This window comes from Patiria miniata, unplaced genomic scaffold (assembly GCF_015706575.1).
Source record: "Patiria miniata isolate m_02_andy unplaced genomic scaffold, ASM1570657v1 HiC_scaffold_29, whole genome shotgun sequence".
Lineage (NCBI taxonomy): Eukaryota > Metazoa > Echinodermata > Asteroidea > Valvatida > Asterinidae > Patiria > Patiria miniata.
Genome location: NW_024037068.1, coordinates 4,346,348 through 4,418,436, shown reverse-complemented (window position 1 = coordinate 4,418,436; position 72,089 = coordinate 4,346,348). Strand labels below are relative to the sequence as shown.

The 72,089-nt window shown below is 40.2% G+C and overlaps 4 protein-coding genes across 4 annotated transcripts; 3 read left to right on the top strand and 1 right to left on the bottom strand.

The window, feature by feature from the left end:
- Positions 1-3,997: 3,997 nt before the first annotated feature.
- On the top strand, positions 3,998-7,501 carry LOC119735881 (gamma-aminobutyric acid type B receptor subunit 2-like). Its single transcript, XM_038209826.1, has 3 exons — positions 3,998-4,189; positions 6,288-6,470; positions 7,439-7,501. Exons 1-3 carry the CDS (start codon positions 4,004-4,006, stop codon positions 7,499-7,501), a joined length of 432 nt encoding a protein of 143 aa, XP_038065754.1. The 5' UTR covers positions 3,998-4,003.
- Positions 7,502-11,688: 4,187 nt separating this feature from the next.
- On the top strand, positions 11,689-18,609 carry LOC119735880 (T-cell surface protein tactile-like). The gene is made up of 6 exons (XM_038209825.1): positions 11,689-11,752; positions 12,597-12,893; positions 14,247-14,561; positions 15,022-15,345; positions 17,349-17,456; positions 18,581-18,609. The coding sequence occupies exons 1-6, from the start codon at positions 11,689-11,691 to the stop codon at positions 18,607-18,609; spliced, it is 1,137 nt and encodes a 378-aa protein (XP_038065753.1).
- Positions 18,610-20,573: 1,964 nt separating this feature from the next.
- LOC119735879 lies at positions 20,574-39,568 on the top strand. Its single transcript, XM_038209823.1, has 11 exons — positions 20,574-20,594; positions 20,704-20,938; positions 26,687-26,983; positions 30,615-30,923; positions 31,354-31,677; positions 36,468-36,575; positions 37,431-37,455; positions 37,996-38,081; positions 38,489-38,608; positions 38,932-39,035; positions 39,214-39,568. The coding sequence occupies exons 1-11, from the start codon at positions 20,574-20,576 to the stop codon at positions 39,487-39,489; spliced, it is 1,905 nt and encodes a 634-aa protein (XP_038065751.1). The 3' UTR covers positions 39,490-39,568.
- An 18,037-nt stretch (positions 39,569-57,605) lies between these two features.
- On the bottom strand, positions 57,606-63,742 carry LOC119735878. The gene is made up of 5 exons (XM_038209822.1): positions 63,664-63,742; positions 59,953-60,122; positions 59,396-59,509; positions 58,792-58,890; positions 57,606-57,990 (listed from the first exon to the last, which is right to left on the bottom strand). Exons 1-5 carry the CDS (start codon positions 63,740-63,742, stop codon positions 57,670-57,672), a joined length of 783 nt encoding a protein of 260 aa, XP_038065750.1. The 3' UTR covers positions 57,606-57,669.
- Positions 63,743-72,089: the final 8,347 nt, after the last annotated feature.

Here is a 72,089-nt window from a genome sequence, read left to right as displayed (position 1 = left end):
AACGTGGTGCTGGCCTCGCTTGGCGTCGTGTGTTGTACATCATGTAGCTTTTGTTGTGAACCACCTCGACTCAATCATGTTGTCTTTTCTGTTGGGTCTTACAAATGTTGCTGTTTACTTTTGGTGTGTTGCCTCGTCTCAAATTATCCTCTTTATTTACATGTGCTAAGGAGTTCCAAGAGTGTTTTTGTAGCCATATTTAAGGTATATTTTTTGAGAATTTTAATTTTATTTCTGACGGATATTCCTTGGGCTGTGATAGGGCCTGGGAGTGTCAGCGTGACATGGCGGCCATATTTGCCCGGTTTTATTTTCTTGAATTTTAATTAAGTTTGGGACAAAAGTTTTGAAGTCGCTAAAGGTGTTTTGCAACTCCTTGACATGGGCTTTAGGGGGGATTGAAAATGGATGGCTGATATTTTCAGGTTTGCTGGCAAGATGGAACCAGTCTTTTTTTTCCCCTACAATTTTAAGTGAGTGCATGTGTATCATTGAATATGGATAGCCTACCTGGCTGTTAATTTTATGAGATTTTCTGACGTGTCTGAGCAATTCTCCTGGAACATTGCTTTTTGACAAGCGTGGAATTTGTATGTTTGTTTATGCATTCCTCATAAGGCAAATTCTTTGGTTTATGCAAATCAATTTGGGCGTGGCATGGGAATCTTGGGTGCTCAGATCTTTTTTTCTGAGTTCAGGTGTATTCCCACCATGATTGGTTCTTGCCAGCAGCTGGGTGTTTGTTTAGTAAGAAGAATCAAATAATTGAATCTTTTTGAAATATCTGTATTTTTCTGTCTCAGTTACGCACACCTTCAAATTGTAAATGTTAAGTGTTTAAACAAGAACTGAAATTTGGTGTTGCTTTAATTTTGCCGGCGTATAATTGTAAGAAGCCAGGAGCTTCACTCCTCTATTTTGGGATTTCATTTAATTTAATTTACTGAAACACTTGTTTGTATGATAAAAAAACGAGTTTGCTTAACCCTAAAGGGGCCGGGTTATTTGTACCATCTCTCAGCCGGGGGGGGGGGGGGGGGGGGGGATTCCCCCCCCCCCCAATATCTCGGTCATCGAGTAATGAAAAGTTTTGAAACTCAGTACATGCACAGGGCAACTCTTCCTAAACATACCCAAGAAATTTCATGACTCTAAGTCAAAGGGTTTTGGAATTATGGCTAATTAATTATTAATATTCTTTAGGGTTAATTAAAGAAAATGTTCATACTTTTTAAGATTCCAATGTGTGTTTAGTAACGAATAAAATAAAAATCAGAAGGGAGGTTCCATCAAATTTGTTCAACTTATATTTCCTTAATTAATGTCTGTGAGTTTGTAAAGATTTTTTTGTTAGGTTTATAGTCTCCATCCTTCCCCTACACGCTACATAACATACAACCCCACCATTATTGACAGAATATCGTTGTACTTGCAGCTGTGTTGACATTGTAACTCGCCGTTTGCAAGCAATAAGTGCGACAGTTAAAACCAAACAACTATAAATTGTAAAAAGAAGATTCTAGACTATTCCCTTGTAGTTTTCATTAGGAAACATTAGGGACAATGCTCAAAACCGTTTGTTTGGGAACCACCTGGCTGCAGACGCTCACCCCCTATGTTTTTCAATGTTTTCAGGTACGGAGGGGTCGAATGCAAATTATTTTCCATATGTAAATTATCCTGCTGCTTCATGGATTTAAAAATTGCCTTGTTAAATAAAATGATCACGAAGCTACATGGGCGTTGCGAGGGGGGGGGGATGGGGCGCTTTGACCCCCCCCCCCAAAAAAAAAACCGGGAAAAAAATAGGAAAGAGGGGGAAAAAAAGAGGAAGAGATGCGAAGCCACATTGTTGTTAATTTAATGGGTGGGGGGGGGGGGGGTAGGGCAAATGCTCACGCTCGAAAAAATGATAAATTGTGAATATAATGAAAAAGTTAAGGAATTTTGAGGCAAAATTTGCTTTGCCCCCCCAAAAAAAAAAAAAATCCTGGCGACGCCCATGCGTAGCTAAAATATATCAGCTGGACAATGCTGGACGAATTTCAACGTTTGGAAAGTCGACCTTTGTATGGAAGCATGTAATGTCATTTTCACGAGGCAACTGATCATACTGAAAGTTACCTGGATGTCCCACGGACAAAGTTGATGTGGTTCCAAGGTAAGGGCCAGCAGGTTATTTGAGTCGTTTCGCTTTGGAAATCAGTGCACATCACGTACAATGCCTGTGTTTCGCGTGCATTCCTATGGCGAACTGTTCAAGGGCGAATTTTTCTTTCGCAAACGACATCCGTTGCCAATCTTCTTATTAGTCCATTACATGCATGGCTAATGCCCTATTCTGCAAAACACAATCCAAAGATAGGTTGTCCGTCTCGTGAGCAATGTTCCTTCCTCACTTTAGTTATTTAAAGGTAAAATGACAAGACGTGGAAAACGCTCAATGGGGTTCTTACTCGGATCACCTAACTTGAAGTGAGGACTACTACCAACCAGTCCATTATTACATTACAACCAGTGATTATTTTAAAGACCATTATTCATTGTTATAAATTTATTCTCTAAAGCCCTGGACATCATGAATAAGCATAACGCAATAAGAGAGCGTCCTCTTTTGATATTGTAGGATGTCGTTTGGGAAAAAATAATTCCCCCCCCCTCCCTCCCCCGGCGATTTTTTTTCCCCGAACGACATAAGCGAATGGGGTGTGCTCTATGAGGTTTTTTAACTTTACTTTCCTAACAATGTGAGAAAGAAAAAGAAATTTAAACCTGATATAAGTCATAGTTATTTCCCATTTAAAATAAAAATTCTCCAAAGCCACAAATTAGAAAAGAAAACAATATGGAAACATCACCGAAAACTTAGTCAATTGCTGTTTAGTCAATCGCTGTGAAAAAGTCGTCAAAAATCGGGAAAAGAATAAGTAATGTAAGCGATTAGTCAGATGACGAATTATTTTAGGGGCATGACAAATCTGAGTCCATGCAATACGAATCATATCAATTGAAGGACATATTAAAATCAGTGAAAGACTAGTTTCCTTGACAGTCTAATACTCCAAACGTCAAATGACTCATCTGCATAGTCATGTAAATCAGATTTGACGAAGTATTTTTACGGGATAAATTCAATGTTTCGCAATTGTTTTTGCGCCCCAGCTTTTTTTTCAAGGACGCAGTGAGAGCGCATATAAGATTGCGGACAGTGTGGCAGGGCCTTTAGATTGAATGGAGGGTTGTCAATTCACATCGTTCCATTCTTAGATTGAATGGAGGGTTGTCAATTCGCATCGTTCCATTCTTACATTGAATAGAGGGTTGTCAATTCGCATCCCTCCATTCTTACATTGAATGGCGGAGGATTGTCAAGTCACATCTTTCGATTCTAAGATTGAATGGAGGGTTGTCAATTCACATCATAAGAATGAAAAGAAAGAATATTGCTGATAAGTTAAAACGTCTGATTGCAAAACAACTTAAAAGGGACCGTTTTCAAGTTATGTACAGGTACATCAGTGGATTTTATTGTTGAGTCTACTTTTATAAAATGACTGAATCTCATAAAAAATGAAGATGACAATTGCAATGCAAATAATGTTTGGATTTTGTGTATACTCCAGGCTCTATATGGTTTATTTTATCACCAAAAGAAATACAAATAGGGGAACATAAAGAAATTAATATTCTTTTCTTCAAAAAGACTGGGCAAAAGAAAGTGGGTCTTTAGGCTGTTGGATCTATATTTTTTTGTTGATGTTATTGCTACTGCTGCAGCTGAAAGTTGTATTTGCTGATAATGTTGCTGCTGATAACGCTGCTGGTAGCTGCTCTTGATGTTCTAGCTACTTCAACTGTTACGTAACTGGTTTCAAAATGTTTCAAATGATTGTTGCTATCGATTTGTTTTAGGTTTTCTGTGGATTTTTCGGTATTTGATAATAATACGTCTGGTTCCAGTATTTAAACCAGCTAAAAACTAATTTGTCGCAGGAAAGTGACCATGCCACAACTGAATGACTCCAAGTACATCGCGATGGCCATCTACAACGTGGCTGTTCCAAGCATAATCGTCGCCCCTCTGGTCACCTTCATCACCAGTGACATGCCCGGGACCTCCTACATCCTCACGGCGTCTTGCATCATCTTCGGGACAACTGTCACCAACTGCTTGATCTTCATTCCAAAGGCAAGTCAAACGAATTTCAGGAATAGGATTTGTATGACTTGAATACATTTACAACAGCCTTGTTGCCATGTTACTCTGACTTTGTAGCAGTAACAGGGAAAAATTCCAACATTTTATTTTGTATGCTAAAACAATTACCATATTCATGAGCCAAAGTATGATGTCATTCAAGGAAGGATAGTATATAGGTTTGTGTACTAATATATGTCAAACTTTTCTCTATATTCTTGGAGCAGGTTCCACTTTTTACTTGTTTATCATGTTAAACAGCTTGTTTTGACATTAGCAGCCAATTATTATTAACAAGTGTTTTGTGGTAATTTTGAAGGACTAATTTTTGTACTGTTCATATGCACTTTTGACAAGGAGTACCTTGTGTGACAAAAGCAAAATAGCGCCCTCTTACATGTATTACTGAAAGTATTTGCTAAGTATTGAAAAAGTACCACTTTCTTGTCACTTCCAATGCAAACAAGTATAAAGATCTTGTATGTATTGTTGCAACACATAAACATGTGCATGACAACAATAGTGGCGCACCCAGTATTCGGTTTTGGGGTGGACTCACATTTGTTTTCAAAATTGTTGCCCAAAATTTTTGGCCGCAAAAAAAGTTGGATTTGTTTTCGGGGGGCGGACTATTTTGACGTTGATGGCGCCACTTACACCCCTATTATACTACTCGTAAATAGGCCACATACATCACCGAGGTAAAATCGTGGGACTACAATCCACATGTGGACCAGGGCAGGAATCGAACCCAGGCCACAGCGGTGGAAATTGAGGACAGTAACTACTGCGTCAACTGACTCCTCCCCCCCCCCCTTTTTTTAAGGGTTTTAAAAAGCACTTTTTAGCCTGAAAGTGTTCTTACAAACCCGACCCAAAAAGACTGATCACAAAGTCATTTTTAAGTCAAGAGGTGGTAGGAAAAAAGGGAAATATATTCAGAGGAGAGTCCACGGAATTCAGGAAGGGACTGACAACTCAATGTACTCAACGACCAGGTGGGATTCGAAGCCGGGTCATGGAGGTGAAGGTCGAGGAACGCAACGCTGTGCCAACCTGAAATCCAATCCACCGTAGGGTCTTTTTTCCCAGAGCTTAGATTTTGAAAACTAAAGGTTGAAAGTGAAAAACAAAACATACCTTTATCCCAGCCATTTCTCTCCCTTTTCCCGACTCCTCTCTTCTTCTCCGTTTGTTTTAGGTTATTGTGTCAATTTTATTCAGTTCTCCATTCAAAGTTGTATAATTTTACTAAATACTTAAAGGGAAAATACAACATTTGCAAAGATCAAAAAATAAAACTACCAAATCATTTTGAAATACCTTGCTGGACTGTTAGTGAATGACAGTGTAAAGCATCCTGTAAAATCATGGCACCTGGTATACTGTCATTTTCAAGAAAAGTGGTATTTTTGTATCAATTTCCAACGCTGATTGGCCGACCAGCGTTGGAAAAAACTGGCTTTTTTCAAATACTGGCCCCAATTGACCATCGCACTTGTTTGCAATCGATTACACACCTATGAACGGGTACAAGCCAGCTAGACTGGTTCCCTGACCTTACAATTCCCCAATGTATGTAAACCGCTCTGTTTCTTCTTACATAGAGTCAGGGAACCAGACTACAGGGAAACGATTGTTTTCTTGGTTTATATAGCATTTTCGAACCCAAAACCTCAAAAAAGTCAGTGTAACTATATTCGCTGTATATCTCCAACCCCCCCAATTCCATCCATTTCTGAAAATTACAGCAAATGCAAATGATGTATATTCCCTTTAAAAATAAAGCCTTATAAATAAACCACTTTTTAAATAAACTGTATAGCAATTTCTTAATTTTTTTTTTCTTAAAATAAAATTTAAAAGAACAGTTTAAGAAACAGTTTTGTACATCGAAACGGAAAAAAAGGGGCAAATGAATAAACACTTGACAAAACCATTTAAAAGAGGGCGCACTTCAAGTAAAGCACAATAGGGCGCTATTTAAACGGGCAAACTCCATTTTAATCTCCAGCGATTTTTTTTTGTAGCGGCGTTCTACTGTATCCACTGCATGTGATTTTAACCTGTAGTCATGCATATACTACAGATTATTGCACTCTGGCAGGAAAGACACGGTGAGGTGCTTCAGGACCAGTGCCTCTTCACGACCAACAACCAGATAGCCCCGCAGAGAGCATTCACCGCGAACCGGAGCGTTAACATCAGCTCATTGACGGTGCTGAGGGAGAAAGACAAAGAAATACAGAAACTCAAGAATCAGTTGACACAGGTGAGTGACACCAAAGTCCTGGGACAGAAATTGCATGCGCATCGGAACGAAATTTCTCGTTTCCATCATCATGTGTGTGTATACAGGTTCATGAGTTTGAACAAAAGAGGACATTATGAACCACAATTCCCAAAGGTCCACAATTTGGCGATCGTGAAAACAAAACATATTGGGAGGATTTCCTAAATTGAGTTAGGGTTCAAACAAAAGAGGGGCAGTAGGGGGTCCCATTGCAGGCAAATTGTGTGCTGTATCCACCTCCGATACATGACTAGGGTCCAAAATTGGACGAAGGTTCAAAAAATCATACGGATGTTCTTCCCTACAACAATGGAAGGACGAGAAGTCCATGGTGGAAGGTGTTCAAATACGTAATGTGTATTCATATAGTACAGTCGTTGTGTGGACTTGTGAACAAAATGTCAACACAATGCAGAACAAAATAATAAATTAAATATCTTTGAGTCGTTTTGGAGTTACGGTTATTCGTGGGGGAAAAACAACTCGCATATCCCTTTGTGATTTGTTTTCGTTTTGCTGAAAGAACACCGACTTTTTTTTTGTGTTCCGTGGACAGAACCTTAAAATGGCGCGTGTGTTTAAAATTTCGTAACTTAAAAAGTACATACGTGTATTGAATAATTCTTGCACTAAAGAAAGCTTATGAATTGGGCTTTCGTATCCTAGATATGCAACATGGAGAATTGTACTGAAACAATGGTCCGGACAATGCTATATATATATTTGTTTTTTGGGGGGGAGGGTTGGGGGGTCAAAACACGGTCCAGTCTGACGTTTTCGGCATTTGGAAATTGAAATAAAATTCGCCAAATCGCGCGAAAATCAATTTGATGGAAGATCAGCATCATGCAAAAAGAGGTGTCTTTCTAAGCAGGGCGAGGGGATATATCAAAAATATACATATACAATATGAATTTTGATTCTTTTTTTCCCTTTTATATAACCAGAAAGAACTTAAAGTTGAGGGATTGTTGGAACTGATCAGCAAGATGAGACCGAAACCGGAGTAGAGCATCGATGGGAGTACCACGATAAGAGGAACGTACACAGTCGATGTGTACACACCAGACATGTGCGCTACATACCTAGTGTGGACATTCCTTTGTGTTCGTGTAGTTAAGAAGAACCTGTGAAAAAAATGATTTTTCTCACACTGTGAAAACTCTTTTAACCCAATATTTTTCTATGATTCCCTTTAGTGTTTCTCTTCATTTTGCGACGGATAAACCTAACCCCAAAATGCCTTTGAACCTATTTTACAGAGAGGGAGAAACATTGTGTTGACGTGGGCAAGTCCGCACAACGTCGCTGCTACCTGGTTTATGTGGACCTCTTTTGTTCGGAAGTCCACACAGTGAATGTAATGATTGTACTCCCGTTTCAACAAACACAAACTTCCACACGCAAGACAACAATTAAATCGCATACAAATCAAACAATAAACAGGACATAAACGAACAAACGGACCAGACGTGGAGGTACTGCAATGACGAGACCAACCATCAAACACAAAATCCACACTCACAATCACATCATCATTGAGAGGACTCACCATGACCAGTAGAGTAAGACAGACATCAATATCCAGCAGACCAGGGGCCAATTTCACAGCGCTGCTCAGCACAAAAATTTGCTTAGCACAAAAAAGTTTGGCTTAGAAAAGTATGTTCAGCCTAAACTCCATGTGATGTATATTGACTGTGATAAGTATTGAACTGTTGTCTGCTTAGCATGAAAATCATATGGAGTTTTGGCTGGTTTTCTGCTCTTACATAAGCAAGACTTTTTTGTGCTATGCAAATTGTTGTGCTGAGCAGCGCCGTGAAATTGGGCCCTGGACCAATCAAACAACACAGTTGGACAAAACTAACCCAACTACCATTATCAAACAAATGTGTAGCGGAAGATGAGACCAATCTAGTCATGATCAGGAAAGAAAGCAGTACATTTCAACAACCACATCAGAATAAGGGAATGTAGGAACATTAGCCGGTAATTCAGACCCAAGCCGGGGAAATTGATGATTTGCAGAAACGGTAATGAATTGTTCGCTTTGTAACTGTTTATTGGAATCCGAAAGACACCGTTATTTCCTGCCATCAACTCGTCAAACCGTGTCTGGTCGTAACCTTAGATCTCCCCCGTTCAAGGACCCAGAGGTATAAACTGACACCAATTACATTCATGGTCACAATGTTGAATAAAAATTCTTAATGTGTATTTGTATTTTGTAATGCAATTTTGTAAAAAAAAATGTATCACTTTGATCGAATCCGGCTTTTTCTTTTGAATTTTGTATTAATTTATTTTTAATTTGTAAATCAGACGTTGTTAGCTTTTACTTGCTGTTTAATCTTTATGTGTAATAAACCGTAATGAATGAATGAATGCAAGGCCCGTGTTCTGGCATACAGATGTTTACATTTATAAGATCAGCATATCTCCCATTAACAACAAAATGTTTGACAACAGCATAATTAACGAGATTAAATGATCCCCTGATTACCAACGAAGAGAGAAGAAGTTTGCCACGATTAAATTACCCTATTAGTGTACGACATGTCCCCATATTTTGTTGCCCGAGAAAACGAGTCCCCCGTTTTTTAGCTCGATGTTATGCATCAATATGCTTGGACTAATGTAACCAAGCAGACATTTCATACTCCAAAAATGACGTGGCTAGTTTTTGGTAGGTGGCAAATACGGGGAGACATTGTGGCACAACAGAACACGGGAGACAAAGCATATACATGTAATGTATACGAAATCAGAGACGCCATGTCAGAAATACGCGGGGTATGGCATTCGAGTGCAATGCTCAAACAGTTCAAAGTTAAAAAAAATCATGTGTAAAACTCCGAGTAAATGAGTCAAAACTCCAAGTAAATGAGTCAAAAACAACTCCGGAACTCACAGATATTGAAGCAACATACAGTCTCCCCTTGTTGGTTTTATAATGACAGCAGGATGGACGACAAAAACGAAGGATCACATGGATATAAACATAAAATAAAATCGACGGAATAAAAACACTGATGGAACGATGAAGGGCGCCCTCACATCGATCTTCATTGTATCGTCGTCTCCTTGTGTTCTTTGGAATGAATGAACATACTCTCAGGTGTCAGTTGTTTTTTTAATGTAGATAGTAATTTTTCTCCGGTCATCCACTTGGCCTACGAACACTAATGGGGGGGGGGGGTTGGCTTGTACCATACTCTCAATGGGGGCGCTGTTCAAATTTGACGATTAATAACACCCCCCGCCCCCCCACCGGATCCCTGCCTGGTGGACCATCGCCATAATCATTGTGGACCCTATTGTCCTCTTTTGTTCATGGTCTAAAATTAAATCAACATACTGTCATACTGTACCCCCTAGTTTCTACGGGGACTATACCTCCCCCCCCCCCCCCCCCCCCCACTAAAAAGTCAGGTTTTGTTTTTTTTACGAATGTAGTTTTGTTCATGGTCAGAGGCACCGGCATTTGCACACATCAAAGTTTCAATTACAAATGTTAATGCTTAATTTGTTGGACTAAGCATTTCAAACCTTTCCTTTCCGTCTCTTATGAGGAGCAACCCAAACCTCTATTTCTGATGTTTTATGCCGCGTGCCAATTACTTGGCTACGGTTGGAACGGTCAGACGCGCAAATGTAACAATTTATTGGAGGAACGTTTTATGTTTTCACGAAGTGACAAAGAGTTTGTACAACTTCATGGGACAAAAAAAGTGAGGCCTCTGTGTTTTGCTGTTTTCACGAAGTGACAGAAACCTTAACTGATCTGTATTAATGCATTACAGTTTAATTAAGAGAGACTTCTAATAAACAACTTTGAATTAACAAACAACAAAGCATACGTTACTTGACAATGCAAGAATTTCCTAAATCCATAACTAAAAACTAGTCGAAAAGGTGTTTTGAAAAAAAATTATTAACTTCAAAGGCGATTATCTAAATAATTGGAAAGAAAATAACAGTTTTGGTTTGTAACGACTTATAACGTGGTCAACTCCTTTTGACACATTTGTATTCAAACAAACGCCATCAACAGCGCCCTCATATATTGTGGCCACAATAGTAGTTTTTGCCCATATATAGTATCGGTTGCAGGCAGGAATACACATAAATTGCCGAATAATTCTCGTCGGGCGTCGCTTTTACTTCAACTAAAAACCGCGGTTGAGTTAAATAATTTAACACAGTGGCCAACACACGATCAAACTACATGTCTATCTTTGCTACGATTAAGACGGAGGGCGCTGTTGAATGACAAGAATAATTTGAAGAACTTGCAACATAGAAGACTAGCCGTTGCATGCGCCTATCATGTTTTATCCAAAGTGCACCATAAACCCATACTTTCTTTATTTGTGATGTGATCAAGCTAAATGAGTCGTTTGTCGGGAATTTTTAATTGGAGATACAGGCAATGTCACTACCAAGAAGAGCGGAAAGTAGATTTGGTTCTTTTGTTTATTTATTTACAGATCTTAGGAATACATGAGACTTGACTGGCAGGCCTATTCTATACAAAAACAAGTACATGTATTGGCGACTGATTAACGTCATAATATTAAAAGCGGCATTAACATTTTTAACTAGTCAAACACTCGGTGGTGCCTTTTATACTGTGTATTGGAGTTCTACCATTGTACATAAAATAATATTATTATACGGATCACGTTTGCGACTTGAAATAACTGGTATAACAGCATTGATATTTTTTTTAGGAAAGAGCTCTGTGACAGCAACATGTACATTGTATCTCTTTGCCCTGACAATGCACTCTGCATGGCATTTGGAACTAAAAAGAGTTCCATAAATTGCTTTCCGGAAATAAACATCCTGTTACACTTTCAATTATGGCATATTGGTCAAAGTTTTGGTTTCCATAACTTATGTAGCACTGGATAGGTAATACGTGTTCTGAGCACTTCATTTCTGCCCATATTAACGTGACTCTGCATGTCATGGTCAAAATAATACGTGATAACTACAGCGACATACAATTTTTGTTTATGTTTTAGAAGCCATCGACGTTAGTTTCGTCCGTGACTAGCTTGAAATTAAAGTAGCTCTTTGGTGACCTCCATTAATACTTTGGATTCACTTTTTTTACTTGGCTGCATGTGGCATGTTGAGGTTGCTCCGTTGATTTGGGACTAACGAACATAACCGTCTCTCTTCAGAAATGAATCCGTTGTACGCGATGATTTACATCTGCGTGTTTGGTACCGCATGTCACCTTTCTTGTGGTAAGTCAAATTATGCCCACACAAATTGAATTTGTTTTTATTCTGATTGTTACTCCTTCAGGATCAATTCAGTGTTAGTTATCCAAACAAAAAAGGCCATGACGTTCACAGAAGGATCCTCATTTTTTTTTACATCTCGATAAGCGTTCACAAATCGTCACCGACACCACGAACTGACACCCTCTGCATCACATGTGTAGGCCCTACACAAAAATTTAAAAATTCAAATTTGCTTTTTTTGCACATATTAGCAGTTTGTATCATGAAGTTTAACATGACGAAGTTAAAATTGCTGAAATCATCTAAATAAGCAAATTTTACTAATGAATTTTCAAGAAATTGGTCAATTCTGGTATTTTTGGTTACCACGAAGTGACCCTGCACAGGGTGTCAGTTCGTAAAAACCAAAATTGACGTGCTTTTGGGGGGTGCGCGCACGCATGCGCAGTGTGTGCGCACACTCTCCTAAAACGCGTCAATTTTGGTTTTCACGAACTGACACTCACTAACGCTATTGCATGTGCGAACTCTCCAAAAACACATAAATGATCGTTTTCACGAACTGACACCCATCTTAATCATTTAATTGCTAATTAACTAAGCAGATGTTCACAGTATAACGTTTATAATTGAGTAGTTTAAGCATTTTCACGTTAAGTGATACTAAAACCTTTAAGATAGATTTGAATATTTTACTGAGTAATTTCGTGTCAAATCTTTAAAGCGTTTTTCTCCGATTTGGATTTCTGCAACGCTGACCACCGGGTGTCAGTTCGTGGTGTCGGTGACGAAATGATGACGTTTGTTTTCAGATTTTTCGATTTTTTTTGTCATGTTTTCAAAGGGACGATTTTGACAGCGGTGGAGGGAGAAGATGTACAGCTGAAATGCAAAGCATTTGAGTTAGCTGCGACTCCACCATGCAGTGATGCAGATGTCGAATTCGAATGGCTTGCGAATGAATCAACCATCGTCAAATGTACACAGACCTTTTCCTATTATACGGCTGTACTTAACGAGACAAGCGGGGCTTTGACGATCCCGCATGTTTCTGGGTCCTTGAATGGCACAAAGTTCCACTGTCAATTGTTAAAAGGAGCAGGAACCAACAATTATAAAATAGAACTCATCGTGTTTAATGGTAAGTATATTTTAGATATTTTCCAGGGATAAGGAAATAGTATGAGCTATTAAATGTATTGTTTACAAACGTTCAAGGATTTTAATATTTCTTACGACCTGTACACTCTACAACAAAATTGGTTGCGATAACCAATATCAGAAGGTTTTGAACGAATTTTAGTGGGCAATATGTGTCCAAGCGACCATTGGTTAACCTTTATTGATGCAAATTTGTATCAATTCGCGGTGGTTAAGACAACACATTTTCTTCTTGATCAAACCCTATACCAATATAAAATGGTCACATCTAACCGTTAGTGGTGGGTCAACTCAAACCAAATCTTATTGGTTGATGGAATTACATATTTCCCAGGTAAATGTTAACTACTTTGTAAAATAGTTTTCAAATATTCGTGACTCGAATTAACTCGAGCTAAATATTTGCCTCGACTCGACTACACACTATGACTCGACTCGACCTTTTTGACATAATGACTCGACTCGACACGAGTCACAACAATCAGTGACTCTTACAACACTGCTTTGGTAAACTTAACAAAAAAAAACGATTTAACCAGCACACTTTGGTTATATCGTTGATATATGCCTTGGTCACATTTAACCAACAGCATGGTTAAATTTACCAAATATATTTTACCACTCGTTTGTTTATCAATTTAATAAGATTTTGACCAAACGATTGGTCATGGTAATAAAACCAATATGTTGCAACCCATGAAAATGGTAACCAGTTGACCAATCGATGGGTTAAGGTCGAACCAAGTTACTGGTTACACTTACCAAAAGTAACGTGACCAAAACACATTTGGTTATTCTTAACCATTTTGTTTGTAGAGTATTCCATTTATGTAAAATGATGTGGAAAGTGCTTAAGAAATTGAAAAGTGCTGAAGGTAGAGAAGTATCATTATAACTAGCATATGATATTAATTGGAATGTTTGACTTAAGATCCCATCTTATGGAGTTTCGGGGAAAGGGGGCAACCGTTGGGCTACCCCCTTTCAACAACATTCTTTTCAATTAAACCCAAAGAGGAGTGAAGACAAATGTTGTTAAACAGGTGCTTCTGATAGTTCTTACCACCAAATTGTGGAATATTAAGAGAGATTGGAAAAGGGGGAAAGAGCGCACCTAGCGTCTAATGAGGTCCAGCTTAACAAACCAGCCCCACCCTTTCGAATTTTAGCTTCAGACTGGACGGTTGGTGTCCCAAAAAGTTTAGATTTAAACAAAGTGGATACTTTCCGAAATCCACCCCAAGGTGTTTTGATGGCTGAGCCTCTTTTATCTTTCAATCTTGCAAAAAAACATACTCCTCATTAGTATAAAACTTTATATTCCTATGTGTAGGAACAGACATTACTGAGACGACTTCCGTGTTGAGCGGGATTTTAGGAGGGGGTATCGCCTTGGAATGTTACGTCGAAAATGTTCCATCTGGCTTCCCAAATATTACCTTCAAGTGGTTGCTTGGTAACAAACCATTGCTCGATGCGTGCACAATTAAGGACAGCACCAATGCAGGGAGGTATAACTATCACCATGACAACCATGGTTGCAATTTGACGATAAACAGCCTCGAGTTAACTGATGAGGGGCGCTACAGATGCGAAGTTCAGTATTCGGCTACGACGGTGTGGAAAAATACATCATTGACAGTTAATGGTAAGTTGAAAGTAAATGCACCTCTTTCAATAGACCTGAGACCGAATGACGTCACGCGTTGTTTACATGTGCGCTTTCCGATGAGAGCCAGGTGGGCTGCGTCACACCCCCGGCTTTCATAGAAAGCGCACATATTAACGTCGGTAGGTCTTTATTTCCCAAGGTATGTTTTGCTATTGATATTTTTGTGCTGAGTATCTATGCAGGCGGGTCCAGCAACCACACTATTTGATATTAAGTGGCATGGCACCATGTGCGCTCGAAGGTGTTATTTGCGCGCGCACGCAGTGCTGTTTTATCCAATAAAGTGTTTAAAGTTCACCCTACAATAAAATGAACTTTCATGAAGCGCAAACTATTGATTTGGGGGATGTTGCAGAATGTGGTATTTCTACTAAAGTTTTTTCATAAGAATGATTGTCTTGTCCTGATGCCAAAATAATGTAATGCTTCTCTGCAGTGCCGCCTAGAGATGTGTACATCATCAACGCCACTACCGGCGAAATTTGCAGCGGATACGTGAACGTTGGACCGGGCATCGACCAGAGCTTCACCTGCCTGGCCACAGACACCAAACCCCCGGCAGAAATCACCTGGACATTCGCTGGAAAGAACACAAGCGGAGAGACGAGGGTAGTTGGTACGAGATTGCACAACACAAGCAGCACGTTCACCGTGCCGTCGTTTCAGCCTGGTCAGCGGAGGAATCTAACATGCACGGCAACTGGGGCAGGAGAGAAGGTGGTTACGAATATTCGGTTGCTCGGCCAACATCAAGAAACAGGTACAGTTTTAGTCTTTGTGTCATTTCTTCTTTTTCCCTGGTTTGTTGGATACCATAAAATACTATACATTAGGAGGGAGCAAAAACGTGATTTTATTCTGAAGTAAATGTATATTGATGTGTTTTGCAAACATTCGAAAACGCAAGTGCCTAATTGTTATCGAATAGCTTTTAATAAAGCGTCAAGCATCCTGTGAAATCGTAGTTGTCTGGTACTTTGTTGTTATGTTAAAATATACTAACAATAATGGTTTGGGCAGAGGCATTGCTGTGTAAAACGACCTTGTGAAATACTTGGCTTACGTGTGTTAATAGGCGCAAAAAAGCAACTATAATTGGCTTCGTGCATATGCTCCGTTATACATGTAGGCTTAGCTGGCGTACGTATTATGCCCTTTTTCATCTCGGTGTTGTAAACCTGATTTTCTGTATTTTTAACGAAGTTCCCACTGACGTTTAGTTACTAGCTCCGCAACACTGAAAAAAAGCTTTACACATTTTTTTTAGGATTGCAAAAGCTACTAAGAAAGGTTGGATTAAAACAAAAAAAACTAGGTTTTAGTTTGAATTGAAATTGTGACTGTATTGTCACCTACGACATTGAAATTAGTTATCAGAATTAGTTTTCTCAGTAATTTAGATTTGATTCTCTTTGACATTTTAACGTGACGTATTAAAGATGGAAGGGGGGAGTTTGAAACTACAGGGCCATCCCAAAACGACATCGGAGATTCCGGATCATCAATTAACACACCGAGTGAGTTTATTTTCAACTTGATTTGCGACTCGCGCTTTACACTCATTAAGGTCTGCCAATTTTATCAACTTGGGATATAATCGCAATAAACGGGGTATATTTCACAAAAGGTTAGAACTCTGGTTGACCAATCAAACTATCCTTTTAGGAAGGTTTCAGCTTAACTTGCGATGTGTAGTAAAGGCAGATTTTGTCTCAAAAATGTTAGAGTAGTGTAGTTTTTGTGTTTTGTTTAGCTCTTATCTTCAATGATGCTTCGATCTATCTATAACAGGAAAAGTAAAGTTCTGTGCTTCTGAAAATACTGAAATTGGTGTAAATAGTCAAACTGCAAACACCAATAACATTGGGATTGTGGCCGTATTATAAGTCCGACGCCTCATAGGTCCGACGCCTCATAAGTCCCAAATATGAGGCGTCGTACTTTTGAGGCATAACATTTATTTATTCCGCCTCATAGGTCCGATGCCTCATAAGTTCGACCCCTCATATTAAGTCCGACGTCGGAAAAACGAGGCGTTTAATTTGTCGGACCTACGAGGTGTCAGAGCTATGAGGCGTCGGAGCTATGAGGCGTCGGACTTCTGAGGCGTCGGACTTATTTGCCTTTATTTGGTTAGGGGATGCGATTGTGTTAGACTTATAAGGCGTCGGACCTATGAGGCGTCGGACTTATGAGCGGACCTCATTAGGATTAAGAGTCAATGATTGAATTTCGTTTAATGAACAAGCGAAGATGTTTATGGTCATGTTTGCTTTGTTAACATTAAAATTTTAGCAACCGTAGGCTGCTCTTGGTTAGTCCCCAAAAAGGGTGTCCAAACAAATCACGTCGCGGGGTTCAAGAGAATTACGCAAGCTTAAGATGACTGCGTTTGAATTTACTCATGACATTTTGCCTCTTTGAATCCCAATTATTAAAACAAACACACTAGTCAAATTAACCAATATCAAGTTGATATTGTGTATCAGGAAAGTATCAGGACAGTAATGACCATTTTGTGTTCCAGCAGATTTGTTGTAGCCTTTAAAGCACAGCTTGTGCGACGAATGAAAACTAATCTAAGAGAACATTTCCAATACGTTTGGTATAATAAACGACACGGAAAAGTGGCGATAGTGATTATGATATCCTGGACCTTGATTTCCTCGATTGTTCAATTGTCCTTTGTAGTTAATGCACAGCGACAGATTGATTTTAAATCAATCAAGACTTTGTAACCACATTTTTACATTTCATATGCAGACCCCTCGATGCAGAGTCAGATGTCTTTGATCTTCGTTGCCGTCGGTATCGCGGCTGCACTTCTGCTTGTTCTTGTAGCGGCGATTGTCTTCTGGAAACGCCAAAAGAGTAAGTTTGTTTGCAAACCCCGTTTACTGTATATGTAAACACTGGCTTTGGTACTGTCGTCCTACTACCGTTCTGTCGTACTGCTGTCGTACTGTAATCATATATAGGACTCACTGCCAGACAGTATAGCCGCTCCTGTTGTTACTGATATACTGCTGCTGCGCTGCCATTCTGCTACTCTGCTTCCCTTGTGACTTTTGAGGAACTGCTGCAGCTCTTCTGATCAGTTGAAGCTGCTGGTAATAATGGGGTCTACCCGATGTTCCCCAATACCAATTTCCCAAATACCGATGTTCCACGAAATCCTTAGGATTATATAGGGTTATAGGGTTAGGGTTAGGATAAGGATTTCAGGGAACATTGATATTGGGGATCATCGGTATTGGGAAACATAGGTTTGCACCCGTAATAATATGTTGATATTCCCTGCCTTTGGAATTATGCATACTTTGCGTCATCAATCTGGTACAACAGTCCTGCTTAGGAACCTCCAGTGTTCCTTGATAGCATACAAATTAACGGTAGAAATTTAGACTTTTCTGCCACACTGGCAAATATTGGGGACACCACATCACTGAATAAGTCTAAAGTTAACACGTGCTTTTATATGAAAAGGCTGTTTTACATCCATAGGTAATTATGAGGTTCGATCCAATATTAGGGCAGACGTCACGATCAGTTGCAGTAACCTGTTATGCCTGTTAGTTCAGCCCATGAAGCAATTTTCAAATATTGTTCTTGATGTTTGCAAGTAATTGTAAAAGAATAATTTGTCGAGATAATAAAGTTAAGGAATACAGATAATCAGAACATTATTGTTAGTGTCCAGAAAACGCTGCAATCATATTCGCGTTTCGAATGTAAAAGTCATTTGAATTCGTTACACCAGGAAACTGATTTATCATGTAAAGACATTATGCTGGCCGCTTAATGAATCGAATATGGAGGTCATTTGGACTTGTTATGAGTTTCAATTTGTGTGGGTTAAAGTGTAAAATCGGAAAATCGAAAGTGTCCACAATGCACTTTCGCAATGAATCGAGGTAAAACAAATATAGTAATAATAACATAAACCAATTGAAACGTGTGTTTTTGGTTTGGTTTTGTCTTTATTCTATCTACAGATAACGTTCCCTATGATGGAAACCAGTGAGTAAAATGTATTTTAAATATTGACAGTCGAAGGGGTTTCGCTTTGACTATGATTTATTATAATTAGTAATACGGCACAGTTTCTTTTCGCACTTACACGATAGGTCTTCCAGGATATTCAAACTTATTTTAATGATCGTCATTAACTAAAGATATTTTTCAAACCTGAATGCATGTTCTGATGACCAACTTTATATACGAGCATTATCACAGCATGTTTTGAAACAGTACATGCTGGAATAAATTCACAAATGAACACTTACAGATGTTCCAGACGATTCCTTCGAAGTAAGCCATTCGAGTACTGTCCTTATGGCTTCTACAGCCAGTAATTTGTCATGACTTGACTGATAATGTCGCATAATATGGTGCAATACTGGCCATATACTATTTGAAAAGACTATACATGCACCTTACACAAAGCGTCGTCATTGATGATAGGTCTTTCTGCAGTTACAATTATGGAAAACAAATTTCCGTAAAATTGGCATGTACTGTATTCCTGTTAGGCCATCAGCTTGGGGGTATGGTCGGTATCAAATCAGGGCATAAATGATTATATAGTGAGCATGCGCAAGGTGTACCGCTTCTAGAGTGGTAACAAGCGTTTTGATGGACATTTAAAAAAAAAAAAAGGTGGTAACACTCACAAAGCTGCCACCGCTGCGATGCTATCACATATTTTCCAACGCTGGAGGTGTATACCTTGCCAAAAAATCGCCAAGACGATTATTCCCCTCATTTTGATACCAGTTGCCAACATTTTGGACCGAGGCTGATGGCATATGTAATAACTTTATGATTAAACGATGAACACTTGTATTATGTAATAGGCCCCCCAAAAGCATGACTCCGAAAGCTTTATTTTGTATAACGACATTTTGCTAAAAATTATTACAGGCCTGTAGTTCACTACACACGGACTGGAACCGACAGGCCCACGGCGTCTGTGAGTCCTGTCTTGAACACAGTCGCAGGATTATCAGGTAAACTACGCTTAGTACCTTAGTGACTGCCGAGCGTGGGATTTTCGTATTCAAAACTGAAACGGAAATAAGAATTGTAAAAGGGACAGGGCCGCTGGAATGTTACCTTTCGCGCATCGATCAGTGATAACAATCATGTCCAATAACTAAAGAATGACAATTTGCTCTTTGCTTGACGTTGCATTTCATTGTGACAGGATGCAACTTCTTTAATGATTCAAAGTCTCAAATGAGTTTTTTTAATTCAAAATAAAACCAAACTGATTCAATTGGATCGGTCTAATAAGGCTTCCTTACGCATTATATCCTTTCCAACAGTGATCGAAGTCTAAGATTCATGCTACTTTTAAAACAATATTGCTATTTTAAGAGATGCCTATTTCATGATTTTGGTTAATTTATTACAAGATGCGGGAAATATTTACGAAGAAAATACGTTCCTTCCGAGTAGCCAGTCGCCTTCTGCTGCAACACCGCCCTCTAGCAGTGGCATTCAAGCAACAAGGAACTTCAGACGTTACAATTCCGGTAATTGATTCAAAGAGTTATTCGATATAAAGTAATTAGTTAACTCCACGTTTCGGATAGTGTACACACCGAAATATTGAGTTAAAACCTGTTTCATGTCCGATCTACCTCTGCTTTAGTGATATACGACCTACACTGTCTTCAAGTGGTGCATCCAGGAAACATAATCAAACATTGTGTGTGTTATGCAAGAAGATTTTTGACATGCCACACTTCTCCAGACTATTTCAACGACTTTGGATTTTTTAATTTTCAAAACTGATGTTGAAGTTTTGTTTTTGCCTGGCTTTTTTGTTTGTTTCAGGCGATAGGTCAGTGGAGACTGTTGTCCTCTCTGGTCCCCTGGCGCAAAGCGATACGCCGACTAACAGCAACCAACAACCAGCCGCCACCATTTCTAAGGAAGTATGTTAATTAAACTAATACAATCTTTAAAGTTATCACAACACATATGCAATTGGGTTACATTTCCGTCAAATTAAAAATGTCTATACATTTATTGTCAAATAATCAAATTTTTCAATTGCAACGTCGTGATTTTTGCATTAAAAATAGTCATATCTACCTATTTATCTTGGCAGGTCCTCATTTACGCAGACGTCCATCACACAAAGACACACCCATTGGGCGTCCCGCCCATCCGCACAGAGCCTCCCACCCAGTACGCAGACATCGACAACTTCCTGTTATCAACTCCTGTCGAGACCCCGCCTCTTTTCAGAGATGACGCCCCCAGCTCGGGCGTGGAGGGGCAGAGTGTGGATGGTTTGGAGGAAGAGGGCAAAGAAGAGAGAGCTCCGCCCCGCCCCCTTCGGGGTAAACCGATCCCTTATCTGGTACGGGATTGGCAGGTGTAGGCCCAACTGTGTTTGAAATTATATTGAAATGCACGCTAATTGCCGATATGTTCAGTTTGAGGATCACTGGGCGAGCAGCTCAATAAGACCCGTACCAATGAGAGGAATATTTTACCACAATATACACTCTTGCTGACAGAAATGATTTTTGGCAAAAAGGAGCTAGTTATATATCCGGTGAAAATGAAAATAAAAGTCACAGAAAACGAAAACACTTTGAGGGGACGTATGTATTACCTCTGAAACTTTTTCCAGCCGTAAATTTCCACGCTTGAAATAAAAAAATACAAAAACAAAAAGACGGGCCTGTTCTGTTGTAAGGTACAAGTGGATGACATGCATGGTGAAAACGCTTTAGCTAAAAAAAAGCAAAATAATGTTTGCTTTTGATGATCAAGATCTTAATATTGACCGCTGGCTCGTTTGGTCGTTGAATATCATTTACCTCAGGTACTTAAAAAAAGCGTTCGGGGAAAACAAATCGGCTGTTGGATTAGGTGAATTCGTAATCGAATAAAAAAAAAAATCGGTAGAAAACAATCACCGGAAATTTGCGGTCCTGCGATGAATTTAAATTTTAGTGGGCCTGTTAAACAGTATCCGCTCAGTGGCGCAGCCACGGGGGGCGTGAGGGGGGGGGGGGGCAACAGCTGAGATTTTGAGTTTCTTAAAAAGATATCATTGATCTACATGACGCCCCCCATGAAATGTTCCAGCCCCCCCCCCCCCCCCCCCCACCCCACCCCACCCCCCCCCCCCCCCCGACAAATTAAACGTATTGGTTGTTAAAGTTGAGGTTAAATTTGGTTTAAGTCTAACAACATAACTGAGAGTAAAGTCGAGGGGATTTTATGTTATATTATAAATTAAGATAAAAAACTGTTTCAATGTTGAAGAAAAAAAGACTAACCCTTATTTTCATTTTAATTCAATTATGTGTATTTTGATGTTACATCACTAGTTCAGGATGATTTCTGTAAAACATAGAATTTCATAAACAGTCCATGAATTCAGTCTAATATAATACGATATTCAATAAGTCATAAAAGAATATAATGTTGTCGACTACATTGTAGATATAGACTTTAATTATGCGTGTAAAAAAGCAATGTTATAATTTGCGCTGAAGTTTAATGTAAAGCATAAACAAGTTAATGGAAGACTTTGTTGTTAATGTAACAAATTTTGTTTGATCATCACAAAAGAGCGACATTTAAATTAAAGTAATGTGATGCTGTACTTGCTTGGCTAGGTATTTTGTTTACATGATGCCCTTTCAGGTGGGTCTTAAAATGTAGCTGTTTTATTATCCTCTTTATCTAAATGTACTAAGAAGTTGCAAAAGTGTTTTGTAAGACACATTTTAAGGTATATTTTGAGGATTGTGTTGTATTTGGGACGGATATTCCTTCGGCTATGACAGGGCATGGGTGTGGGAGCTTCACTCCCCTTATTTGGGATTCCATTCAATATTACTACCGAAAAACGTTTGTATGCTGAAAATCAAATTTTTTGCAGCTTTTACTCCTCAAGGTTTGGAGTTTGTACAGATTTTCCAGCGGTTGATAGTGGCCATCCTTCCCCCTTGGCATGTTACAACAACATGCAACCATAGAATATCGGTGTGTTGCACTTGTGTATAGATATTGTAACTCGCCGTTTGTAAGCGATAAGTGCAGCATTTAAAACCACACAACTATAAATTGTAAACGAAGATTCTGGACTATTCTTTTGTAGTTTTTATTAGGAAACATTAGAGGCGATGCTCCACATGGTTTGAATGAAAACCACCTGGCTGCAGACGCTCTGAAATATTTTTTTTAGTTACCTCACAATATAACACAAATTGAAAGATTCGTTACAATACAATATATATATATAAATATATATATATATATATATATATATATATATATATATATATATATATATATATATATATATATATATATATATACATTATATGTTTGCAAGAGAGTGCACGGCCGCTTTAGCCGGGGCAAAAGCCAGCGCCCTCAGTGTTTAACAATAGTTTGCCAACATTACGATGCGTGGAGCTTCAGCTTAAGAGGGCGTCGTTTGGTGACAAATTTGGGGTCAATTTTCGACACGCACCTGCTATGTTTTTCAATGTTTTCAGGTACGGAGGGGTCAGATGCGAATGATTTTCCACATGTAAATGATCCTGCTGCTTCATAGATGAACAGAAAATTGTCCTGTTAATATAGCCTTGGTCGTGGCTCTCGTCGTTATTCGTCCGTATACGCGGTAATCAATCGGCGGCCTACACTCATAGCCAAATCAGAGTCAGGCTTACTCTTCAAATGGAGTCCAGCAACTATGTCAAAAACGACTCCATTTTTGGAGACAAACGACTCCGTTAAAGAGTCCTTTTTTACTCCCTTTCAAGAGTCACAATGACTTTCATAAGCTTTTGAAAGAGTCACTGTTGCGAGTTTACTGTGACTCTCCTGTGGGGCTAGGGTGACATGGTGGTTTTTCGGTGGAGTTTAAAAGGCCAAATTATAGTCATGGGGTCTATTGCAAAACATTGTAGTAGCTTGTTCAATGAGGTAAATTTACATGCAAGGCAAAAAGTACTGTCCAACCAAAACGATGACATTTCGACGTTTGTAAAATCAGGGTGATTATACACACGTCAAAAAATCGTCCCGTCATATAGTTTCATTCGAGTGTGTCAAGCGGCTCGTCGTCGTGAGTTTAATTTAAAAACTCGTTAATAAACCTTTGCTCAACGCCTGTTGTCAAAATAAAGGCACCTGTGCCGAATACGAATGTTGTGGCTCATTATTTGTAATGATTACTGTGAATTCCGACTTCACTTAAAAAAAAAAAATCAAAGCTTGACTCCACCGACCGAGCACAGCAAGCAACGAGAGTGCCAAGATGGCGACAAACATAGCTACGTAAGCCGGAGACCGGCCGTATCGATCTAAATGTAGGAGAGTTAGTGACCAGACTACGGCAGCAACGCGCTTTACGCGCCATCAACAACAACAACCAACTTCGCAAAGCCGGCCACCAATGACTCTTGGAGAGGAGTCAAATTGACTCTGTGTTAAAGTCCATTTTACTCTTTAGGGACCATTTAACCTGTTTGACGAGTCATTTGACACCAACGACTCTGGGAGGGGAGAAATGTTCCTTCCTCACGTTAGTTATTTAAAAGGTAGAATGAGAAGAAGTGAAAAACGCTCACTGGGGTTCGAGCTCGGATCACCTGATTAGAAATCAGGACTACTTCCTACCAGTTCACGAATCCGCTGCCGATCGTCGGTGATTATCTTAAACACCATTGTCCCTTTTTATATAGCTTATCCTCTAAAGCTCTGCACAACATGAATATACATAACACAGAATAAACATAACTTACACCCTCCGATCTCAAAAGTATACTATAATCCAACTGAGACAGCAAATCGTAATTGATGGCGTTATAAACCTGCGTAAGTATACTAAAAGTATCGTAGATGGCGCTCGACAACCATCCGTACGATGTTTGGGGAAAAAAATCATTCGCGGTCTGGAACTTACCGCCGACCCAATTCGTCCAAATGAGTATCGGTTGCAGGTTGGAATACACGTAAAATGTCTAAAATTTTTCTCGTCGGGCGTCGCTTTTCCTTAAAGTTAAGCCGTTAAGGTGAATAATGCAGCGTCCCTTTAACAGCGGCCAGCACATAATTGCAGTCATAGGCGATTTCTAAATGTTACGTAACACTTCATTTTAAATGAAACTAAATGTGCACACAACTAAAGTTCACGTTGGCGGGCGAAATCTTTGAAAATTAATTTCTCCCGTTTGGAAGACCGTATCTTCATGCAACTTTCAGGGTTTACTTTCCTCATAATGATCCAAGTATGTGCTAAAAATCGTGTTATGTGTTCATTACTTTCGTTGAAATTGGAAAAAAAAGAGGCCCATCTCCGTGCATCATTGAAAGTTGTAACACTGACGTTTGCAAACGCTGGCAATCTTTTCAAGCCTCACGGATATTAATAAGGTTCCTATCCATTATGATTTGCAGTACACATTTTGAGAAAAGCCTCCTTTACGAGTTATTAGTTGATTAATGTCAACCTTTTTGCCGGCTTCCCTTGGTCGATATCGAGACCCACGCCAAAACACGCCAAGTGACGCTAATGAATATGCTAATCTACAATACGATATTGTTTGGCTTGGCCGAAATCGGTCAACCGTAGCTACTAAGGCGCTTTGATGAACAATGCATGTGACTTGGACTGGCACAAATCATCGTCGAAAGTTTCCATGGAGATCATTCAAATTGTAACACTAGCGGTTGCAACAACAGATTAAGCTGAAATTCGGAATAAACTTAGATGATATAAGTGTTCAACTGCTCGTGAAATAACAATTTTGAGAAATTCCTAGAAATAAATATAAATACAGAGATTTGGGGAATTTTTTGAACGATTTCTTCCCGACTTAAAAGTTAGCTATACCAGTAACCAGCATTGACGTTTCTAATCCGTTATAATTTAACATTTCAATCATACTGTGCATATTTTCTGCGAAACACAACGTTCAAAAGGCCATGTTTTTTGTGATGCATGAATTTCACTGCTCTGCTATAGCGTCTAAGTACGTAATTGGATTAGCTTTGCCTAACGACGGCAGACGCTTTGCCTTAGCAACCACATGACTGATCGAACTGCATCTTTGCTATTAATATTATTTTTCAAAATCGTTTTCCTTAATGAGAATGTGAGGGCGCTATTGAATGCCACGACTAGGTTAAAAGAACTTGCAATGCAGAAGATTTGTCGTTGTACGCGCCTGTTCTGCGTCATTCAAAGTGAAGTACTACCCCACTAGGGCAGACAACATCTTGTCTTTAAATGTATTTACTGATCTTAGGCAAATATTATGAGATTGTCTTGTATGCCATTAAGCAATCAATGAACGAGAAACGAGTATAGGCCTAATATTATAAGCTATATACATGTTTTTCAACGAATCAAACGTTGCAGCAACATGTACATTGTGTCTCTTTACCCTGACAATGCACTCTGGATGGCATGTTGAACTATAAAAAGCTCTTATATTTTCTTTCCGGAAATGAACATCCTCTTACACTTTCAATTCTGGTAAATTCGGTCAAAGTGTTGGTTTTCATAATATGTAGCGCTGCATAGGCAATAATATTCTGAACACTTCTTTTCTGCCCATATAGCTCTGCACGACATGCATTGTCCAAATAATACGTGTCACTACTTAATCAGCCATACACAATTATTGTTTATGTTTCAAAAGCTTTCGACATTAGTTTCGTCGGTGACTAGCCTGATATAAAAGGAAAACTATCGCGTTATGCGTAGGAGTTGCTTTCTGATTTAGTGACCATCCGACGTAACTGACACTCTTCAGAAATGAATCAGTTATACGCGTTGATTTTTATCTGCACGTTTGGTGCCGCATATAACCTTTCTTGTGGTAAGTTAATAATGTCCAAAATATTTTGAATAGCAGTGAAAAAAAATCATATTGATAGTTGACACTCATTTTACCTATGGTTGTAGGTCAACTGTTATTCCAACGACAGAAGACTAAACACTCCACAAAAGGATAATCCATTTCTTAAATCCCGATCGACCCGATGAGCGTTCACAAAAAAAAGGGTATTTTCTTCTGATTTCGAATTTTGTTTGTCGTATATTTTCATAGCGACAATTTTGACAGCCGTGGAGGGAGAAGATGTGGAGCTGGAATGCGAAGCACTTGACTGGGCTGTGACTCCACCATGCAGTGGTACAGGTGTCTCGCTCGAATGGCATGTAAATGAATCGGTCATTGTCGATTGTAATGAGACCTATGCGGGTTATACGGTTGTACTTAACGAGACAAGCGGGGCGTTGGTGATCCCGCATGTTTCCGAGTTACTGAATGGCACAAAGTTCTACTGTCAAATTACATCATCAAGAGGAAGCAAAATAACTGTAATAGAACTCATCGTGTTTAATGGTAAGTATTTTCTAATATATTTTTCGTGGAAATGGAAAACACAATGAATCGTATTTGTTTGTTAAATACGTTAGAAGATTGAACTATTCATGAGGGCCTGGGGTTACAAATATAACGGATGATCAGTAAAAAAAAAATCTGAACCGGCTTCTCCCTACAACAGGGTTAAAGCTACAGTCCATCTGTTTGCAGTCATCTAAAAAGTAACTGACGCAATTATTGTTAAAAAGCTTACTTAGTTGAAAGATAGTAGTGGAACTAAACTCCCTGTGAAGTTTTTCTTTCTGGCAAGCTTTCAGTTTGAAGAAATCAATAAAAGAATGCCATTCCAACGACACGTCTAAAGACGCATTCTGGAAAATGTCCGTTAGTAGTTAGTTTTTAATTATGGCGCACGTAAGTGTTGACAGGACGCACAAGCGTGCGCGGTTGCTACAGATTGAGTGAAAAAAAAGCGGAACCCAAACCCCCAAAACATATTTCATATTTCAAAAAAATATGTAGCACAAAAAAATGATAATTTCTGGAAAGCCAATTTCATAAGCTACTTTTAGATGAAAGAAATTACTGAAATTGCTCAATCCGTTCCAAACATATCACCGTTTAAACGCGATGACCATGAAACCTGTTTTGTCCAAAAAGCAATTTAGTGTGTGTTTTGACTGTTTGGAATTAAAAAAACAAATAACACAGAATACTTGATTCAACAACTGTCAGCAAATGTAGTACACAATATCTTTATAAACAACCCTGGTTATGCAAACAATTAATTTATAAAATCCACTTTTTTAAGACAGGCCTTCAAAAGAACTTTGTTGAATATTTTAAACTTTTAAACTGAGGTTTTATCGATGTTTGAAGACAATTGTGATGACGATTCTTGAAATCGCACTTTTCGAGGAGACAGGTTTTAGAGTCATTGTGTTTCAATATCTTTGAACGGATTGGGCATTTTTCTTCTAAAAAGTAGCTTATGAAATTGGCTTTCCAGTCATTATTATTTTTGGTGCTAGATTTTTTTAAATATAATTTTGGGGTTTGGGTTCCGCTTTTTTTTTTAACAACCCTGTATAATTCGTTGGTTCAGAGTGCGACCTCGCATAGCTGAAATCGGCTTAATAAGAACGTATCCCGGACGTTAAATCGGGTGCAATTCAAAACATGGCGCTTGTCAACATTGGATTTGAAATTGAGAGCCTAGAATATTGTTTTTCTCGAAATATACAGCATTCACTGACCACAAACTTCATCAGCTTAGTTTTAGTTGTCACTCTTCTTTAGATTTTGAGCACTTTGGTTGCTTTCAACGAGCATAATGCACAAATTAAAAATGATAAACTATACCTTTAACGCTATTCTTACGTTAATTAATAAAAGAATGGAATAGTGCTGAAGAATAGAAAGTGTCATTATAATGAGTGTACGAATGCTATTTTGAATGTTTGACTAAAGGGCTTAGACTTGGCGATATTTTTGTTTAAAGGGCTAATTTTGGGCAAAGAGAGGCATTTTCGAGTAGAAGTAGGTAACACAGCTATTTTACCGAATTCGGAGGTGCTGAATCCGAAAATGATGGTTACAAAGCTGGAGGTTTTAGTGATAATATGTATAATTTACCTGTCGTGCAATATATTTGTTCCCATATTTGGATATATTTTTAATTATTTTATATTTTAAAAAGTTTGTTTTGGTGATTATACTTACACTTCCTGAGTTCAATAACATTTTCATACAGCATTAAAGTGACTGAATGATTATGAGGACATTGTAACAATCCAAAATGGCTACTATTACACCCTACAGTTGCGCGCATTTATCTTGTCTCCAGATATCATAGTCTCGCCAAACGTCAGTATTGATGAGCTTCAAACTCACAATGTTTTTTACAAGCACATTTACCCTTACAAAATTAAATATGAAATTATGTCAAATTATAACATCTTGATATTTAGGCCAAAAAGAAAAAAATAGGGGAAAATGAGGTGTCCCTAAATTGGGCTAAATATTAGGCGAAGGGTTGCCTATAACGTTGGGAACTTGAACAAGTTCAAGAACATCCCTCAAAACAAAAGATTATTGTTGCTTACAATGGTAATGTCAACGTCAAAACGTGTTTTTTGTTAACAATAATTTTTGGGAATTTCCTGGAATTTGCTCAAATCTCCCACGCTAGGCAACCCTTCATTTACTTGATCATCAACATTCCGTTTTTTCCCCGTTTTGTATCACAATGTTATATTTGTTCACATGAATTTCCAAAACCGTGTTTATTAGGGTTTATGACGTACCAGGAAGCAACATGGTGAATTTGAATTTCATCAATACTAAGGTTTGGAAAGACCACTTGATGATATCTGGAGACAAGGTAAATGCGCACAACTTTAAGGTGTAATAGTAGCCATTTTGGATTGTTACTATGTCCTTATAATCATTCAGTCACTTTAATGCTTAAGAAAATGTAATTGAAGTCAGGAAGTGTAAGTAAAATCACAAATATTAACTTTTTTCAAAAAATAAGATAATAAAAAAATACCCAAATATGGGAACAAATATATTACACAACAGGAAGTAAAAATGTATGCAAATTAGGCATATTTTCACTAAAAATCTAGCTCGGTAACCATCATTTTCGGATTCAACACCCCAAAATTAGGTAAAATAGCTATGTGACAAATTTCTACTCGAAAATGCCTCTTCTTGTAATAATTTTAGAAATGTCCCCTAGTCTATTTGTATATATCCGTAAAATAATGTGCAAACGCCGTGATAGGATATCCCACATAGTGTACATACGTGGTACCTATTTATGCAGTTTCGGGGAAGGTGGGCGGGACCATCCCTCTTCAAGCATTTTGTTAATTCAAGCTTTATTTGTTAATTAAACCGAAAGAGGAGTGCAGACAACCGTTTTAACCCTAAAGGGGCCGGGTTATTTTGACCATCTCTCAGCCAGGGGGGGGGGGGGCGCCCCCCACCCCCCTAAGATCTCGGCCATCGAGTGACGAAACATTTTGAAACTCGGCACATGCATAGAGCAACTCTTCCTAAACATACCCAATAAATGTCATGACTATAGGCCAAAGGGTTTTGGAATTATGGCTAATTAAATATTCATATGTACAAATGTCAATTCTGCTCTGTGTACACGACGTATATGCGAAAATTCATTTTTCACGGCAACCCGGGGTCCGATTTGTATGTTTTTGGTATCAAAAGATGCGCAAAACTCGAGGCTAAAAAGTCATAACAGCTCGGGTTGCGAAAAATTCTTTTTTAGAAGCTATCACGGAAAATGTTGAGGGGGGGGGGCGGATTCCGCCCCCCCCCCCCCGGCCCCTTTAGGGTTAAACAGTTGCTCTTTCCCTCTGTCGAATTTTGAAGTATGAAAAGAATGAGAGAATGGAAAAGTGGGAAAGAACGACTAGCCCTAGCGTCAAATGAGGTCCAGCTGCCCCACCTTTCCCCGCTCTTTTGAATTTGCAACTGCCAACTGGTCTCCCCGAAATCAGAAGAAGGCAGAATCCACCCCAATTCCTTTTTGATTGCGGCCCGGGTGCCTTTATGGTAGCATTTTATTCAAAGGATCAAGTCTCCTCTTTATATTAATTGATGCTCCTTTGTGTCGGACCAGGAATTGCCGAGACAACTTCCGTGATAAACGGGATACGAGGAGGGGCTATCACTTTGGAATGTTTCGTCAAAAGTGTTCCATCCGACTTTCCAAAGATAAACTTTAGGTGGTTGCTTGGCAATGAACCCTTGCACTATGCGTGCACAAATGAGGACAGCACCAATGCGGGAAAGTATGACTATCACCATGACAACCACGGTTGCAACTTGACGATTAACGACCTCGAGTTAACAGATGAGGGGCGCTACAGATGTGAAACTCAGTATTCGGCTACGACGGTGTGGAAAAATACATCCTTGACAGTAGGTGGTAAGTTGAAAATGGATACACCTGTTTCAATAGACCTGAGACAGAATGACGTCACGCGGTGTTTACATGTGCGCTTTCCGATAAGAGTCAGGATAAGAAAGCGCACATGTTAACGTCAGTAGGTCTTAAATTACCAATGTGTGTTTTGCTATTAATATTTTGTGCTAACAATCTATGCAGACGGGTCCAGCAACCACAATCAATGATATTAAGTGGCACCATGTGCGCTCGAAGGTGGTATGTGCGCGCGCACGCAGTGCTGTTTTATCCAATAACCTGTTTAAAGTTCACACTCCAATAAAAAGGAACTTGCATGAAGCGCAAACTATTTATTTGGGGGATGTTGCAGAATTTGGAATTTCTACTAAAGTTCTTTCACAGGCTTGTTTGTCTTGTCCTGATGCCAAAACAATGTAATGCTTCTCCGCAGTGCCACCCAGAGATGTGTACATCGTCAACGCCACTACCGGCGAAATTTGTAGCGGATACGTGAACATCGGACCGGACACCGACCAGAGCTTCACCTGCCTGGCCACAGACACCAAACCCCCGGCAGAAATCACATGGGCATTCGCTGGAAAGAACACAAGCGGAGAGACGAGGGTAGTTGGGACGAGATTGCACAACACAAGCAGCAAGTTTACCGTGCCGTCGTTTCAGCCTGGTCAGCGGAGGAATCTAACGTGTACAGCAACTGGGGCAGGAGGAAAGGTGGTCACGAATATTCTGTTGCTCAGCCAACATCAAGAAACAGGTACAGCTTTAGTCTTTGTGTCATTTCTTCTTTTTCTCCCTCGTTGTCCCTAGCTTGTTATGTAACATAAAATACTACTCAATAGGAGGGAACAAAAACATGTGATTATATTCTGAAATATTCTAGTTGTGTTCGCTGGCTGTGAGAGTCCTTGAGGCGAAGGCTATGGGGCATTCTTTCCCGTCTGGTCCTGTAGGTGACTCATAACCGCTCCTAGTCCGTAAGGGCTGGCGTCTGTCTGCGGTACTACTGGCTTGGGCGGATCAAAGTGTTAGGACGTTATCACTCTGCAAGAGTTTCTTTGACTTCTCGAACGCCTTCTGCTGTGCAGGTCCCCATTTGAAGCTTGGGTCGGGCTTCCCAGGATAGCATTTCTCCTTTGATGCATACTCTGCCTTCAACAGTTGTGTGAGTGGCGCAATCTCCTGTGTCAAGTTGGGAATGAATTTACGGCATTAACCTAGAAGTCCTAGGTAGGCTTGCAGCTGAGTTTGTTTTGTAGGTCTCTCTGCATTCTTGATGGCGTCCAGTTTCTTCGGCAATGTACTTATTCCGTCTTTGTTTAGACCATGACCCAAATACTCGATGGAGGGCTGCAGGAATGCACATTTTTCCTGCTTTACGCGCAGTCCATTCTCTTCAAATCTGGACAACACAGCTTTCAAATTGGCCAAGTGCTCCTCATCATTCCTGCCAGTAATGATGATGTCAACCAAGTACGGACTGCACATTGGAATGTCTGCCAATAGCGATTCCATTGTCCTCTGGAATAGGGCTGGGGCACTTGCTATTCCAAACGGTAACCTTGTGTAATGGAATAGTCCTATATGTGTGTTGATGGTGGTGTATTTCCGTGTTGACGGATCAAGTTATATTTGGTGATAGGCAAGTCTAGCTTGCTGTACTTCTGGCCTCCTTCTTATGTTTGAAGAAGATCATCCAGAGTCGGTATCGGGTACTGCTCTAGCTTCAAGACTTTATTTGCAGTAAGCTTGTAGTTGCCACATATTCTGACTTTACCGTCGGGCTTGTTTACAGCAACTACTGGGCAGTCATAGTCAGCGAATTTCTTGGGCTTGATAATGCCTTTCGCAAGGAGATCATCAAAGGTAGCATCGATTTTGCTTTTCATTGCATACGGGACTGGGGCGGCTTCGTAGAAGTATGTCCCGTCCAGGACCTCCTTAGGATACACCTTGGCTTGGTTACCTTCCAATTTACCAACTTTGGAGCAGTCCAAAACAGCATTATGTTGGCTGAGTAGCGACTCCAGATCGTTTTGCACCTTGTTGATGCTGAGGCTTGGCTTTTGAGTTTTCCCTTGGCTGGTAAACTCGCAGACTACAAAGGGATATGCTTGTATCCAATCTCTTCCCATCAGACTTGCTCCACGATCTACGACCAATAGGGGCATATTCGTTGGCTTCTTGTGAGACGAAATCTGCATATCTACTGATGCTTCTCCGAGTATAGCAACAGAGTCACCTGTTAGGAGTTAAGCTTGACATCAGTGGGCTGCATGGCAGTATCTTGGCTAAAGGCACTAAATACATCTTTCGAAACAACTGTCCAGGGGCTGCCTGCGTCGACTTCCATATTAATCTCCTTGCGATTAAGCAACACTTTGGTTATGAAGGGATTTGGCCGGCTCAACTTGAGGTCTTCCACTTTTGGGCTTGAATTCTCATCACCTTCAAGATAATGTGCGCTTTGGGGCGGCGATAATATTTCTGCTTCTGAAAAGACTGCACTTTATCACACTGGCTCTCAGTATTTCCCACTTGAGAGCACTTGAAGCACTTCTCCTTCTGGAACGGGCAGAATGTAGGGGCATGACTGGCACCACAGCACCAACATCTTTTTCCTGGCTTGCTCACAGGACCGCTGGCTTCTCTGGTTGTGTGTGTTTGGGGCTAAATTTCTCGGTTTTTCTGCTTAGGGGGCTTCCCTTGCATTTTATGCACTACTGTACCCGAGGGGCTATCGGGCTGGTTTCCGATATTTCTTAAATTTCTACGTCCCTATTTGCAACTTATATAACCCTAGCTATTTGGAGGGCCTTTTCCAAAGTTAGTTTCGACTCACTAAGGAGCTTTCTCTGGGTAGCCGTGTCATCACGGCATCCTACTACTACTCTATCTCTTAGCATATTATCTAACTCCTTGAAGTTACATCCCTCACTAAGTTGTCTTAAGTTAGCAACAAACCGGGGAATAGTTTCATTGACTTTCTGACTACAAGTGTAAAATCTATATCTCTGAACAATCTCAGTATGTTTTGGCGAGAAATGTGCCTTAAGCACGTCTTTGCAATCCTTGTACGTCTTCTTTGTGGGCTTTTTTGGCGGAACTAGAGCCCGTAGGGTATGGTAATTCTAACTACCTAAATTGGTTAAGAAAACCGACCTTTGCTTGTCATCATCATAAATCTCATTGGCTTGTAGCCTACCTACTTCAACATGTTCAAGTTCAAGTCTCTTGCAGGTGGATGCACTGTCCAGTTCCTTTAAATCAGTATTGGCGGCGGCGTTGATCAGTGTTCAACAGTCCAAAGGCTGTGGGCTTGCAGGCAGGCAGTAAATATCCATCCTGGTTTAGACTGGCTCACCAGTATGGGCACGGCGAACCTGCTGGCTTTTCTTGCGAATTGGGAAATTGTGTTCGTGCGCGACGATACAAACGATATTCCGTGTACGATAAAACAAAGTTAAAATGTCAATCGGGGCTTGCGGCGATCTTTCATATCAACAGTTAACGGCAGGGCTGGCGGAGATCGATGTGTATTTTGCAATTTTTCACGGAAAGAAAGCTGGCTGTCGATCCCAGTATGACGTTAGCAACGTTCCATTGGCGCCGCCATCTTGGATCCGTATCGTACGGCCTCGATCCCTATCAGTACGCGTCCATCCTCCTGGCGATTTTCCGGTCGTCGGCTCCCGCAAAATCCTGCCTCGTGCTTGGCAGCTAGGCCTGGTTTGTAGCTGCAAACAGGACTGCAACGACGGCTAAAATCGTCCCGCTCCGGCATCCTCTAGTTCCTGGCCTGAATTCGATCGGTTTGCCTGCATGCGGCTACCGGCTGCACTGCACATCGGCCCCACCGCGGGCACTACAACGGGCACGTACACGCGCAGTAATGTGCGGGCGTCGGCGCTTTGTGTGGCTGGTTACCATGGCAATCACGCGTCGGCGTCATGGCGTCATGACCACGCCGGGTCACCTCTCACCATGACTTTTTTTCTGATGCTATGCTCAAAACGCTGTGATTCAATGCCTAAAGTTGTTAAGAGTTATCCCATTCTTGTCGCCATAAATTGTTGTGTGTACTGGGGGTAACTTAACAACTCAAAAATTGACATGGAGACTTTGATAACTTGAGAAAAGGGCCGAAAGTGGCCAAACATGTTGTCACTCAAAACTATCACTTGAACAAGAGCGGGAAAGTACTGGAACTTTCCATACAGATGCGCGCGCACGCATGCGCATAGGCAAGTGCATTATTAGTCTACTTATCTTAATTTAAGTCCATACACAACACAAAAGCTGTTAGAAAAGGTTGGATTAAAACCAAAAAAAAAACAGGTTTTAGTTTGAACTCTATTGTCACCTGCGACATTGAAATAAGTTATTAGAAATTGATTTTCTCAGTTATTTAGAGTATGTGATTTTCTTTGACATTTTAACTTGACGTATTAAAGATGGAAGGGGGGAGTTTGAAACTACATGGTCATCCCAAAATGACAACTGAGATTCCGGATCAACAATTCACACACCGAGTGAGTTTATTTTTCAACTTGATTTGCGACGTACGCTTAACACTCATTAAGGTCGGCCAATTTGATCAACTTGGGATATCATCGCGGTCAATGGGGTAAATTTCAAAAAAGGTTAGAACTCTGATTGACCAATCAAATTAGCCCTTTAGGCAGAAGGTTCCAGCTTAACTTGCGAGGTGTAGTAAGAATAGATGTTGCACAAAAATATTGGAGTATTTTTTTTTTTTGGATTTTGCTAGCTCTAATCTTCAATGTTGCTTCGATTTATCTGTAACAGGTAGAGTATAGTTCCATGTTGATGAAAATAATGAAATCGATGTATATAGACAAACTGCAAACACCACTATCATTGGGATTAAGAGTCAAAATGTTTATGGTCATGTTTGATTTGTTAAAATTAAATTTTTAGGAACCATAGGCTGCTCTTGGTTGTTTAAAAGCGTGTTAATAGACATTCAAGGCCCACACATGCAATTCTTTCTGTACGTTTTAGTTGCTTTTACTTTGCATTCATTTTGTGCCACATAGAGGTCAACCCCATTTCCAAGAAGTGTTTCCGGATAGCTAAAGCACAGCGATATCATCTAATAATACAAAGTAGTTTCTTTTTCAGTAAGCCTCAAGATAACGCAAGCTTAGAAACATGAACATTGATAGGATGACTTCGTTTGAATTTACTCATGGCATTTGGCCTCTTTGAATTCCAATTAATAAAACAAACACAGTATTCAAATGTACCAATATCAGGCTGCTATTTTGTATCAGGACAGTAAGGACCATTTTGTGTTCCGACAGATTTGTTGTGGCCTTTAAAGCAGCTAGTCCGACACAAATTACGACAAACTAAACTTACAGATATTTCCAATAAGGTGAATTTGTAAACGACCAAGAAAAGTGGTGATAACACTTTGATCTCCTCGATTGTTCAATTGTCCTTTGTAGTTAATATACAGCAGCAGGGTGATTTGAATTCTGTCAAGATTTTTTTAACCTCATCTTTACATTTCATATGTAGACCCCTCGATGCAGAGTCAGATGTCTTTGATCTTCATTGCAGTTGGTATAGCAGCTGCACTTCTGCTTGTTCTTTTAGCGGCGATTGTCTTCTGGAAACGCCAAAAGGGTAAGTGGTTTTTGGCAAACCCGGTTTACTCTAAACCCTGCTTTTGATATTGGCTGTCTTACTACCGAAGTGTCGTACTGTCATACTGCTGTCATACTCGTACTGTAATCATATTCGGACTTACTGCCAGACAGTAGTTGATCCTATTCCTGATATACTGCTGCTGCGCTGCCATTCTGCTACTTTGAGGAACTGCTGCTGAGGAACTGCTGCTGAGGAAATGCTGCAGCGTTAATGATCAGTTGTAGCTGCTAGCAATAATTTGTTGATTTTCATTACCTTGGACTTATGTATTGTGTCATCAATTTGATACAACTGACCTACCTAGGAACCTCAATTTTTCTTGTTTAGTATACGAATTAACGGTGGACATTAAGACTTTTCTGCCACATCGGCAAATATTGGGCAAATTGTACAGTAAGTGTGTTGTGCCTGTTAGTTCAGCCAATAACGCAATCTTTAAATATTTTTCTTGATGTTTGCCAGTAATAAGTGAAAAATTTATTTGTTAAGATCAAAGCTAAGGAAAACGGATAATCAGAACAGTATTGTTGATTGTCCAGAATACACTGTAATCGTAATGCGTTTCGAATGGAAAGGTCAATTCGAATTCGTTACACCAGGAAACAGATTTATCCTATATAGGCCTAAGCTTTATGGCAGCAAAATAAAACGAATAGGGAGATGATTTCATTTTTCAAATAGTTTCATTTTGTGTGCCTTAAGGTGTAAAATCGGAAAATCGAAAGTGTTCACATTGCACTTTCGCAATGAATCAAGGTAAACAATGAAGGTATACAGAAACTAATTGAAATGTTTGTTTTTGGTTTAAATTTGTTTTTACTCTATCTACAGATAACGTTCCTTCCGATGGAAACCAGTGAGTAAAATGTATTTTAAATATTGACAGTCAAAGGGGTTTCGCTTTGACAATGATTTATTTGAATTAGTAATGCAGGTCAGTTTCTTTTTGCACTTACACGATAGGTCTTTCAGGATATTAAAACTCATTTTAATGATCGTCATTACTGAAGTTATTTTTAAAACCTGTATCATGCATGTTCTGATGACAAACTATATATGAACAGTGCATGCTGGAATATATTAAACAAATGAAAACTTACAGATGTTTCAAACGATTCCTTCGAAGAAAGCCATTCGATTATTGTCCCTATGGCTTCTACAGCCATGAATTTGTCATGGAGTGACTGATAATGTCGCGCAATCTGGTGCAATACTCATGCTTGTAATATAACTGCCATATACTATTTGACAGGACTAGGGCCCTTACACAAAGAGTCCTTGTTGATGTACTGTTTTCCTGTAAAAACTGCATGAATTTTGCCGATGAAAACACGTAGCATGTAACAAGCAGACTCTATAAGCTTCAAATTCCATATCGTTATTTTGCTATTTGCAGGCCTGTAGTTCACTATACACGGACTGGACCCGACAGGCCTACGGCGTCTGTGAGTCCTGTCTTGAGCACAGTCGTGGGACCATCAGGTAAACTAAGCTGAGTGCCTGAGTGCCTGAGTGGGATCTTCGTATTCAAAATTTAAACGCAAGTAGGAAATATTTAAGGAACAGGGCCGCTGGAATGAATATCTTACGCGCATCGAACAATGATAACGATTATGTCCAATAACTTAAAGCATGACAATTCGCTCTTTGCTTGACGTTGCGTTTCATTGTGACAGGATGCAACTTCTTTATTGAATCAAAGTCTCAAATGAGTTCACTTTTTAATACAAACTAAAACCAAACTGATTCAATTGGATGGGTCTAATAAGGCCTCCTTACGCATTATACCCTTTCAACAGTGATCGAAGTCTATTATTAATTCTACCTTTAAAACAATATAGCCATTTTAAGAGATGCCTATTTCATGATTGTGGTAAATTTATAACAAGATGCGGGAAATATCTACGAAGAAAATACGTTCCTTCCGAGTAGCCAGTCGCCTCCTGCTGCCACACCGCCCTCTAGCAGTGGCATTCAAGCAACAAGGAACATCCGACGTTACAATCCCGGTAATTGATTCAAAGAGTTCAGTTATTCAATATAAAGTGATTAGTTAACTCCGCGTTTCGGTTAGTGTACACACCGAAACGTTGAGTTAAAACCTGTGTCATGCCCGATCTACCTCTGCTTTATTGACATACAACCAACACTGTCTTCAAGTGGTGCATCCGGAAACATAATCAAACATTGTATTTGCAGGAATCAAAAAGTGTTTTGCAGGAAGATTTTTTACATGCCACACTTCTTCAACCTATTTCAACGACTTTGGATGCTTTTGGTTTAAAAACTGATGTTCCAGTTTTCTTTTTGCCTGGCTTTTTGTTTGTTTCAGGCAATAGGGCAGTGGAGACTGTTGTCCTCCCTGGTTCCCCGGTGGAGCAAAGCGATATGCCGTCTACCAGCAACCAACAACCAGCAGCCACCATTTCTAAGGAAGTATGTAAATTAAAACTAATACATTCTTTAAAGTTATCAAAACAAATATGCATTCTGGTTACATTTCCGTGAAACTAAAATTGTGTATACATTTCTTTGTCAAATAATCAAATTTTCCAAATGCGACGTCGTGATATTTGCATTCAAAACAGTCATTTCTACCTATTTGTTTTTGCAGGTTCTCATGTACGCAGACGTCCATCACACCAAGACACACCCATTGGACGCCCCGCCCATCCGCACAGAGCCTCCCACCCAGTACGGAGACATCGACAACTTCCTGATATCAACTCCTGTCGAGATCCCGCCTCTTTTCAGAGACGACGCCCCCAGCTTGTGTGTAGAGGGTCAGAGTGTGGATGGTTTGGAGGAAGAGGGCAAAGAAGAGAGAGCTCCTCCCCGCCCCCTTAGGGGTAACCCGATCCCTTATCTGGTACGGGATTGGCAGATGTAGGCCCAACTGTGTATGACATTGTATTGAAATGCATGCTAATTGGCGAAATGTTTGAGGATCACTGGGCGAGCAGCCCGATAAGACCCGTACCAATCAGAGGAGTATTTCACCACAGTTTACACTCTCGCTGACAGCAATGATTTCAGGAAAAATGGAGCTTTGTAATGTCACAGGCAAATAACTTTATTCGTAACAAATACAAATATTTATTGGGGTAAAGAATGAAAAAGAAAATCAAAGAAAATGGTAACACTTGTAAGGAAAAGTATGCATGACCTCTGACAACAAAAATAATGTTTCCAGCCGTAAATTTCCAATCTTGAATTAAAAAGAAATACAAAAACAAAAAGACGGGCCTGTTCTGATAAGAAGGTACAAGTGGATGACATGCATGGTGAACACGCTTTAGCTAAAAACAACTGTTTGATTTTGAGGATGAAGATCTCAACATTGACCGCTGGCTTGTTAGTAGTTGAATATTAGGCCCCCCCCCCCCAAAAAAAAGTATCCGGTTTCTGGTATGGAGCTTGCCCAAAAAGTGGTGCGGCCACGCGGCTTTTTTTACCTGACTTGTTTTGCTTCAAATGTCGGCTGATGACTGCAAATGGTGCCCGACTAAATTTAGTGCAAATATATGGGAGTCCTGAGAGGCCACATAAAGCTTATTCTCGATCATAAGCCCATCTAAAAACACGTTAAAATTGTGCAGCAGCAGGATTCTTGTCAAACCAGTGAGTTTGGTGGTTTTGAGACATCATCTTTCATTGAAAAAAAAACGTTTTCATTTTGCCGACGCGCATGGCTACGGCGACACGCGCGCATACCAGAAACCGGAGACTTTTTTTGTTTTTGGCCTTATTTACGTCATGTACTTTAAAATAAGCGTTCAGGGAAAAAAATCGGCTGTTCGATTAATTTAATGCGTTATCGAAAAAAAATAATCGATAGAAAACAATCACCGTAAATTTGCGGTGATGTGATGAATTTAAATTCACTCCATAATTATCGCGTGTAATCTGTAAATAATGTTTCTTATATCCTGCACTGTTTTTAATTTTAGTGGGCCTATTAGACAATATCCGCTTGTTCAGTTAAACGTCTGTTAAACAAAAATTAAAACGTAGTGGTTGTTAACGTTGAAGTTAAATTTGGTTTAAGTCTAACAACATAACTGGGAGTAAGGTCGAGGGGCTTTTATGTTATATTGTAAATTAAAAATTGAAAACTGTTTCAATGTTGAAGATAAAAAACTAGGCAATATGTTCATTTTAATTCAAATTTTTGAATCTTGATGCTACCACACTATTTCAGGATGATTTCTGTAAAACATGGAATTTTATAAACAGTCCATGAATTCCGTCTAATAAAATACAACATGTAATAAGTCATAAAAGAATATAATGTTGTCGACTGCAGTGTAGAAATAGCCTACCTGGCTATTAATTTAAAGATATTTTCTGACGTATCTGACCAATTCTCCTGGAACGTTTCTTGTTTTGCAAGTGTGAAATTTGTATTTTTGTTTGTGCATTCCTCATGAGCCACATTTTTGGTTTATGCAAATCAATTTGGGCGTGGCTTGGATATCTTGGGTGCACAGATCTTCTGTTACAATGTGGTTTATTCCCATCATTGGTGGGTTTTGTCAGCAGTTGGGTGTTTGTTCAATCAGACGAGTCAAATGTTTGCTTTATTTTTGAAATCTATATTTTTCTGTCTACCTTGGTCGCACACCTTATAATTGTAAATGCTTAGTGTTTAAATGAAAAGCAAAATTTGGTGTTGATGTAATTTTGCTTTGATTATAAATTTGTTTTATGATTTGTATTTGTTAAATTTTCCACGTGTAGTAATTCAATTAAGTGTGTAGTTTTCTTTTGAAATTAAGAAGCCAGCAGCTTCACTCCTCTAATTTGGGATTGCATCTAATTTGATTAATTGAAACACATTTTTGTATGATGAAAAGCGAGTTTGGTAAAGTAAAGGAAATGTATATATTTTCTGAGATCCGAATGTGCGTTTAGTAACGAATTAAATAATAATCAAAAGGGAGCTTCAATCAAACATTTTCAACTTATATTTCCATAATCAAGTTTGTGAGTTTCTAAGGAATGTAATTAGAGGATCTAAGTCGCCATCCTTCCCTCTTGGCACGTAACAAAAACACACAACCCCAACATTATTGATAACATTTCGGTATACTTGCACTTGTGTAGATATTGTAACTCGCCGATTGCAAGCGATAAGTGCGGCAGTTAAAACCAAACACCATATAAATTGTAAAAGAAGATTCTAGACTATTCTTTTGTAGTTTTATTAGGAAACATTAGGGGCAATGCTCGACACGGTTTGTTTGTGAACCACCTGGCTGCAGACGCTCTAAATTGGTTTTTAAAAAATACTTCAAAATATAACACACAAATTTAACATTCGTTACAATCAAACTTATACATTTCAAGAGCATTCACGGCCGATTCTGCCTGCGCAAAAGACATCGCCCCCAGTGTTCAAAAATAGTTAGCCGAAATTCCGTTGTACGAAGCTTCGGCCTAAAAGGCCGTCAATTGTAGCGAATTTGGGGTCAAGTTTTAAATCGCACCTCCCTATTGTTTTCAATGTTTTCAGGTACGGATGGGTCTCGTGGAAAATGATTTGCCCTGTTAAATTACAGGAAATGATGATGTGGCTATTTTATATAAGCTGGTTTTCGCGATGCCGTACACCGAATTTCAACCGTTTGGAACGGCGATCTTTGTATGAAAATTTGTGACCAGTTAATAAAAAAATCACGAGGGAACTGATCATACTGAAAGTTACTTGGAGGTTTCATGGACACACGGGGTGTTTAGTTGAGCAGTTTGCTTCGGAAAATGAGTACACGTGTACAACGCACGTGTGTCGCGTGCATTCCCATGGCGAACAGTGCAGCGCCGACCGGCGAATGATTCCATCCCAAACGACATCCGTTTCCCATCTTCTGATTGGTCCATTACATGCATATAATGCCTTGTGTCCCAAGAAATATTCCTTCCTCACTTTAATTATTTATAAGGTAAAATGAGAAGAAGTGTTGCGACTTTAATATTTCAATAGCGCCACCATGCGGACTAATGCAGCAAACCGACATAGCAACCGCGGGAATCGGAGGGCATTGGGCTGGTTACGGATGGTGAGCAAGATTATTTCCAGATTAAACCCAGTTTCATGTTTATTGTTAACTGTAAAGCCTGTGATTTTCCCAGTTATTGATCCCTAGTTATTGATTGCACTGTTTGAATCCACATATGTAAAGATTTCAATTGTTTGGGATGGGCGAAAATAGGCCACGCCACACGAGGTGTCGGAAATAGGCTCCTATTCTTCCAGTTTATTACCATGACGATTTTGATGTTGAATAGTTTGCCCTCAATTTATGATTACCCTTATTGTATTTTCCAGAACGATCTCCACCATGATCAGTCTCTCCACCGGCCTAATTTTCCCCACTTGTCTTCCACTGAGGATGATGGGACATTTGAATTTGAAATAAAACAGGATTAATCCCGCCTGCCCAGCCAGTGCTCACAGAACACACAATCTAAGGACTCCCCTTGTGTCCTTATTTTTCCTTTACAAGAAGTGAAAACGTTCACAAGGGTTCGAACTCGGATCACCTGATTAAAAGTCAGGACTACTTCCAACGAGTCCAAGAATAAGCCGCCGTTCGTCGGTGATTATCTTAAACACCATTTGTCCCTTGTTATATAACTCATTCTCAAAAGCCCTGGACATCATGAATATGCATAACGCAGAGAGAGCGCCCTCTTTTGATATTGTCGGACTTCGGTTGGGAAAAAATAATTCGCTGGGTGGAGTCATTATAATAATGTTTACTTTACCTCAATTTGCATGTGGACTCCTACTGGGCGTGGTAAGCCTTCGTGAATCTATTTTGCCACTTTTTCATCATCAACGTCATGTTGTGCGTTATAGCAATACTTTTTGGAGTGTTTCCATAGAGATCAAGTGTAGCATTAAACTATTCAATGTCTGAACGAAACACATCACGTGACAAACTTGACTTCAAGAAACGGTGATATTGGAGCATAATTAAATATATCATTTATGGACCTGCATACAACACTCAAGCCTCTCCATTAACCATTCTATTTCGTGCTAGCGCACACTCTTTAGGCCTTTTACACAAAGAAAACGTGACACACAGACATCAAACAGACAGACAGATAGGATCTTTCCTATCTGATTCCTTTTCACATAATTGCTGTTTGTTGGTTATGTCCTCATTAACATGGCAGCATTAATTAATATCGTGATTTTTAACACTTTTTTACACAATTTTTCCCATGGAATTAGCTATGTTAATATTGATAATGTAATATATAAGCTTAATATAAAGGTCTCAACCATTTGTCCCCCTCTTCATCAAAAGCTTGGATTGTTAATAATTGAAAATGTTTCACATACATATAAATAACACCTCGTCTTTAAAGAACATGCTGACAAAAATATGATGAATTTCTGAGCACTTTGCGGTACATTACGTGCAGCAAGATTAAGATATCATACATTTATATATTATATCCGTAAACATGGACATGTACAATCATGCCCATGTTGCACTGCATGTGAGCATCTACCCCCGTAAATAGCCATACGTCGTTGCTTTGTCTGGACCTTTGAAAGCCCGGGATGAAGACAATCCATTTACAGTCTCAAAATTTTACGGTGCTACCCAAGAACTTCTGTTGACACAGGATCTGTCATTCCCGAGAAATTTGAGGGAAAAATAGAGGAAGATACGAACGGTTAGACATTTTGGTTTATCAGAATTTCTGCGAGGTCACGCACGGTCTCTTGAATCCTTTGCGTGCAAAACGGTAGGAGCCCTCCGCCTTTCTGGAAATAAACGGTACACTTTAAATAAATTCTGGCAAACTGGCAAACTTGTGTTTTTTATTACTTGATTTACGCACCGAACACTGGATAGGCAATTATTGTTGTAATACCTGCCCAGAGTCACGTGACCCTATATGAGATGGTCAAAATAATACGTGATAGCTACACAACAAGCGACATAATGAATTAAAAATTCGTCGAACACCATTTCCCTATTTCGGTTATACTTCTTTGTAATCGCTGCAACGCGTTGGATTTGCTTCACTTATTCGGGGACTGACAGACAACTGAATCTCTTCAGAAATGAGTCCGTTATACGGGATGATTTGTATCTTCGTGATTGGTGCCATATGGCACCTTTCTTGTAGTAAGTCAAATTATGTCAAAGATATTTTGAATAAAACTAAAACACTGTAATGCTAATGTTTAACTCATGTGGCATCTCTTTCTCGTTGGGTTAACGGTTATTCCCACAAAAAGGCCAAACATTTACAAGAGGATCATCAATTTCGAAAGTCACGATGAGCGTTCACAAATGAGAGTATTTACTTCTGATTTGGGATTTTTTGTAATGCTTTTTCCATAGAGACGATTTTGACAGCCGTTGAGGGAGAAGATGTGGAGCTAGAATGCAAGGCACTTGACTGGGCTGTGACTCCACCGTGCAGTGGTACAGGTGTCGCATTCGAATGGCATGTAAATGGATCAGCCATTGCCACATGTACATCTACATCGACCATTGCGGGGTATACGCCTGTACTTAACAAGACAAGCGGGGCTTTGACGATCCCTCAAGTTTCTGAATCCTTGAATGGCACAAAGTTCCTCTGTCAAGTGTTATACGGATTAGGGATCAACAATTCTGAAGTAGAACTTATCGTGTTTAATGGTGAGTATGTTTATATTACTCGTGAATTATGTAAAACAAAAACCTCGGAAAAGGGGGAAGGAGCACCATGTAGGACAAGTGCGCCCGCTCTTTCAAATTTTAAACTGAAGGCAGACCAGTTGGTCTTACCGCCCACCCCCTTCCTGTATTGTTTCTGGATCCGCCCAGGAAATGTCCCCCTTTGTTTGTTCTTTTCTGATATTGTCGCGCGTGATTGTTTATCGTTTGTTCATTTCTCTTGCCCAGCCATTGGAATTTTAGACTTTATTGCAGCGTTTTAATACGAGCATTATACAATTAGGACAAAACGTGGTATAAATGGTCATGTATTAAAAACACGTGTGTAACCACATGCGCTCTAACTTTCAATGACGTTGCATTTTCGAACTCAGAAAGCCAAATCAATCTGATACATTTTTGTAGCCGAGCATAGGATAGTTTATTCTTATATTTGGCAAAACGGAACAACTATTTATTATAATATCATGGGTTGCTCCTAAATACAGGAATAGGAATTACTGAGACGACGTCTGTGTTGAACGGGATACTAGGAGGGGGTATCACCTTGGAATGTTTCCTCAAAAGAGTTCCATCCGGCTTTCCCAATATTACCTTCAAGTGGTTGCTTGGCAACAAACCCTTGAACGATGCGTGCACAATTGAGGGCAGTACCAGTGCGGGGAGGTATGACTATCACCATGACAACCATGGTTGCAACTTGACGATTAACGACCTCAAGTTAACTGATGAGGGGCGCTACAGATGCGAAGCTCAATATTCGGCTACAATGGTGTGGAAAAATACATCCTTGATAGTTAATGGTAAATAGAAACTTGACACAGCTGTTTTAATCAAAACACAATCTTCCTATGGTGTATTTGCTTTTGATGTGGCACCATGTTCACTTGAACCGGTATGTGCGCGTACTCGATGTTTTTTTTATCACTACGGTGCTTGAAACTTGCATAAAACGCGTGCGCCTCGAATAAACGTAAACGGTTATTGACTGTTGTAAGTTGTTTAGCCATGGTGACAGACGAAAGACTCAGTTCAGTGAATGGACATCGAGAAGTGACTGATCCCGAAGCTTGTTGCATGGGATTGAGTGCGTTTGCTTTATATTTGCGTTTAGCCGATGCAGCAAGCAAGGCCCCGGCGTAGGGGTACGTTACAATACTATGTGGAGGATACTGGCCGGAACGTCGAATTTAACATCGCCGGTTGGTCTTACAATCACCCGGCTGTTTAAACGAAGTCGCTGAACATGATGGAGTTATAATGCTAAGGCAGGTACCGGCCCTTTTGAAACCTTGACTACAAACCTGGACTCGATTGACAATTTGAATTACATGTTGATTTGTGGTTGTTGCTGAATGCTGTATTTCTACTAAAGTTCCCTCATAACTATTGCCGTTCTTGTTAATCTTATCCTGATGCAAATTGTAATGCTTTTCCGCAGTGCCACCCAAAGATGTGTACATCATCAACGCCACTACCGGCGAAGTTTATAACGAAGACGTGAACGTCAGACCGGACACCGACCATAACTTCACCTGCCTGGCCACAGCCCACAGACACCAAACCCCCGGCAGAAATCACCTGGACATTCGCTGGAAAGAACACAAGCGGAGAGACGAGGGTAGTTGGGACGAGATTGCATAACACAAGCAGCACGTTCACCTTGACGTCATTTCATCATGGTCAGCGAGGGAATCTAACGTGTACAGCAACTGGGGCGGGAGAGAAGGTGGTCACGAATATTGGGTTGCTCGGCCACTATGGAAAAACAGGTATTTTTTTTGCCAATGTTCGTGTTTTGTCCTCGTTTTGTTTAGCTATATCGATTTTTAAAATTATAAATATGAGATTTGAATTAACTTTCAAAAACGCAACTGCAATAATCGTCTTGATTGTAAGTTTATAACTTCAAGCATCCATCGGTATGCCGCCATTGTAAGAAAATATGAATGAACAATTCATATGATATGGCTTTAAAATATCATCGGTGACAATGACAAACGATTTCTTTCCACCGGAGACTACCCACCGTCGTTAATAATAAGCGGCGCTGTTAATTCGAATGATGGCGTTCTTTCATTTCAGCTGGTTCATATACTCCATGCAGACGGTATACGTGTCCTATCTAATCAAAAGCCGTGCAATACAATACAGCCCTCCTTTGAACAGGTCCCCATCCAATCATTGACCAGATAACGACCGTTCCTACATTAGGCTTTTATTATTACGAATGGCCATGTTATTCATCACAAATATATATTTTCTTTAGATCATCTAGCGAGGCAGCCTTTTCTCTCTCTCGTGTAAATATGTGGTATGTGTTTATAACAACAGTATACTACGGGACTAACTTAAATGCTTATTAGCAATGAAATTTGTCTTACATGCCTTTACACAACACCCGTCGGCAGTCAGGGGGAATATAAGTCGATCACACAAACACGATGTTGCATGGGTGAACAGTTTCAATCTCTGGGTTTGATGGCTTGGTCTAAACTTTGTGCGTTCAATCTAATAACTTAATTGATGTTATACACAGGAATGTAGCTGCGTTGTAGGGTATATTATATTTTTATGGTATCCAAAATGTATATACGTTTGTCCGTCATTCGTTCGTGTTAATGTCCTGTGAACATAGCTTGCAGCGACCCATGTTGGCTTTGCAGTTTTAGTTAGCACTTCAAAGCACTACAAAATCAGCGTCCACTTTCAGACGCAGAGATATACTTCCACGCCTAACTTTATTAAAATAAGGACCAGAATTTATATTAACATTGTTTGTACTGTTATGGGTGTGAGGCAGCGCGGTAGGGCATGGCCACCACACCCCAAATGGGATCGACACAACGAAACGATAGACAATATTATTGAAGACAGGATTGCAAAACATAACCAACTATCTTTAATTAAAACAAATAAAACAATTTGTCGACTTATTGTGATACAGCTTTGTGGGCCAAGCAACCCGACGGCACGTACGTTGAGGGACGCAATCCCACGTGCCCGGAGCCCAACCCTTTTATAACAGAGCTAGAGAAGCGTTATGTAACAAAGTATTTTATAGACTGAGTGAATTCGCAGTATGCCAAGCTCGTGACAAATTATCAAAGAACAAAAATGTGGGCTGGTGCAGGTGGCGCCTTAACAGTATTAATGAAAATCCGCTCTAACTTTACAAAATGTTTATCAGCCATTACTTGAAACAACGGTATTATTGTCACACTGTATTATGTTGTTACGTAGCAAGCGCGGGCAGAATTTAATCGGGCATTGTCCTGTATACTATATTTTATGGTATACAGAATTTAACGGGCAGAATTTAATCAGGCGGGCTGAAAAAGATGTAAGCCGATCGCAGCGACCTGTGTTTTATGTGTGTGGTATAGTGGTTAATGGGAGGGATTGGATTTTAGAAAGTACGTGGTTCAAATTCGGCCCAAATAGTTCTTTGTAATATCCTGCCACAACTTGTACCGTTGAGGTTGTTTTAATAAAAAAAAAAAAAACTCATTTTTTTCTGCGCGCTGTTGACATCCATCTACCTTGCTTATTAGCGACGCAAATATAACACGAGCTACCATAATAATAATTGTGTTCTTTCGGCTATTTCTTTCAAATATTGCATTTGTAGACAGACGCAAGCAAGCCAGCTGTTAACCTTGTGCATATGCTTGGGAAGGCACATACACGTTGGCCCATGTGATTTGTCTGACTATTTGTGTGTACATTGTAATGCTTACTTCATCCACTTCATCACTGAATGAATGCGTTGCTCTATTTCGATACTTGCTCTACTCTTTTGTGTGAGTGAAAAACCCATTCAGATTTACTAAAATTGGGGAAGGATTTAAGAACGGTTGGGGTAAAAACATATTTAATTCTCAGTCTAAAATGCAATTGTGAAAGTATTGAGTGCATCATGGAAATAAGTTATCACAAATAAGTTTTCTCAATGATTTACTGTATGTGATTTGAATCTGACTGACGTACTAAAGATGGATGGGGAGAATTGGAAACTACTGGGCCATCCCAAAACGACAACGGAGATTCCGGATCAACAATTAGCACACCGAGTGAGTCTATTTTTGAAACTTAAGTGCGCCTTACACTGTTAATACACATTTTATTGCGGACGATGTCATACAGTGCAAAATGAATGCCACTCGTCATCAGCTGCGGAGATAATCCGGGAAAATTGAGCGTACGTTTCGAGAAAAAAAATGTAAGACCTCTGATGGGTTGTCCAATGAACCCCATACCTGCTAGCCACCGGTCTGACACTGGGCCATTTTCGTGGAGCTACTATGCACAAAAATGTGCTTTAATTAGCACCTAAAAAGGCCTGGCATAGCAAAAGCAGGTTACCAGCCAAAACTTCATGTGTTTTTTATGCTTAGCGAACAGCTAAATATTAATCACAAGCATTATACATCACATGGCAATTTAATTGGTTGGTAATTCTGTGCCAAGGAGGACCTTTCAATGCTAAGCAGCTACATGAAATTGGCCCCTGTTGGCAATCAGCAACATCTAGGTGCTTAGGTCACACCATTGGGATTAAGAGTAGATGGAGGAAATTCGCACTTTAACAAGCGAAGAAGGGTATGAGCATTACTCGTTATACTTGTTATTTGTTATACTTAATTTCTAGAAATTCTAAGCTAAAGTCGCTGCTCTTGGTTTTTTTGAAATATAAATGTTGTAGGCCGGTACTACACGCGCGGATCCAGATGGGGGCACACCCGGCCCGTGCCCCCCCCCCCCCCCCCTTTTTGCAACTGTTTTTTTTTTTTTTTTTTTTTTTTAACAAGTCATCTTAGGGCGGGCGCGCATTAAATACATCCCTTTGAGAACATGGCTATCTTTTTCGTTTTTGAGGAGTCATTATGGCGGGCGGACGGGCGGTCATCAAATCAATCGCTTGGAACATAACTATTATACATAATTATCAACAAAAATATACAATGTATAAGTTTTGAAGGTCGCCTGTCAATCATTGTCTCAAAATTTCTTTCAAAGCAAGAATATATTTTTATAAGACACTTTTTTATTTCCCGGCTGGACTAGGGGCACATTTAATACAGCACTTGCATTTAATGCTTCATGTCAAAATGTATTCCAAAATATATTCTAGAGTAGAACCAAGGGCGGATCCGGGGGAGGGGGGGGGGCAAAGGGGGCCATGCCCCCCCCCCCAAAAAAAAGAAACCAATTTTTTTTTTTATGTGACATCGCAATAAAGGCAGGCAATGAGTACACCACCATCTTTTCCTCAATAAAACAGTGGTTAAAGTGGTCAGAAATTGCCTCAGATCGCACCACAGAGTATATCCAACAAATTTTTTGACCCACTTTTTGGGGGGGACCAACATTTTTTTGGGGGGGGGGACCCAAAAATTTGTTTTGGCCCACCCCAAAATTGTGTTCTGGATCCACCCTTGAGTAGAACATGTACCGGTACACGAAATTATGTAGGCTATGTGTTTTTTTTTAATAAATGAAGAATAAAATCGCCATCCCCTTCTTTTATTTTCCCGGCCTCAGAGAGAGATTTACGTCTGGTTCTCTACAAAAACTTTTTTTTTAAAGCAAAATGATTAAAAAAAACCTAGTTCGTTAAAGTTTGTACTCGAAGTTAATTCTTTTGTAGATTCCAGGGGAAATTTAATACGAATTATGCTCGGTTTTTCTGATTTTTAAATGAATATGATCAGGATTAACAACATCCCTCAAATAATAGCGTCAAAATATATTCCAAAATATATTCTAGAGTAAAACATTTTCACAAAATAATGTAGGCCATGCATTTTATTTTTTAGATACACAAAGAATTAATCGTCATCCCTTTTGCCTCAAATAGAGAGAAATCAAATAAATAGGGGTTATTTTAATACGACTTAGTATGTCTTGTTCTCTCGATTTATTTTTAAAGTAAAACGATTTCAAACACCCTAGCCCATTAAGTTCTGAACCCTCAGTTAATTCTTTTGTAGATTCCAGGGGAAATTTTAATACGAATTATGCTTAGTTTTTCCTAATTTTAAAAGGAATACGAATAAGATTATCAACAGCCCTTTGACTTCAAACTTAATTTCAAAATGTATTCCGAAATATTTTAGAGTAACATTTACAAAAATAATGTAGGCCATGCAGTTTTATTTTTTTAATAAGCGAAGAATAAAATCGTACTACGAAAAAAGACATCGGGAGCCCTACATTTAATGAATTATTTGGACTTGGAATATCATCCCCCAATCGTTTATCTATGTGCATGTACACAACACGGAGGTGAAATTTCACGTTCAATTCAGTTTCCCACATTTTTCGCATAAAGGTTTCCCCTGTCTCTGAGAAAAAAAATGCCCAAATAAAATCTCAGCTCCGAAAAGCCTTTCCAGAGAATGATTGATAACTGCATTGTTCAAATTGATACAGTGCTACTCTTGTTCATTACAAAGCATATACATTTGGGTTCAGCTGTAGGCCACCGAACTTTAAGGCCTTTGATAACAGCTCAGGAATGCTGCCACTTTCGGGAAATTTGTGCAGACAAACTTTTTCATATTTTGGAATTTGGAATTTTGATGCAGTTTGCATTTCCGTTAAATTAAAGTTTGTTTTTTTGTTTTCTTTTTAAGAAAATCGGCGCCCCCCCCCAAAAAAAAAAATACAAATAAACGATTTTCCTCAGGCCTTGACATTTCTTGAAGTGATTCGACAACACTTGCAGAATGCAGACGATTCATTTCGTCTTAAATTATTTAGCCAGCAGACTTCAAAAGAACATGGAAAAAAATGGTGGTTAAAGTGTATACAAGTGTATATACAAAGTAAGTATATATGTGACCGCAGTTACCTCACATTATACTGGGACACAGGCGGCAGTCTTTTTGAAGTCTTGACTAAACATTTAAACGCTACGGGGAAATTTTGCTAATATCATCAATTTTTTTTATGACAACCGAGATGGTTTTGAAATAAAGTTTTATTTCTTCTTTTTGTTTGTAAAGACTATTCGTAATGTAATACTCAGCAGGCTTATAAGTTATACAACATTTTTCAAAGGAATTGGGACGGAGAAATTTTCTGGGCCGGTTGATTTGCTCAGCCGTGGGGTGGGGTGGGGTAGGGGCTGCTTGGGGCAGGCTGTCCCCTAATGAAATTCAATTTATTTTATTTTCTTTGTTTGCAAGGCAAATTTCTGGGTAGAAATGTATGTTTTAATAGTAAACATGACTTTTTTTGGCTTGCTCGCTCCGCTCGCTCGCAAAATAACACATGTTCATATTTTTCACCCGGGGGCTGTCATCAGCACCTTCTAATTTTGGGGTTCATTTTCAACTTATATCAACAGTGACTTTAAATTCTATATTTGATAGGCAAAAATAGTGTTATTAAAAGTAAAAAATAAACATTGTGAATTTTGCTCTTAATGGCTTAAAGTACTCATGATGTAGGAGAGAACATCTAGAATCGTAGAGCTTCCAGTGCCCTCAACCCTGCCCGCAAGGGATTTCGCGCTTCAGTCTCGTTATGTGTGCAACGCGCACAAAGTTTTTGTGCCCCCCCTTTTTGAAAATCCTGGATAGTACCGTATGTACTTTGTTGGTTAGTGTTTACATTTGCATTAAAATTCCATCCACCCTTGTTCGTGGGAGTGTTTCTGGAAGGATATCTGAAGCACACAGATATTAACTTTTTTATACACTGTAGTTTCATTTTCATCAAGCTTTAAAGAAAAACACCCGCTGTTATCAATAAATATCAGTAGTTAAAGAAAGACTTGGTTTGTTTTTACCAGTAAATTTTGCCTATTTGAAACCCAATTCAAACACATACAATATACTATTGACCATACGCTATTAGAGCTTACTGAAACTGTGTTCTGACAGATTTGTTAAAGCACACTGCTTCACAAACATGTTTACTTTACATTGTGTGGACATTCTTTGTTTTTCGTGAAGTTAAGAAAAAAACCTTTAAAAAAACCAACATTTCACTCACACTGAAAACACTTCCAACCCATTTTTTTCTGCGATTGCCTTAAGTGTTTCTTTTTATTTTGCCACGGATAAACCTAACCCCAAATGGCTATAAACCTGTTTTTCAGAGAGGGGAAAATATTGTGTGGACATGGGCAAGTCCACACAACGTCGCTGCTATCTGGTTTATGTGGACCTCTGTTGTCTGGAAGTCCACACAATGAATGTCATGCTTGTACACTACGACAAGCTAAACACACACTAGCAAAGTTTTATAAAGGAACAAAACTGCGGCGATAATAAAAAGGATATTCGTAGCCATGTCTGGACTTTAAACTTTTCGACTGTTATGTTTGCCTTTGTAGTCAATTTAAGGCGTCAAAATTGTATAACTATTGCAGGAATTTCAAACGCATCATTTACATAGTAACGATTATTGACTATCAGACTGTTAAAACGTGTTTTTTTTCTAAATTCATTTTCAGACCCATGGAAACAGAGTCAGTTGACGTTGATCTTAATTGCGGTCGGTGTCACGGTGGCACTCTTGCTGGTTCTTGTTGCGGCGATCGTTTTCTGGAGACGCTGGAAGAGTAAGTTCATTGCGAACCGTGTTTATTGCAATCTCTACTTTTGATACTGTCATCGTACCACTAATCCACAAATTTGATACTTACAGTCAGTAGCTGCTGCTCTGTTGTTACTGACACCGATGTAGCAAAATATTGGCAGGGGGCCCCCTTCTCGTTTGTGTTGGTCATTGTGTTCACCACGTAATGTGCATATAGGTGCCCCTCTGTCGCAAATTGGGCAGGGTATATACTGAAATCACTGCTGATGTGCCGCTCGCGTATTGTTGTTTCATAGGAGGGATGGGCCAAGTCATGCATACTCAGCTTTTCCTTGGAACCATTGCAATACTCTCTTCTGTTCTCGTTCTCTATTTTTCTTCAATAAAAAAATAATTTATAATATATTATTTTAGAAAAAAAGTCAATGAAATTGATCAGCAGCGATATGGATTCAAACTAGGGTTCTTTGTATCCATAGCTTATCTCGTTTTCCACTAGACTACTGTGCTTTAATGTAACTGGTTGACTAAATAACAACAATGCTCTTGACGTAATTGTTTTGTTCTCATGAATGAACATACTGGCCGGATCGAAAGTACTGAATTATTCATGACTTGGCCCCATTCGTCTTGTGAATAAAAAATACGCGTGCCGCTCTGCTGTCCTATATATATTGCTCTGCCTCTATGTTGTTATTTTGCACCGTAGCTGCTGAAAAATTCTGCATTTATGTTGAATTTCAACTCTTCTGGGCTTGCACAAACGTACAACAATAGGGATTTTTGTCACCAAGCTAAGACATTTGACCAACGTAGGAACCTCAAGCTTTCTTTTATAGTGTTTGATTGTACAAAGACATTTTTTAACAATGCTTTTTCTGTCACTTAGCGCTGACTAATGGGGACGCCGAATATTAACATCATAATATGTTAGAGTAACCATAAACTCACATGTGCTTTTATACCACGTTGTTGGTTCAAGATACCAATATGGGCACGGTCGGGTTCAATACTGATTAGGGTAAACGTTACGATCAGTTGCAGTGAGTGTGTTGTAGCCTGTTAGTTCAGCACCTGAAGCAAAATTGAAATATTTTTCTTGTGGTATGCTAGTAAACTAAACAATTTATTCGTCGAGATTAAAACTAAACATTATTGTTGATTGTCCAGAATGCACATTTACGTTTCGAAAGCAAAGGTTCCTTCTTTTTTTTTATTTCTTTACACCGTGCCACTCAAACATCGAATTAAGAGGTGATTCTACTTTGTTATGAGTTTCTTTTGTGCGGGTTAAAGTACATCAATCGGAGAAAAAAAAGCGAAAGTTCAAGCTGCACTTTTTCAATGAATCCAGGTGGGAAAGGAAGGTAATAATAACAGAAACCGATAAAGACTTTTGTTTCTGGTTTGATTTTTTTTTTTTTTTGGTTATTCCTATCTACAGATAACATTCCCCCCGATGGAAACCAGTGAGTAAATTATATTATAAATATTGTCATCGTCAGAGGGGCTCTGCTTTGACAATAATTTATTTGAATTAGTAATGCGGTTCAGTTTCTTTTTGCGCTTACACGAGAGGTATTTTCAACATAATTCCAATGATCTTCATCGCTGAAGATACTTTTCCAACCTACGCACATTTTTAAAGAAGCATTATCGCAGCACACTTTGAAACGTTCCGTGCTGGAATAATTCCAAATGTCAGTTCTTACCGATAACTCAATGTTGCAAACGACTCCTTCCTTAAACGTAAAGACGAAGGAAACCGTGGAAAAAAGTGTGACTGTGTGTTTTCTCAGAACCATTAAATATCAAAGATCGATGATCTCATGAAATCTGGCGCAAACCTTAGTATTGTGTTGTAAGATAATTACTACTAAATCTGCTTGAAAAGACTATTAGCCCCCTGCGAAGGGCGCCCCCTCTGAAGAAAGGACATGTAAGTTTAAATTTAATTTTAAACAAAATGTACTCTGTAAGGTTGCTATAACATTTACACTGCAAAAACTGTGTTTAGACTCTAAACGTTTTTCTAAACACTTTTTTGCTATCAGTTTGTAAACATGTCCCATCGATAACACTTGCAGTGTTTAGCACCAAAACACTTGGTGTTTAGATATTAAACATTTGGTGTTTAGATATTAAACATTTGTTGTTTAGAAATGAACATTATGGTGTTTAGAAATTAAACATTACTGTGTTTAGAAATTAAACATGATAGTGTTTAGAAAATAAACACAACACTTCACAAAAGGAAACTGAAAATTCACTGATTCGTTTTCAATACACTTTTTTTTTATTTTACAACTTTTTAACTTATTCTAAGACATTTTGAACAAACTTTAACAAACTTTAATGTCCAACATTTTCATAATTTTGTTTGAAATTCATTTAGCATTTAAAGAAAATTAAATGAATTTAATTTTAGAAAAAAATCAATTAATTTATGCTTTTAATTCAAATAGCTCATATTTCATATCATTTTTTAATATACAAATTTTGTATTTAGCTTTTAGCAATGCACAATTTCCACCTTTTAGTGTCCATAAAATGTTTCTTTTTCCTGAGGAACACATCTTGTGACACCATGCTCTTCTTCATTGAATGCTTGACATCCCATTTGAGTTGATTTTATTAAAAAGTGCACCTTTATAATCATTAAAAAAAAGTACAGTCGAACCCTGATAAGAGCACCGTCAATACAACATCCTGCCAATATAGGTCTCGTTCAAATGACGTCATTTCCTACAGGCCATGAACTGACACAACAAATCCGTGAAAAAAGAGAACATTTTACAGCGACAAAATGTCCCAAAATCTGGTGCCTTTTTGTGCTGAAATAGCCGTAACACATCAGTGGTTTCTGCCTCAAATGACATCTTTTGCTCATGAATATTCTCAATGGCATAAAAACATAAAAGGCACCAAAAATCAGGTAAAATGGCAAATGAAAATTGAAAATAAGATTAAATGGCACACATGCATTTTCAAGGATTGCATGTAAAATTACATTGCACATGGGCTCTTTAAAATAATAATTTCAGTTACACTTTGCATATTAATACACGTACTACATGTCAAAAAGGCTACTCATCATCCTAAATAACTTTTTTGTTTGCCAATGGAATTAAACCAAAATTTCAGATTTTGTAAAAAAAGCATGACACATTTTATGGAGCAAGTTTCATCAGTTTTGTGCAAGAGGGTGAGAATTATACGCCATACGAAAAAAAAAACTCACTTCAGAAAATTGATACTGTGTTGGAAACGGTGGCAGAAGGGGCATGCTGCTGCTGACAGCTTCTGTGAAGGAATGCAGGATCACTCCTGATGTCATTGCACAACTCTACGATTGCATGTTGCGCCAACCGAACGTATGCAATGACATCAGGGGTAATACGGCATTCCTTGCCACCGTCTCCAGCTCTATATCGAAAATGGAGGACGCCAAGTCGAAATTGGCAGATTATAATAGTGATTATTTTTTTTGGCGCATGGCGTATAAATCTCACCCTCTTGCACAAAGCTGATAAAAATTGCCCCATAAAATTTGTCATGCCTTGTTGACATGATCTGAAATTTGGTTTAATTTCATTGGTAAACAACAGAGTTTTAGGGTCAAAAGCAGGACTTTTTTCAACAATCTAGCTTCCCACCAATTTTCATGACAATAGGAACTTCCCTTATACATGTTTTTAAAAATGGAATTGTTGATGACATGAACATGACGTCAACAGTTTTCACATTCTAAAACTCCTAAGTGAACATAGCAAAGTTATTTAACATTTTTGGAAGTATTCAACTTTTATGTTGTTTTGATGTGCTTATTCAACATGTTGCAGGGACCGCAATCTTTTCTCAAATTTGAAGAAACTGCAAGACCGCTCAAATGGAGACAGTCTGTCTTTGAGCAAAAACAGTTGCAGGAAACCAAGAACCTGGTACTGTATTGGATACTGAAGGTCCCAGGCATAGTATGCTTGGGACAAGAACAGGACCATCTCCATCACATTTTTTGTGTCCCTCATCTCTACGACATTACCATCATGTAGAAGGAACCCATTGGACAGCTCATGATCGTCTTCATGTGATATGATGACTAGGCGGGGTGCCTCGCTAGCTACAGACGTGGGAATGTACGTGGCCTGGTTATAAAGAGAAACAGGGAGATAAACGAAAGAATCAATTACCATGTGTACAGAAGTAAGCTAGTTAGGGACCGATGGTTGCACACAGGTAAATTATAGACTTGTAGATGTCGCAGTTGGAATCTCATTTACATACAGCGCACTGATTGTGTGCACAACGTGTAATGCAAGTCAAACTTGAACTAATCGTATTATTTCATAGGACCCTATACCCACACAAATTACTTTTTTGTTCTTTTGTGGCATCACCCATAGAGATCATGGTATGACATCAATAATCATAGTGTGTTCATGCATCGAGTAACCCATAGAATTAAATTATAATCATAAGGACCTCTGCGCATGCCAACTACTAGCATTTGTCTAAATGTTATATTAGAGAATACCTACCCTGACAAAAGACATTTGATTAACTATTTGAAAATGTTGACCAGTCAAACACTGTCACAAACACATTTCTCTCTATGCACAGTAAACAAATAAGGTTTACTACACACTGCTGAGGGAACCCTTCACCAGACACTGTAGCACACAAAACTACCCCTGCCTATTACTCACCGACACGTCCCCAACCACCCCAGTACTATGTGGTTTCATTGTTTCTTACACGTAAATATTCTGTAATACAATATAGTGCAGGTGCTACAAGACATACAGCATAATGGGCTATCAGCAACCATTATCATGTATGTGCTTGTGCACTCTCAGGGGCAAGTTAATGTAAAGCATGTATGTATTTATTTATTGGATAATTTCTCAGGCAAAATATAAGACAACAAAAGAAAAGTTTGCACTTACTTTTTCCACCGATATTGCTGGTTGAAGTTTCTTGACCCTCTTGGTTATGGCAATCTTGGTGTCTACGTATTTAAGTAGTCCGATTTCACCCTCGGTGTTCTTAAAGTAAAAGAAGCGTTCCGAGATTTACTTCAATTATCAATTAAAGAAAAAATTGGGCATTAGAGGAGTGCCGGGTGCCTTGCAGAGTTGATGTGACAATAAGTCAATGATAACGGCAGACTGTTGCACCCCTATTTACAAAACAATCGATAATATAGGCAACACCTCAGTAATCAATTTGCCCTTGAAATCCGAGTCAGCCTTTCCTGATTTTGTTATTAATCATTAAAATTCTTTGAAAACCGTGCCTGCTTGTATTTAAGCCAACATATTGCCATCAATTATCAATATTTTTTAGTAAAAAATCCGAAGATTTATTTTAGATTACAAATATCCTGCAACAGCACATCTCTAGATTTCTTTAAATAAAAAATAACCTGCGACAACACATCCCAAGATCTATCAAAGTTCAATAGTACATGTAGCACCTTCAATGATGATGAATTATCTAGTCTTCAAATCCACTGAGTGTAAGTTTTTTTTAAGTACATGTAAGACTTACCTCAAATCTATCCTGCTTGGTGCACTCCGTTACCATGTTGATTAGACTGGTCCAGTTTTGCTGTAAGCTAGCCTCTGACACTTCTGGTTGCCTTAGGAAGAATTCCCTCTTTATCTGCATACAATACATACAAAAAAGAAAATGTTTACAAACGCACTAACATAAACCCAATACATTCTGTACAATGTGTGCTTATGACAAATTACATCATGTCAGATTGATTATACAACTTGAAATACAGGTTGTAGTAAATGAGTTATTATGGGTGGCCATAAATACTCATGCATAACAAGCAAAATGTCAGTTAGCAAGTCATGAAATTTAATAGCATTTTCTTCATTTCCAAGTGGGATAAAGTTGTGCCTTTCTTCCAACTCAAAATGTATGTTTTAATACTTGAAATTATCCTCTTACGGCATAAAGCAAATTTTTTTTTTTGAAATACAACATTCAATCAAATGTGGAAATAATAATTTAATTAGTCTTATATTTATAATGAAATTCTAAATCCCTTGCAGTTCCCTTGCAGTTAAAAGTTAAACAAGGTGTAAACTTACAAACTTTTCCTCCAAGAGGAAGGGATAGTCATGAAAAGTTGGTTTCTCCCTCTTGCGCAAGTTAAAGGTCAGTTTTTGGAGATGTCCAATTTTGGCCTTGTCAGGCTTGTCCTTCTGCAGTTCAGAGAGCAGATCGGCTTTCAAGAGCTCTTCAGGGCTGTCTCCATCAGCTACAGGAATTATTTGGAAACATCAAATCTACAAAGAGTTAAAGCCTATGAAAACAATTGAAAAACTGTGATTCTGAGGATCTTTGCGTATATGTGCGATGATGAAGTTCATGCGTGGCCTATTTTATTTTTAAAGTACATTTACAAAAGTGCAATAATAAAAATAAAACGTTACACGGAAACAATATCCCACACACCATGAACATTCTGCGTCCAATTGCACTAGCGTACACACTAGCGTACACATTAGTGCTAGGCTCAGTGTACATGTACATCTGTACAATTGTACCATTGCAAGTTGATTCGAACGTATTCGCTCATGCGGAGACACGGTGGCTATTTACTAAATTTGCACATTCAGAAAGTTGTGAGTTCTTCTCAAGTGGCTCTCAAAAGTGGTAAAAAACACGCCCTCTTTCATTGGCGCACAGAGCCCGTGATGAACCAATGATAGCAAATATTGGACTTGTACATGTACATGTATTTGCAAAACAAACGCAATGGAAATTGTACATTCCTGTACAGTACTATGAATATGCATTATTCAGTTCATGACCTCATGTTTGTATGGCCATAGGCCAGCCGCGCCACACGCCCGACAAACATCATAAACTGCAATGCCCTAGCACGTCGGCATAATGCATACATTACAACGCGGCCGCCATTTTGAAATCGCATGAAGGACATTTTCGGGAACGATATTTGTGGAAGATGATGACTGAAAGTCGTCTTTTGGCCAGATAGATGGATGAAAATATTGGGACCAAAGAACGTTTTTTCGAAAAGGTATGAGTTCCTCTCTGACTAGGAACCTTAACTTTGGAAATTTTTGTCCTGGATGAGAAGATATATAATTTTGATCAAAATTGGTAGCAAAGTCGCTACATTAGAGTTCAGCGTTAAGGGGAGCGTTGGCGGTCTGGCTGTACTACAGAGCTTGCGATAGTACTGTACGGTCAGATGCAGTCGGGCTAGTTGCAAACAACCTATTTTTCATGGACTGAACTCCACATACCTCTTGGGAAAAAGTTGGAATTTTGTTTTTAACCTATTGAACCGGAAAAGATTAACTCAGTGAGATCTACAAAAATAAACAAGGAATTAATACACAATTCAGCAAAAAGACGTGCATACTGTTCGTATTCTTTTTTTTTAAATGTCCGCGACCCAACCTGACATTTTAAAACCAGCACAAATAATAATAATTTAATTCAGTGCTGCAATTTTTCAACATGAAATTTCACAAAAATTAGACATCTGATAAAGGCAGCACTTTCTGATTATGCGCCTATCAATTGTTTCCCCCACCTCTCCCCTCTCGGGCTGCCCCACCCAAGACGTAGGGATTGTCACTTTTGAAGTGACAAAATCCCCACCCCTCGGGCAAAATTGAAGTGACAATAAGTGACTGCCTTTAATTCCATTAATACGCCAACGTTAACAGTGAAATTTGAGTGACCAAAATCCCCACCCTGGGGCATGAAAAACGTGACCAAATCCTGACATCAGACATTGGGCAGCGCGGGGTGGGAGTGGTGTGGGTAGCCCCACTAGTGTGGCCGAGGTAGCTGCGCTGAACCTCTAGCCACACACCAGGGTATTGCACACTACTGAGGAGGTTCTCAAAAACATTACGCACATTTTCTTACATGTATTTTATGATGTTTTAGCTTTCACTTCTGAGATGCTTAGGTGTAATAATATCCAATTTTCCGAATTTTTTTAAAATATTTCTGGAGCCCATATGCACGCGAAAATCGTCTGTTGATGGCAGCCATTTTGAATGTACGAAGCGATGACCCCAAAGCTGTGACGTCGCGCTTATGCAAATCATCTTCTTGCTCAACAGGCGCGCGAGTTGTGATGCGATGGCATCACGAGGCCACGTGATAATTGCTGCGGATAATTTGGTATCGCACTGACGCTCCGGACACTCCACATGTCCAGATAGATGTACAATTCCAAATAATTAGCAGTGTTTATCACATGGTCTCATGATTAGCCCGTCTGACGCCACCCGCACGCCTGATGGCCTGATCCGACAAGATCGATTTGCATAAGCGCGACGTTACAGCTTTGGGGTATCGTTTTGTACATTCAAAATGGCTGCCATTAACAGACGACTTTTGCGTGCATATTGGAAAAATTAGATATTATTACACCAAAGCATCTCAGAAGTGAAAGCTGAGACATCATAAAATACAACAATGTAAGAAAATTTGCGTAATATTTTTGAGAACCTCCTCAGGAGTGTGCAATACCCTGGTGTGTGGCCAGAGGTTCAACGCAGCATACCGCGGCCACACTAGTGGGGCTAGGGTGGGGGAAGCATTTGAAAGCGCATTAGCCTAGAAAGAGGGTGAGTATGCTTCTTTATGCAAAAATAAACTATGCCTACAAACTAACCCTAAATGTGAAATGGTGCCTGGTGGAAGTGTGGCCTTTATTTACAGAGGTAGGCCTAGGGCTAGGCCTAGACTTAGCCCAGGTGGACACCCTTTCCTCCCTACGTTACGGAGGGAGTCCAGGATATGAAGTGCGTCGATTATGATAATGAGTCACATTTGTAAACACATACATGTGCATTTCGAACTGTAAAAGGGAATCAGGAACCAGCTTGAACTGGTATCCGCGATAAAAGCTGCGCTAGTTCCCGACTCCCTATTATCGTTTGAAATGCACATGTGTTTACAAACGTGATCCAGTCTACTCATTATCATAATCGATGCATCGCGCGCGCTCGGTAACGGAATCGCACTCGGGATACGGGGACCATTGAATGTACGCTGGGCATGAAGAAGAAAATCGCGTCGTTCAAACATTAAACACGATCGGAAATTTAACGTGTTCAAGATCGCGAGGGGAGCTCTCCGAAATGAACGGAAAATTTCACTTTTTTCCGGATCGTAAGTAAACTTCAGTACAACCATCTCAATCATCGATGTCTACTTGTACTTCAGGTGGCATAGGGCCTATCTAGTAATTTGGAGGCCGTTTTGAAGGTGAAATCTGATGTTTTTTGTTGGAAAATGTTGGTTTTTGGGACGGTGTTGTCCAGCTCGCGGTATTAGCTTGGACCCTACTATCGCCAGACCATGTCCAAATGTTAAAAAAGGCAATAAGTTGGGTCCAAGATACTCGGACTAGGCTAGGCCTAGACTATAGTCATGTACGTCCAGTAAATTGGCCACATTATTGGGGCTAGCCTAGTAGAACTAGAAGTAGAAGAACGTTTCGTGAGGTTGCAGACTTTGCATGCTTTGGGGCAGAGACAAAACTTTCTGAAGAATAACAAAAAACCGGTGGTGTCCTGAACTACACAAACTCCGACCGGTATGCATGCCTGTAACCTTAGCCGGCCTACTCAAAACGCTTCCGCGGTGTATACCGCATACGCTAGGCCTACCGTCATTACCGTACCGCATGAATGCATGCAGCAGGCCGGTTCAACCGTCCGGCAGTGAGTGGTATAAAACTTTCTTCCTCGCCCCAAAACGGAACAATATCGTCTGTTGTGCACACATAATGATTTAAAACTTACCCTCTAAGGTTTGCAGTATTTGAGGGGGTAAAATCCCCTGCAGAATTGTTTCCATGTTATGCATTCCGTTGATCGACATCGGGGAGGCACCGATGACCCTCGCTGGCTAGGCTGCGCTCAAACAAGATGGCGTCGGTGAAGCATCACTTTTTGCCGTTTTGCGGCGCACATGTCACATGACTACCGGGAGCCAATCAGCACAACGGGATCGCGCAATAATGTTTAGAAAGTGAATTTGGGTGTTGATGTTTAGGATATAAATACTGTCTGTTTAGGAATTATACACGAATTTGATGGTGTTTAGGAATTGGACATGTTTAGATTGTTTGATTGTGTTTAATTGCTAAACACAGTTTTTAGAGTGTATTTGTGATCTTTCATAAGGGTAGCCCATTCATATATAATGTAGTTTTCCACGGGGCCCTGGACAAAAGATTACAAAGAATATAAGCAATGAGACAAAAACAAGCAGATATAATCATTCAATAAAAGAGACATGAACGGGTATACAACTTGAACAATATCAATATGTTTATGAAAAAGACATAGACAAAAGTGCTAATAAAGACAATGGATTAAAGAGCATAATCACAAAATAAGTTTGACATGTATTAACGAAAACGAAAAAAATGTAAACGATGAAGACAGTAAAAATGAGTACCCTTAACATGCAAAAAAAAGGTTGAGTGATAAAGACAGTAAAAAATAAGTACACTTTAGATTCTAAAGACATATATGCAGCTGTCCTATGCAAATCTGCAGGATTTAGGCGGTGAACAAATAATTATAATAGCATCGATGGTATGCAAACTTCATTTGTATAACTATATATTGTTAACATATTACAGGCCTGTAGTTCACTACGCACGGACTGGAACCGACAGGCACACGGTGTCTGTGAGTGCTGTCTTGAACACAGTCGTAGGACCATCAGGTAAAGTAAGCTTAGTGCCTGAATGCCCAAGCTGTTCGTACGTCAGGGTGGCCGGATTTTCTTATCCAAGCTGAAACGGAATAGTGGTGCGGCATAGCCACGAAATGCTGAAGTATTGTGCGAATTGTGATAAAAGCATGACACTTCGCATGTTAATAATTGTAAATGCCACTTTTTCATGACCCCGAATCTAAAGCTTGACTCTTGGTACCATGAAAATATTTTTTAGATGTGGGGACATCTTATTTGACGTAAAGATACCCTTGGAAAGGTCATTTAACTTTGCATATCTTAGTTGCCGTTATTTATCATATCTTTTCGCCAAAACGCCATATATTTTCTCAAAAACCCAAGCGTCAATAGTGCAAAGAACGGTATTGCACCTATTAATTTACAGGTATGTTATAAATTCAGACACGACAAACAATTTTGAGGTGACCTATGACTTCGTTTCTCCTTGAGTAGAAATCTGTGGGTCTGTTTAGTAATGGAAAATGTACCATATGTCAAGCAATATTCACTCTTGTGCTTATTACACCCTGCTGTATCCAGATGGACTCTGATAGCCACGTTTGTAACCTTTTTTACCGAAACCAATGGTCACTGTAGGAGAGTGATGCTTTTCCGATAAGTCGCTTATATTCGTTCATGTTTGCGTCTGCCGTTATCAATAGGAAAATTGAGATCAGAGGTCATGCACAAAAATTCTTTGGGGTCTGACTTCACGTCACGTTGTAGAATAATTATTAAAATACACTCCTTTTGCTCCGATTAGACCTTGGTCATTAAAAATGGCATTTTGAAGTTTAAACATGATTAATAACGGCAATCAGAGTACACAAAGTTCATTGACCTCGCAAAGGTTTTCAGAGGTCAAATATGAAATGTTACATATCTGAAAATTTATATCATGGCAAGAACACCCAAAATGTAGATATTGGTAATAGAAAATTGGTGTTTTGAATAGTTAATCCTCTTAAAATCTAAAAATAAGATATGCAAAGTTCATTGACCCCTTGAAGGCCATCAGAGGTCAGATATGAGATTCCTACCTATTAAAATTATTTTCATAACATGAGCCACTTAACACAATGACTTTGGGCTTGAAAAAATGGATTTAAAGGGTATGTTGTATAAATAACTACAAATAGAGTTAGTCCAGTTAATACAAAGGTCATTGACTTCTGGAAGGTCATCAAAGGTCAATTGAGAATCTTTTTTGCATTTGGTCGATATTTACATTGTATTATACTTAGCCTTAGATCATATGAGAGTGATATTTTCAAGAACAATAGGTATAAATAGAGTATTCAAAGGACATTGACCGCTCAGAGGTCACCAGGGTCAGATATGAAATGCCTCCATATCTAGAAACTGTTGTCATGGCATAAAGAATCAACATGCAACGTATCATGCTTTTATCACAAACTGCACAATTCTCTTCCTATGCCGCACCACTCTGATCACTGCTTGACGTTTGGTTTTGGTGTGACGGGATGGAAGTTTGCTTCTTTCTTGAATTAATTCTCTAAATTGTTTTCTTAGTTTCCAATATAAAATGTAATCTAGCTGCTCCAATTTGATTGTTAGATATGAGGCCTTCCATCGGAATACAATCTGGTCGACAGTGAGGTATAATTGTAAATGTGACCTTTTAAACACTTTCACAACCAGGCCGTTTTATGAAGATGCCCACTTTTGGACTTTGTTCACAAGATGTGGGAAATATCTACAACAAAATCGTCCTCTCCTTTCGAGTAGTCGTCCTGCAACAACACCGCCCTCTAGTAGTGGCATTCAAGGAACAAACAATTTTTCTTCAGGGGCGGATCCAGGAATTTTTTGCAGGGGGGGGGGTTATCAGCTAAAAAATCTGAACATGTACACAGGTTTTTTTCTCCGAACACTTTGCCTCCGTAAAATAAAAAAACGGGGGGAGGGGTTGGTACCATATTTCAATAGGGGGTGCTGTTCAAATTCGACGATTATTAACACTAGATAACAGAATGGTGTACCGTATTTGTAACAGGCAGACATTATACTAGTATAATTTTTTGGGGGTGTCACAGCAGGCCCGGGGGGGGGGGGTTCGACTTATTTTTTAGGAATTCGTATTATTTATTTTTTTTGGACAGAGCTGGGGGGGGGGGTTGACCCCCCAAAACCCCCAATCTGGATCTGCGCCTATTTTTAGAAGTCTTCAAACTCCTTAAAATGTTATGTGCTTGAGAGGACAACTTATGGCTTGCCTCATTCCTTGAACCTCGGAAGAATCTAATTTTGATTTGAATGATTTTAATTTAAAGACTGATGTTCATTTCTTTTTTTCATTTTTGCCTCACCTTTTTGTTTCAGGCAACAGGGCATTGGAGACTGTTCACCTCGCTGACCCCCTGGAGCAAAGTGATTTGCCATCTACCGGCAACCAACAGCCAGCAGCCAATGTAAATGTCATGAATACACAACTTAAAGTTGTTAAAAATAATGTAACGAAAAATTGGACATAGTGCCAGTCTAGGGTACTGGTGCCCGCGTCGGTGGTCTCCGCGCTGCTACTGTATGCACGCGCTGCCCGCGGGTATAAAAGCGTGCGTCAGCCTAGCCGCGCGCGCGATACTCACTCACTCACTCACTCTGTCAGTCACAAGCAGAAGCGCATGACACGAGTTATTTCTTGGGTGAGTCGTCAGCCAGTTTCATGCAGGTCTGACAGTGCTGCGATTGATTATCCGCTAGCGAGTTAATCTAGAAGAGGGACCAACCGGACGGGCTGCCTTTACATCACTAGTTGGTGAGTTAACTGGCCAGGAAGAGTTAGAATAAGCAGCCAACATTGTGTCCACGTTAGAGTTAGCGATAGACGCCTATATAGGAGTCGCCTGTCAAGGCGCACACAATAAAACACCATTGTTACGTTATATAAAGAGGACTGTGACTTAATCATTGTCTCCTGTGAGTTATTGGGCCTAATAGTGTGAGAGTGATTGAGTGCGAGTATCGCTGGTCCACTGCAATGCCTGTGGGTATACTTCCTCCAAACGAAGTAACGTCCCGGGTTTCCCGGTAACCGCTCATCGGGAAAGCCTAATCCTGTCAGCGTCCGTCCGGCGGCATCTCCCGGCTGAAGGCAGGGACGAAGGGTCGGCGGACCGTTACAAATTTGGTGTCAGAAGTGGGATTGGCGTTGCAGTGACATCAGTCACCATCAATCATCGATAGAGTGTGAAGGAGTACTTCACCTACCTAGGCGTCATGGCTGTCAGCCTCATTGATTTTGATGGCGATTTGTCGGAGGTCGACCAGATTGACAGCGATCTCCAGCGAGCGACCCACGAGAGAGAGAAACTCAAGGCTGAAAACAACCGGTTACAACTTCAAGTACAAGAACTACTCGAGATACTCAACATTGGACATCGGGGTTCGGTGATGTCAGCGCCTGCCCTGCGGTCAAGAATTCCACCTACTCCAAAACCTAGAAGGAAATTTAACACATTCGCACCTCCACCTATCCCAGTGCCTACGCAACCAGCTTCATCGACGCCTACGGCTGAAACCAGCAACCTTGTAGGATGGACACCTTCCAGATGTGACAGTGAAGTTCCGCCCTCGAGTGCAATAGAAGATGTCTCCCTGCGTGTGAATCATAGCGCCAAGTTCGAAGGGGGCGAGCTGGATCCATTTGGCGTCGGGGAGAAAACCACAACGAAGGAGAAGGGCAGCTGCGAGTCGAGCACTAGTACTAGTAATCGGCCGAACATCCTACCAGACCGATTCAACGGGAAGACTCCTTGGAGGGAGTATAAGCAACACTTCAAGGCGTGTAAACTGGCAAATGCTTGGACCAATAGTCAAGCAGTGAAAGTGCTTGGGAACCTCGCTGCCAGCGGCAAAGACGTTACCTATACTGAGCTGATGGGTCTCCTTGAAAAGCGATTTGGCCCCGGACAACTGGCGGAAAATCACCTAGTGGAACTTCGCCACAGGCGTCAAGGAGATAAGGAAACTTTGCAAGAGTTGGGACAATCAATACGTGACCTGTCGGCACTCGCCTATCCAGAATTGACAGACGACGGGCGAGATCGCCTAGCTAGGGGTCATTTTTCAGACGCAATTCGGGAGCAAGCCATCCGCGAAGGAGTGTTCAGGGCAAGACCGTCGTCACTGGATGAAGCCATCCGCGCCGCCTTAAGGCGAGCCCTCAGATTAGAATCCCTCCCCGGACCGTTCGGGGTTGAGCCCGCCCAGTATGTTGAAGGGATTGGGACCTTGCATGGAACCGATCGGCCTGGATTATCTCCACCAGGCTTCTGTACCATGGCTCTGGCTCATCACAAAGGAACCAATTTGCGACGCGCTAAACCTCCAGTAGGCAACAATGACTGTGATGAGCTTCATAGAAGTTGCCGCTGGTAATCCCAGCAGGCCGAATAATCCTCCAATAATGGCCAGACTTCAATTTATGTTGCCTATTGTGAAACCCTGAGTCACCAGTTTGGACCGATTGGGGCGTCACGCTTCAGTGACCGGGTGGCTTCTGGCTTCGTACCGATTGGGGTGAAAGAAATTAGCATACCGGACCCGGTACCCGAACGGTCTGTTATCTGATGGCTCGCCTAAGCACAGAGAGCTTCCTCAAGATTGAGGAACAACGGAGTGACAGACGAGTCAAGTACGCCCGAGGAGTAGACGGGATATCTAACAATCCTATGCAGGAGGTCAAGAGGGAAGAGAGTAGTAGTCAAGCAAAGGAGTCATTTATCCAGAGTGCAAGTGACCAAGAAGTTAAGGAGTGGCTCCAAAGGATGACAAAAATGCTAGATGACATGAAATCAAAGCGAAACCCAGGAGCGCCTAGAGGGCCGAGGATTGCTGCCAGGCGCAAGCCAACTCCCCAAGACGTGTGCTTCAAGTGCAATAACCGAGGGCATTTTGCACGGGAGTGCAGGAAGCGCGTCGAACATGACATCGACAGACAGGCGTCGGGAAACGACAGCCAGCTGGCTCCAACGCCCAAGGGACAGCTGGAGAAATGGACGGGCCGAAACACCAGAACGGAGACAACCACGAGAGACCATGTAGGGATGGGAGAGATGTGAAGCCTACCCTTGGCCAAAGGGCGCGCGCTGGACTATTTGTACAGGCGTTTATAAGGGGAGTCAAGGCAAACCTCTTGGTGGACACAGGTGCGACGGACACCGTCCTATCGTCAGAGTTCTACTATAAGATTCCCATTGAGAAACGACCTAAGCTGGAGAGTGGAGGTACAGGAGTTCGTAACGCTGACGGTAGCAACATGGAAACTCTCGGAAGAGCCTTGGTAGAAGTGCAAATTGGAAGGACGACGTGTCCCGTTCGGGCTGTTTTCGGCAAAATAGGTGAAGTTGAAGGAATCCTGGGAATGGATTTTCTGTTGCCAACGCAGGGTTCCTTGGACTTCCACTCACTTGAACTGAAACTAAATGGGGAGAAAATAACATGCAATGACCTAAAGGGTAATCGTAGGAGAAACAACGAGGGTTCCCGCAGGACATGAAGCATTAGTGCCTGGGTTGGTGATGGGTGAGCGCGTCGGGAGTCAGCTGGGACTTATAGAACCTTGTGATCGAAGTGAGGTGGCGGACAAGGGCATGATCGTCGCGCGTGTTCTTGTGAACCCAGGAGAAGAGTTGCTTCCCGTGCGTGTGTTCAACCCTGGAAAGAGGGAATGTGTTGTGAGGCGAGGTACTATGGTGGGCTTCCTAACGCCTGTGGGGAATGATGAAGTAGAGAATGGGCTGACATTGCCTACTGAGACGGGGCAGGTAGATGTCCCCGAACACCTTAAGGATCTGTACAACCGTAGCATCCAAGATGTGGAGAGGAAGTACCATAGGAAAGTAGGTGAGCTCTTGCAGACATACCAAGACGTTTTTGCAAGGAGCGACACAGATATCGGCCGTACAGACCTGGTCCGACATAGGATAAACACAGGCGAAGCGCATCCTATCAAGGAGCGGCCCAGGCGTTTTCCTCCAAGTGAACAGAAAGAAATCAATCGGCAAATCCAGGAAATGGTTAGGGAGGGTAGGATAGAGCCGAGTGAAAGTCCTTGGGCATCGAATGTGGTCCTCGTTAAAAAGAAGGACGGCAGCCAACGCTTTTGTGTAGACTACCGGCGCCTAAATGCGGTAACCATCAAGGACGCCTTCCCTATACCCCGCATCGACGAGTCCCTGGACACCCTATCCGGCAGCAAGTGGTTTTCCACCTTAGACCTGGCGTCCGGATATTGGCAGGTGGAGCTTGACGATGATGCGAGAGAGAAACGGCATTCGTAGTCCGAGGTGGTTTGTACTCCTGGCGAGTCATGCCATTCGGATTATGTAATGCTCCATCCACCTTTGAGCGGCTGATGGAGCGGGTGCTAGCTGGCCTTCACTGGGAAACCTTATTGGTTTACTTGGATGATGTAATCGTCTTTGCAACAACGGTGGAGGAAGAGTTGAGCCGACTCGAGACAGTATTCCAACGCCTGCGAGCGTCCGGTCTCAAGCTTAAACCTAAAAAGTGTCACCTGTTCAGGAGGAGTGTACTGTACCTAGGGCATGTCGTGTCGGGTGAGGGTATCGGTACAGACCCGGACAAGATTCGCGCCATAGTGGCCATCACCCAAGACAGTAAAAGATGTCCAGAGCTTTTTAGGTCTGGCGTCTTATTACAGGAGGTACATCAGAGGGTTTGCTGACATCGCCCGCCCCCTGCATGGTCTCACCGAGAAGTCCAGAGACTTCATTTGGAGTAGCGCCTGTGAAGACGCCTTCCAGGAGCTAAAGATGAGACTACAACAGTCACCTATACTCGCTTATCCTGTTGCAGATGCCGATTACATCTTGGATACTGATGCCAGTGGGTCGGGTATAGGAGCTGTTCTATCGCAGATTGTTGAAGGTCGAGAACAAGTCATCGCCTACGCGAGTAGAGTGTTTAGCAAGGCTGAGCGCAATTACTGCGTTACGAGGCGCGAGCTCTTGGCGGTGGTAGTCTTCCTGAAGCAATTTCGGCAGTACCTGTACGGGCGTAGAATTACCATTCGGACAGACCACGGAGCCTTGCGATGGCTTGTAAACTTTCGGGATCCCCAGGGGCAAATGGCGAGATGGCTGCAGGTGATCAGTGAGTTCAACTTCACTGTGGTACATCGAGCAGGGCGCTCTCACACGAATGCGGACGGCCTATCAAGGATGCCGTGCACTCAATGTGGCCGAGAAGAGGGACAACAGGCAAAATTTCAACCGACAGACAACGATGAAGTAAAGAAAACAGAAACACCGTCGACGGTATCTCACTCGAGAGTCGTGACCGCACAACCGACCCTGAGATCAGAAGAGTTGCGGAAGGCGCAGTTGGAGGAAGAAGACCTCAGATGGGTGATAAAAGCAAAAGAAGAACATCAGCGAGAACCTGACTGGGCGGAAATGTCTGCGTTGTCGTCCAGGGCGAAGACTTATAGGCG

Excerpts from the sequence above, each read along its gene's own strand:
- LOC119735879 (XM_038209823.1), top strand. The coding sequence starts at position 20,574 with ATGCAATTGGGTTACATTTCC. Across the intron at positions 37,456-37,995 it reads GTTCCTTCCGATGGAAACCA|GCCTGTAGTTCACTATACAC; the intron begins GTGAGTAAAATG and ends TGCTATTTGCAG. Across the intron at positions 39,036-39,213 it reads CAGCCACCATTTCTAAGGAA|GTTCTCATGTACGCAGACGT; the intron begins GTATGTAAATTA and ends TTGTTTTTGCAG.
- LOC119735880 (XM_038209825.1), top strand. The coding sequence starts at position 11,689 with ATGAATCCGTTGTACGCGATGATTTACATCTGCGTGTTTGGTACCGCA. Across the intron at positions 15,346-17,348 it reads CGGCCAACATCAAGAAACAG|ACCCCTCGATGCAGAGTCAG; the intron begins GTACAGTTTTAG and ends TTTCATATGCAG. Across the intron at positions 17,457-18,580 it reads CTTCTGGAAACGCCAAAAGA|ATAACGTTCCCTATGATGGA; the intron begins GTAAGTTTGTTT and ends TTCTATCTACAG.
- LOC119735878 (XM_038209822.1), bottom strand. The coding sequence starts at position 63,742 with ATGTCGATCAACGGAATGCATAACATGGAAACAATTCTGCAGGGGATT. Across the intron at positions 59,510-59,952 it reads TCCTCTTGGAGGAAAAGTTT|ATAAAGAGGGAATTCTTCCT; the intron begins GTAAGTTTACAC and ends TATTGTATGCAG. Across the intron at positions 58,891-59,395 it reads CCAAGCAGGATAGATTTGAG|AACACCGAGGGTGAAATCGG; the intron begins GTAAGTCTTACA and ends TTTTACTTTAAG.
- LOC119735881 (XM_038209826.1), top strand. The coding sequence starts at position 4,004 with ATGCCACAACTGAATGACTCCAAGTACATCGCGATGGCCATCTACAAC. Across the intron at positions 4,190-6,287 it reads GCTTGATCTTCATTCCAAAG|ATTATTGCACTCTGGCAGGA; the intron begins GCAAGTCAAACG and ends CATATACTACAG. Across the intron at positions 6,471-7,438 it reads TCAAGAATCAGTTGACACAG|AAAGAACTTAAAGTTGAGGG; the intron begins GTGAGTGACACC and ends TTATATAACCAG.